Source organism: Amblyomma mixtum, chromosome 3 (assembly GCF_055824585.1).
Source record: "Amblyomma mixtum isolate Tamu chromosome 3, ASM5582458v1, whole genome shotgun sequence".
Classification (NCBI taxonomy): Eukaryota; Metazoa; Arthropoda; class Arachnida; order Ixodida; family Ixodidae; genus Amblyomma; species Amblyomma mixtum.
The window spans coordinates 337,487,261-337,559,349 of record NC_143014.1 but is presented as its reverse complement, the minus strand read 5'-3'; the positions used below and the strand labels follow the sequence as shown (position 1 = coordinate 337,559,349).

General features: G+C 49.1%; 1 protein-coding gene and 1 pseudogene across 1 annotated transcript; one reads left to right on the top strand and one right to left on the bottom strand.

Moving 5' to 3' along the window:
• Positions 1-18,294: 18,294 nt before the first annotated feature.
• LOC149356085 (endothelin-converting enzyme 1-like) lies at positions 18,295-38,145 on the top strand. Its single transcript, XM_089576250.1, has 3 exons — positions 18,295-18,619; positions 26,842-27,011; positions 35,989-38,145. Exons 1-3 carry the CDS (start codon positions 18,295-18,297, stop codon positions 38,143-38,145), a joined length of 2,652 nt encoding a protein of 883 aa, XP_089432376.1.
• A 4,677-nt stretch (positions 38,146-42,822) lies between these two features.
• Positions 42,823-48,783, bottom strand: LOC149356084 (uncharacterized; annotated as a pseudogene).
• Between the last annotated feature and the right edge of the window lie 23,306 nt (positions 48,784-72,089).

Sequence of the window (72,089 nt, the reverse complement as noted above, 5' to 3'; positions counted from 1 at the left end):
AGCGACATTCCGTTCCGGTTCGAACCGGTTCAAACGGGTTCAGACTATAAATAATTCTTATCGTAGATTGTTGTTATTCAATCTTATCTTACAGTTTGCTTTTAAGGCGGAAGCCTTTAATGCCTCATCGTTGTAAGCAGCAGTTGTCGACAGAAATGTCACGCTTTTCAATTGGTCGAAACGGTCGTGACGTCACAATGCGGTAATTTCAAACGGGGCCAATTGTACTTTGGCTACTAACCATGCAACCAATTAAAGGGATCGTATAGTGATGCTCCAAGTAAGTGGGACTGAGTTTAGTTAATTGCTTACTTAACCAATTAGCCTAATTAACCTTTCTAGTCAGAAAAGATAAATCAATAAAACAGAGTAGGAAATTGGCCGAGCTTGGGAATCGAACCCCGGTCTCCGGAGTGCGAGACGAGCACGCTACCACTCCGCCATGCCAGCTCGATGGTTTGCAATGAACAAAGGCGCGTCTAGTGAATACGGTGTCTTCGCTCACTCCCATCTTCCTGCCTTCCCGTTACGCCTCCCTTCCCGTTCCGGCGAGGTTTAGGTGTCCACCGAGACATGAGAGACATATACATTTCCTTTCCTTAAAAACCAATTTACCGACGAGCAAGGCGTAGAACCGAACGGGCGATGGCGTTCTATGGACTCTCTGGCAGCGTTGCAAGACGCTGTCGCGTTCCGCTCTTAGAGGCGAAGCTTAACATCTTAACCACACATCAGTGACACAAGCAGCAACACTGCGCTTAAGGCTTTCGCCTCACCGCACTTTAGGTCAACAAAGTGCACCCCCCCCCCCCCCCCCCCCCCCTGAATTTTATGTGTAATATCAGTATATAAAATAAAACTGCAAAATTTGTTCAAAGCGAGATGTTTTGACTTTACCCACTTTAACTTACTGTACGCGGCAAAAACATATGAATTTATACAGCAGCTACAGCAGCCGCGGAATCAAATGAACTCAAAATTAGGGTACATCGGCTGTGCATGAGCTCGAATCTGTCTGATGAGGTATAGGCATGCGCGGAGAAAAGTAAATGGAGCACAGTCTGAATATTTTTCAGGCGTCACCTAACTCAAATTTCCAGCAGTGGTACGCGCATGCTGGTAGAGGAGGTTGGTGGGCTTTCTTCTAAACAAACAACGCTTCTTCATTGCCAATAAAGAAAGCGAGATTGCACTTCGAACGCAGTAGCGTGCTCCGTTTACTTATGCACGCGCCTGTACGTAAGGAGAAAAGCTCATAGATTTTGCAGCTACTAAACCCTTCAGCTTCAGCAGTTTTGGAGTCCCTGTCGCGCGAGTAATAGGTCTGTACTGAAGCTCATGTCATTCGGGAATTTCTTCTGCGCAGAGTAAACTTACGCAGGCGCCGTGAGGACCGCCGCATGTGCCTACTATGAGAGGAAGCTTCTCGATATCGCCAGGTATATATACATAGCCAAGACATCTTTACGTCACCCAAAAACCGACTTGCCAGTCACCCCTCCCTCCGGCACACCTGCAGAATGCATCTCAAGAGCTCACCAAAACTATTTGCATCACCAGTTATACGTCGCCTTCGTGACTGGCGTTATGTATCTCGACCACCTATAGCTCAGTTTTCTCAAAACAGAGCTAATCGTGGCTTCTGTATAGTGCAGTGAAAAATTAAGATTTTGGCCTATGCTGATGTCAGCATCTCTTGCTTTGATGAAAAGAATGTGATAAAAAATTGCTGGTGGTTTAGTATTGCTAAGCATGTAATAATAATGGCGCACTATCTGTGTCACATCTTGGTGGACATCTGAACCGCGCCGTAAGGCAAGGGAGGACGGTGGCAGTGAAAGAGGAAAGAGAGGAAGAGGTGCCGTTGTGGAGGTCTCTGGAATAATTTCGACCACCTCAGGATATTTAACGTACAGCCGGCCAAACCTTAGCTGGAGTGCGCGACGACCGCTTTTCTGCGCTCCTGCATTTTACGACGAAGCGAACTTGCGGAGAGCTCAATATTAAGCACGAGCTTAGTAAGCCTGTGCTTAGATTCGATATTTTTCCAAGCTTGCTGCGTCATAAGCTGCAGGAGCACGGAAAACGCGGCCGTCGCGCACGCCAGCTAAAGATTTGGCGGACTGTACACTGACATCGCACAGCACAGGGCGCCTCTCGCGTTTCGCCTCCATCACGGAATATTGAGCGAAAGCAAGTTTTTGCAGGTGGACCCCAACGCCACGTACATGAAAGCGAGATTGAGGTCTCCACTGACCCACGGAGCTAGTTTTGCGTCTTTTTGTCAAAATGAACAGACTCTACAACGTTGTCAACGCCAATGAACCCAATGAATGCCGGTGGCCCACTTGATTCGTTTGGTTTGGTTTTTTAGGAAGGGAAATGACGCAGGAACTCTCACATTTTAGTGGACACTTGAACCACGCCGCAAGGAAAAGGATAAAATAGGGAGTGAAAGAATAAAGGAAGAAGGAGGTAACTGAAAATAGAAAATTGGGTTTTGAGGAAAGGAAATGGCGCAGTATCTGTCTCATATCTCGGTAGACACCTTAACCCACGTTAAGGGAAGGGATAAAGGAGGTAATGAGAAAGAGCATGTCCCTTGGCGGCCGCACCTTCATCGCTCCTCCACTTGAAGGTCTAATTGCGGTGCGGATGACCTTGGCTTGACTAGGCAAGTAGAGCTTTCGCTTTAAAAGCTGGCTTGGATTGTTTGGGAGCACTTCCTTTCTGTACGGACACGAATTTATGACATCTTCGTTGCGACATTGCGTTGTGACACTGTTGCAAGTGTTGCACTGTGTGAGCAAGAACGAGAATTAATTACATAGTTCTTTGACTTTTCTGAGGCGCTTTCAAAGGTTCAAAGGGAGCTCATGCGTGGACCGACTTTCTTGCTACCTTGATAGAGTCTGGCGAATATTTCGTGCACTTTTTGTCCACCAACTTGTTTCAGGATTTTTATTTCTCGAAACTGAAAACAGCCGCTTCCTGCAGCTGTTCTTATTAGGTGTATAAATTCTCATCTGTCTTTTCTGTACGTAGTCATCAGAGAATTTTATCCTGACACATTCATTCTTTGCTTTTCTTTGAATACCTGTACGGCCTCTCCATAAGCCAGACAAAGGTTCTGATCAGTCATTACTTCCTCTACGCATATACCTACAGCATTACCTGGCATTTGTTGACGCCGGTGTAATGAAACGAGCTCAGCGGCGGATGTAGATTCAGTAGCCCGCAAAAAATTTTCTTAGACTTCAAACGTGGACGTTACGCGTTAGGACGTGCCATCGAGTCGATGGGACGCTTGTGTTGTGCGAGAGAAGCGAGAATGTATTGAACAGCGCCATTATTTGCGCTGTGTTGTCATGATATGCTCGTTTGGAGCATAGCCTACTTCAGCAGTCTCAAAAAGGACACTGAGGTGATGCTTTACAGTATAAGATTTCTGCCTGCGATGAAAGACCCCGGAATTCTGCGTGAACTTTTCCTGCTCATCAGACTGTTTAGCGTGTGGGAAAGCTGCGCGATTGATAAACACGCGCAGTCACCGCGTTCAGCGAGATAACTGCTCACAGAGCGGTGCGTTTCAAGTCCGAACGTATATGCTGCGCAAATTGAACCTCCTGACTGGTTTCCTTTTCTTGTCGTGTGCGCCTTCCGGAATTTTGATGCGCGGGCGGCAGCACATATGCCAGGTTCTCTCAGATCATCTATGGCAGTTTACTAATACCCGTCAAGAAAATAGTATACAGCAGCTGTATCTTACCGGTGCTCACCAACAGGACAGAAACTTGGAGGCTAACGGAAAGGGTTCCGCTTAAGTTCAGGACAACATAGCGAGCTATGGAAAGGAAAATGATAGCGTAACGTTAAGAGACCGGAAGCGGGCAGAGTGGGTGAGAGAACAAACGCGGGTTAATGACATCCTAGTCGAAATCAAGAGGAAGAAATGGGCCTGGGGCAGAGCATGTAATGCAAAGGAAAGAACACCGCTGGTCCTTGAGGGTACCGGGGTGGATTCCAAGATAAGCATGGGGCGGCAGAATGTGAGGTGGGCGGATGGTTTGCAGGGGTACGGTAGCCGCAGCTTGCAAAGGACAGGCTCAGTTGGAGAGATATGGCAGAGGCCTTTGCCCTGCAGTGGCCATAGTCAGGCTGATGATGATGGAGTAAGAGAGGGATGGTGGCGTGAGGCCGTATGCCGATGTCGCTGAATTCAGCCCAGTCATGTAAGGCAAGAGGAGGTCAGGGAGGTTCCTGACATTCTAAGCGGCAACAATAAAAGAATTTTAGAAGATGGTTGAGTAGAATAAAAAATCAGTGAACGGAGCTTGTCTGTTGCGCCCGCCGCAACTGGCTCAATTCCCACTCAGGGTAGAGAACGGTAGTTGTCTTATTTGCAAAAAATACCGTGGTGTACGTGCGTGTGTGTGTGTGTGTGTGTGTGTGTGTGTGTGTGTGTGTGTGTGTGTGTGTGTGTGTGTGTGTGTGTGTGTGTGTGTGTGTGTGTGTGTGTGTGTGTGTGCGTGCGTGCGTGTTTGCGTGTGTGCGTGCGTGTGTGGGCTTGCGTGTGTGGTTTATGGTGGTTTAACTTCCCAAAGTGACTCAGGCTATGAGGGCCGCAGCAGTGAAGTGCTCCGGATAACTTCGACCTCCTGGGGTTCTTTACCCTGCACTGACATCGCACAGTGCACGGGCCTCTAGGTCGTAATTCGACCGGCGCGGCCGGGATCTAACCTGCGCCTTTCGGGTCAGCAACCGAGTGCCATAATCAGTGACTGCTCGGACGTGCGCCCACCAGGCTGTGCACGCCTGTCCACATACAGATACTCACGCGCACGCATGCACAGACGGACGCACGCACGCACACACAGGCGCGCGCGCGTGCGTCCGTCTGTGCATGCGTGCGCGTGAGTATCTGTATGTGGACAGGCGTGCTGGTGGGCGCACGTCCGAGCAGTCACTGGTAAAGAATTGACATACGGTTGCGATTGTCGGTAATGTGAAGTTTGAGCGCAACGTTTCACAGGCCACCTGCGGTGGAGTGTGTGCGTGTGTGTGAGCGTAACACGCCACCTATCATGTGGAATATTGCTTTGTTATCCACTATCCGGGATCTTCCCGTGGCAGCCACCATACAGGAGGCTTTAATTCGCTCTGCTGCTTGGACAACCTGTTACAACGGCTACGACCTGGAACGCAAGAACGGGCACATAAGAGCTGCACTCTAAAATGCCCCATCCCCCACCTACCTGCAGCCGATCTACGTAAGGTGGATTGCTGTGAATGCTGCACGTATGCCGTCGTCAAAGCGTTAATCTAAAGAATGCCAACAGGCATAAGCCTCTCGTCTTGGTCACGGTGACTGCTGGCGGCCGCCATGTATTAGTAATAACGAGCCCCTCTTTTCCCTTCTCTAGTTTTCTCAATCGCTAACGAAGGCCTCGATGATGGGAGTCTTGACGCCGTTGTTTGCAAAAGAGGGATCTCGCACAGCTTCCGCCCTCACCATTCGACCTCGTTCCTAAGCGGCACTCTCGATAAAATAAGACGTACTATGTTCGCCGCTACTGACGAGGGTGGCGCTGGTGGAAACTCTTATGGTTCGGTTACACTACACTGCACTACAGATAAGTACCTCGAAAGCAGAAGATTGTATAGCCGTCACTGCAGATCAATCGGTAGAGCACCGGACGCGAAATTCAGATGTCGGGGGTTCGGATTCTTCCGGCGGCATGTGATTGTTTTTTCTTCTTTCTAATCAATTATCCATAAAAATAATCACCTTATTAAGCTCTTAATGGTGAACACCACAAATTATTTTTAAAAAATACACCCCCTACGCTCCTTGGTTTCGGTGACTGCTGGCGGGGACAGCGGGAGTCAGATATAAGCCGCCGATTAGAGAATTCAAGATACTGCAGTCCGTGAACAGCGTAACGAAGCTGCCCTTTAGCGACTAGCATTCATTTTTCTTATAAGGAGAACAATTTTAGGGCATCAACATAACTCAAAATCACTTCAGCCCAGTTAGATTTCATTGGAGTAGCATCTTTCTGTGCGTAGTCACTATCGCAACCCCGCGAGCGCACATACATGGTCTGTTCTGAAAGTAGTAGGACTCATTTTTTTAAACAAAATTCATTCAAGAGAATAGTACAAACGATTACAATTTTTCAAGGTAGCACCCTTCCGCACCTACACGCTGCTGCCAATAAGTTTTCCAGTTTCGTACGCCTCCAGGACCGCCTGGACCGGAATGCTGTTTAGCTCCCTCGTCACGACCTGTGGACCCACCTCTCCGATCCGTGATGTTTCCCCTCGAGCGTCGATTTTATTCTCGGGAATAGAAAAAAGTCTGGCGGGGCCAAATCGAGGCTCTAGGGGGGCTGAGGCAGCGTTGCCGCCTTGTGCTGGGCAAAAAATCGGGGTCCTCATTCACATGATGAAGAGATCCTACCGGTTGGCCTTTTCCTCCCCTGACAACACTCCCGGCACCAACTTCGCGCACGCTTTCCTCATGGATAAGTTTTCTGTCACGATCTCAAAAACTTGGGTTTGAGGAATGCTCAAGTCATCAGCAATCATTCTGATATTCATTCTACGATCACTGTTAAGTAAATGTTTCTTTCGCTACAGATTTTCGTTGGTCTTGCCGGTCGAAGGGCGTCTGGAGTGGTCGTCTTCCTCCACTCTTTCCTTACCTTCTTGGAAAAGCTTGTTCCACTCAAAAAACGCCTGATATACCCATGGAAGCGTCACCGTAGACCTCCTTAATCATGTTGTTAGTCTCTTTGCCCATTTTACCAAGATTTACTCGAAATTTGATCGCGTATCGCTGATCCAGTAAACGCTCGACGATTCTGCGTGACGAGACGTTTCGACAGGGGTATGCGAGGCAGTTACTGCTTCATTTTCTTTCCTCATAAAACCAATTCACTTTCGCCGCCATCGAAATGCGACCTCGCCACCGATATCCAACTCACGACTTTGGCATCAGATGTCGAGCACCACAACCACTGAGCCATTGTGAGGGGTCTTAATTCGCGTTCACACTTGCCCAAAAATCCCGAGAGCGAAGCGGATTCTGCCGCTTTTGACGCCGACCGGGGCGGAAAGCGGCGCGGCCGATCGGTCCAGGCCGATTTCCGCCGCGCAGCGACAAATACAGCGGCGCCCTTCGAAGCCGCACCCCTCGCTCCGGACTGAATTCTCGTTGTTGCTGCCTTTTTCAGTGCGTTCACTGGCCGTAAATGGGGCACCAGTCTTACGCTTCGTCACACCTCGCCTATAAGAAAATGTATAAGGGGTAACTTTGCCTTTAGTTTTTTTTTTGCTATTTGGAACGACGATTCTGCCACTTCTAGGCTTAAGAGGAGAGTCGGTTTGTTTACAGAGATGGTTCCCATCCTGACAACCAGATGGCGCCACTATAGGCTGAGTTTTATTTTGCGTCTGGGCGAGCATATGCTGAACTAAAAGTGCGAATGTGCCTGCGTTTAACGTACGCAAGCATGCATACGCTTATGGTAAATAGACAGCGTAAATTTATGCCTTTTTCTCACTATATGGGTGTATGTCGCCAGCAGCGTCGTGGTGTACAAAAGCGAGAAAAAGCACTGGCGCGACGGTTCCGCCTCGCCCGGGCGTCAACAGATAAGAACAGGTCCTAGTTTTTGCGGTGAGCGAATCCAGTTCGCTCGCCGGATTTTTTGCTGAAGTGTGAGCGCGCCCTTTTTGAGTATCTTCTGCCTGAGAAATGTCTCCGAAAGTAAATGTTGCACAACGTGGTTGGCTCATTCATTCATTCATTCATTCATTCATTCATTCATTCATTCATTCATTCATTCATTCATTCATTCATTCATTCATTCATTCATTCATTCATTCATTCATTCATTCATTTTATTTCTACTCTTGCCATACAAATTACCAAAACACTTACTGAACCCATAGCCAGAGGCTAGTGTGGGGTTCAGAAACAAAATATATGAAAGCAATGACACAGCACTTGTGAAAAATGAAAAGCACAAACTGACGGCTAAAGACCAAAATACATTATACAACAAGGAAAAAATAAAATAACGTGCATTTTACAGCAGAATGAAAAAAATATTTCATGAACAACATGGTACAACAGACACAAACCGAAGACAACTGTCACATATGTCAAATAAGGCTGATAAAGTTTGTTCGCAATGCTCTATTTGTTTCATGGGACTGTTTTATTTCTGGGGATAAAGCATTCCAAACCTTGGCTCCTGAAAACTGCATCAATCTTTCGCTGTAAAGGTTATAATTCGGTGGTAGATTAAAGTTACTTTGTTTTAAGGTTTCTTGTGAGTCGAGAAGATGAGCAAAACAGGGAGGCATTGAAAGGTTGATTATATTTGACTATGTTTTTTACACACACCGCTATCTTTAAAGAGCGCAAAAGGACAAAAGGAAGGATATTTAATAACTGGAAAAGTGGTTTACTTGGCTCGGTATACTTCCTTTGCGTTATAACCCGGATAGCCCGTTTTTGTTATCGCCGGATAGGATCAAAGTAAGTATTGTATGTCAAACCCCATGATTCTACACAGTATGTTAAATGACTGTTAATAAGTGCATAATAAAGGGTAGGCAGTGTTTGTGTGTTAAAACAATCGCGGGCCTGTAGTAAGGCGTAACAGCCTGAAGCCAACTTCGAACAGACGGCGTTAATCTGATTTTTCCAGTGAAGATGTTCATCTAGAATGACTCCAAGATACTTAAATGAGTGTGTTAGTTCAAGTGAGTGGTCATTAATAAAAATGCGCCTCAATATTAAAAATGAGTGGTCATTAATAAAACCAACAATTAATAAATTGCGCCTATGTTTCACATATTTATCGTACACGACACAAAACCATTCTCGCTAAGTGCTTTACGAGTTAAAACAGTGCTAACAACTCGATTGAAGCTGTACGTAAGCATGTGGAAGGGGAATACTATTAAACTCAAGATTTCACGTCAGCATGGCGTATACAATGCTCTAGAATTATCGAAAGCACATTGCAGAAGCGCGAATTAGCTTTCTTCCTAGACGCGAGACTTCCTTCAGTTTTGCTGTCGCAGTCAGCCTGGAAGCCATTTTCGCCCTGCGAAGATCAGGCAAATTTCTGTGGGTAAATCTGCGCGCTGCCACATGTCATTTTGCGTAAGAAAAAGTATGTCGTGTTGCAAAAAAATGTGCGCTGAACAGGGTCCTGAACCGGTTCGGAACGGTTCTTTTGAATCGTTCCGGTTGAGCAGGGTGCCTCGATGCCCGCTGCCATCGCTCCACGTAGTGCGAAGAAGGGAGCGGGCAAGTTATTAAAGTGAAGTGAAGTGAAAATTTGGGTTCTGGTTCGGTTACGGTTAGACACCCTGTGCAAAACATGCCGCCTGCCGCTTTCTCTCTTTCCCTCTTTATTTCTCTCTCCATGCGTGCTTGAATAGAGCCCCGTTCATTGGAGGCCGACTTTCCGAACTGATCGGGACAGGAGGTATATCAGGTGATTAATAAGAGTGACAGGAGAATTGGATACTAGAACAACAAAACCGCGGGACACCCACAGAAGGGGAACGTTTTTTTTCGACCTCCTTATGTTCTGCAAGCAGTGAACAAGGGATACTTTTATCGCTGCCTTCGAAGTTCGTGCAGATGTTACCGATGAAGCGTTTTGTGGGAATAATTCTCTTGGTTCTCTTTGTATATAATGACAGAGAAGCTTGTCCAGGAAAATTGCTAAATAAGAGTATCATGCAAAAGAGAGGCCCAGACATTTTACTGAAGAGCGCACGATGGAGAATACATCTAGCGCGGTTGACCAAATCGTGCTGGCTTTCGAGCGGAGCCGACGACAGACAGAGAGTCCAGGAGGAGGCTGAGCAGGGCGCCTCGATGCCCGCTCCCATCGCTCCACGCAGTGCGAAGAAGGGAGCGGGCAATGCGACAGGAAAAGGCAGTGCGTTAAATTTGCGTGGAGAAGTTGGAGCAGGGGTCGGAACGCTGCCGGAAAGGGTGAGTCGGGCGGGTGTAATGAGAGTGCTTGAATTCCGCGAAGGATGTGTGCTCGCCTGATCCCAACAAGTGGACGGGGACGCGGTAAACGTAGGGATGAAATTCTGTGTCGTTTGCAGTGTTCCCTCATTTTGTGGATATCCGTTTTATTTATTTATTTATTTATTTATTTATTTATTTATTTATTTATTTATTTATTTATTTATTTATTTATTTATTTAAAATACCCCTAAAGGCCCTTCAAGGAGGGTGCGGCAATACGTTTAATACATAAAACGCTACAATAATGCTGTCCTAGACAACAGACAACATATGCAACAAGGTACAATATATACAGCAATATAAAAAAGTACAACACAAATAACGACAACAAAAAGAACTAAATATGGAATACAGATTAAATACCAGTAGCTGCCCCGATGAGCTGCTGAAATTTAGATATATTTAACGCAGTGGCAATGGCCGGTGGCAGGTCATTCCTATCGACTACTGTGCGTGGAATAAGTGACCTAGAGTAAAGGGATGTGGGGAACACGATGCGCTTTGCTTTGAAGGGGTGATCACGGATTGGAAAGACGACGAAGGGTGATTGGAAGAAGTCGGTGTGAAGCGGCGGGTGATGACAAAGTTTATGGAAAAGTGCAAGACGTGAAAGCTTGCCGCGATGTGATAAGTCAAGCTCGACGCGTTTATTTAATGCTATGCCTCTGGTGGAACGTGAATAATTAGAGAAAACGAAATGAGCGGCACGGCTTTGTAATAATTCAATGTTCTTAATGAGGTAGGCGTGGTACGGATACCAGATTGTTGATGGCGTACTCTACTTCCGGACGAATTAATGTGATGTAAGCAAGTTTCTTTAGTTGTGAAGGGGCTTGTTTAATATTTCGTTTTAAAAGACCATATGAGCAGTCAGCCGAAGCTAGAGCAAGGTTAATGGGGTGATTCCGTGATAGATCAGATGAAAAGTGAACTCCAAGATATTTATACGTACTGGTAGGCTCCGTAATCCTTCCATTCAGCTGATAGGTGGCAGGAATCGCAGAAGACCGGTTCGTGAAAGTCGTAACTTTAGTTTTGTTGACGTTTAGTTTCATAAGCCAGAATGAGCACCATGCATTTACCGCGTCGAGGTCAGTTGGAAAAGAAATGGCGGTTAGTGTCGCAAGTAATGTTACGATACATTACGCAGTCATCTGCAAATAGCCGAACTCGGTATAACAGAGAGTTGTGTACATCGTTAGCATCAATTAAAAAGAGCAAAGGACCCAGTACGCTGCCCTGAGGTATGCCGGAATACGTGTTGACTAAACTAATTAAAATTATTAACGCAGGTAAACTGGACTCTGGACAAAAGAAGGCTTTTAACCAATGTGATTACAGTATGGTGAATGTTTAAATGTACATTTGAGTAGAAGCCTGTGATGAGGAACGTGGTTAGAAAAATCAAGAAGTGCTGTGTCAGCTTGATATACAACGTCAGCAAATGATAACAAGTCATTAGCACAGCCGGTGAGATATGTTCCACAGCAGTAGCCGTTATGAAATTCGTGTTCATATTTCAAAATAATGTTATGCGCTTCTAGGCAACTGATGACTTTAGTGTGAATTACATGCTGGAGTTATTACCAGATGCAAATGGTAAGAGAGATGGGACGATATATTTAAGAGGTGAGGCATGGTTACCGGATTTGCAGATGGTTGCGACCTTTCCAATTCGCCAGACATCGGGTACACAGACACGAAATATTGTGAAGTGAGAGGAACAATTTCAGGCATTCAAATTTTTGTAATTAACATCAATTTTATGCAACCATTACCAGGAATTTGTGGCATATGCTTGTAGTCTTTTTGGCCGCCACCACGCCGCGCATTTGGAAATTCCGCGCTGACATCATTCGTGACGTAAGAAAGAAAGAGAATGGCCCAGTGTCTTCAGACCAGTACGTGACAGGCCTCTAAGATTATAGCGTGTGAGTCTACACTGCTTCCAGGGTATCAGTATAATACTTTTTTTTTACTTATTTCTGCAGGAAAAAGAATCCAGATTATTTCAGGTCTTCTAGCCCTAGTTCGTGCAAAATGAACAAACGAAAAGCAGCCTCTGCGGACCCACACTGGCGCTTACATAAAAGGCGGAGGTGTCCAAATGCCGTCGTATCAACTGCGGGGTGAGGTGTAAAAATCTGAATAATTTCTATTTCTACCTGCAGAACTACAAGTACTGCAACAAACCAGCAGAAGTGGTGCAACATGTCTGTCGAAGTAATGTCGAACTGCCAGAGATGCAGGAGGCCTGCTGAAAGGCAAACTGATGCAAAAGTTAACGCTAACTACAGAACAGACCAAACCTAAGGCCTCCTCTAATTGGTTGCACTATCTGCACTAGTTCACAAAAGTGCCGTGCCTGTGCAGCGCCATTTGTTGACATTAATGTTCTTGGTGCAGCGGCCAAATCGAGTGCAAAAGTGCAGAAATGTTCGTCCGCTGTGGCCGTGTTGGCGTTTGTCGCCTGGACTGACATATATGAAATATTCGCGGGTTTATGCTAGCTGTATTGAACGGTGTGCGTTTATTCGAAGTTGCGCATCTCGTGGAGTGGCCACGAAATTTGTGATAAATAATTTGACAGCGGCCTTCGTCCCTCGGGCTGTGCAAAGGCCGACCGACACCGAGCCAACGGGTACTTTGAAGAGGCAACAAAGTGAATTCAAGAGGTTACTCATACCTCCACTCGAGACGACCTTTGACAGTTTATGAGCGTGGTTCACGCTTTCGCGCTTCCATCCTAAAAGTACCTGCGATAGTCCGCCATTTGCAGCAGAAGAGTGTTGCCTGATAACTTGGACTTGTTTGAACTCAACTTTACTGTCGGCGGAGGGTGGCGGCGGAGTGACTACCACAGACTGACTCACAGGCGAAGGCATGGGCTGACGGCGACCTCAACGTCAGCTCGCTGCTGTTAGCGGAGGTGCGGATGATGTGGCAGCGAGTCATCACGAACGTTGCGATCACCCACACATTCAAAAGCATCTCACCCTCCACCTACTATAAAAGCGCGTCATCATGCGGCGCATGCAATATTTTCACGCAAAAGAGAAAGGGTGTAAAGCAGCGTGCGAGGCTGAAATGCGAGAAACCGTACGCAGTGCTTCTGCCAGCCACTCGTTTACACGCGTACACAGACACCACACGCAAAAGCAGGTACGCGCACTGATATTTCAGCTGTTTGGTGAGTGCACTGCACAGATGCCGCGTCCAGCACGGGTATGCGGCCTTATCAACGCCACTCACTAAAACAAGCATGGCCACGGAGCCGTCTGTTACATTGTCTGCTACGGAGCTCGCCAAGCACAAAGTGCACTGCTTGCACGAGAAGAGAACCAGCCGGGAGGCTATAGTGCAGAAGTGCAGAAGAACTCGTGCAGCACGAAGTCAAATCGAGTGCCGAAGTGCAGGTGGCGCTAGCTGTACTGTCAAATCGGGTTCGAGAGTGCTGCACCTCCTGAACTGGTGCAGAGATTGCAACCAAACCGAGGACACCTTTACTGTTTGAACTTCGTAATGCTGAGCTGGCAAGTGATAAACAGTTTGAATCATGCTCTTTATTTACTGTATGCGCCTGTGTATCTTTGCGCGCTTTTATAGTCCTTGGACGTTCAAAGGTCATGAAAATTCGAGTATATTTATTGCGCCATAAAAAATTTTCTTTAATGAGAAGTCGACGCGTGTTAGACCGAGCACCGCGTCCCAATTGCAAAGAGGCCATTCACACCGAAAACATAGCGGTTATAAGCTAGGAAAAGCAAAAATGAAACGCAATACGGATGTCACCATTACCGTGCTTTGCGTGCATTGCGTGAAAAATGCGTGCATTGACACCAATTTTGTTTTGTTTCTTTGAGCGGGTCCCGAGGCTACTCTGCACCACGATTTATTTCAAAATGTTGGCAACGTGTCCTTTTCGGCAAGGACGTCACGAGTAAGAATCGACTGGCAGGAAAATTTTTAAATTCAATTTTCTCGGCAATAAATGCGTCTTTTGCTGCCGGGCAAACGTTAACATAGCCAGAAACAGCCAGAGAATCGATTTCTACTGAGGACTATAATTTGATGGAGGTACCCTCACTGTCTGCTTAATGAATCTTCCAGTTGTTTTTTAGGTTTCTGCAAAAAACGAACCATCAGTGATAAAAAAAAACTAGAGGTTCATCACTTCCGTACGATGTTTTCAATGCATAGTCATTGCAGAGCTAAAAAATGGCTGCGGCTAAGCTCAGCTAACCCTTCTTATGCAAGCGGAAGTCACGCTTGCGTAACCAACGTGAAGTCACGCTGCGGCCAATTGCTACAGTGCCGCGTACCTGCCACAACGTTGACAGCGCTAAAACATGCAGCGCACATCTCTCTCTCACCACCGGCACGTACCTTAAAGCACGACTGAGGCGTCCACTGAACCAGAGAGCCAGTTATGCGCCCTTCCTTTCCTCAAAATCATCGAAGTCTAGAACGTTGTCAACGCCAACGCCTATGAACACAATGAACGCTTACGGCCTATATAGCTTCAGTGGCGCGTTTATACCCCCAACGTTGTGAATGGCAACGCATGCAGTGCACATCACTCACTACCACCACGTAGCTGAAAGCGCCACTGAGGTGTATACTGTCCCAGGGGGCCAGTTATGCGTCTTTCCTTTGCTTTCGAGCTCCCGCTCTTCATCGGTTTCGGTTCCCCTTTTGGCGCGTTTACGCTCGCTCTCGATTGATAAATCCCTCGCACGGTTGGCAATGTCCATCGGATAATTAGACTCAGCCTGACGCCTGCGAGTACGCACTCTCGAGGAAGTCGGCTCCGGCTGACTTGGCTCGGGCATACCGAGAGAGAAAGGAATTTTAATGAGAGGAGAAGCTGGAGAGGTAGGCCGGTGGTAACATGGCCCTGGCCTGCTACTCCACACAGTGGAAAGGGAAGGGGAGGGAAGGGAAAGTGCGAATGAAAGTTGATGATGGCATAATACAATGAGTTTCATGGGTGATGTCCACACACACAGGCACACGCACACGCGCACACGCACGCACACACGCACGCGCACTGGCTGGTACTGGCATCGCGGTGAGTAGACGCTCGTGAAAGTCGTGTTTTGAAACACACACCGACACATGTCATTAACACATACTGGAGTAGGCGCCCCATGAAAACACAAATGTAAACCATATAAACTGTGTAAACCATGTAGGTAGTGTACAGGAGGTCACATACGGGTATCCAGGCCTGTTGCATAGCGAGACACTGCACCATGGATAGGCAGCGGGCAGCGTCCGCGGCGACGGCGGAGCGCGCGGCTGCAGCTGCTGCTAGTCACGTGGTACGTCGCGTAGTTACTTACGCACCTGCACTCCTCCTGTTCAAGGTCATTCGTGCAGACACAGCGAAATGGGCGCCGCTAGGCAAGTAAAGCTTTCGCTTTAAGACAGCTTTCTGCTCGCATATGTGATTGTGCACCTCGCAGCAAAAGTACTCACTCGCTCGCCCGGAAGAACAGCAGCTTCCGGAGAGCGTTAAAGGCCAGAAAATCCACTGTCCAGAAAATCTACTGTCGGCGCTGTTGGCGTTGGCGCCGGTGTTGTGGGCAAAATCACGAGCCACGTGACCTTGAAGCGTCATCACAACCTGCCCACCCGATAGTGAGCAAACTGCCCACCTTGGCACGCACGTCACAGGTAAATTACTGATTGGTCGCTCGGGAAGATCCACCTAGACCGCAGAAGGACCACAGCTGGGAGCACGTGCTATCGCAGGGCAGTGGCGCATTACTTAACCACTGCACCACTGCGCCAGGAGGTGTATGAAGACATCCAGGGACCTATAAATGCAAAGTAGAGAATGTACTGCATATGTATCGCAATTAACCATTAAGCTATCGTATCCTACCCTTAAGGCGGATGTTAAGAGTCCCTTCCAATTTCTACAGAAGTAACTAAAACCGACAGGAAACTAGTTGTGTACAGAGCCGATCACGCTTGCCTAGAGTTCCGAATTGCAACTCCCAGCTGCGCTTGCGTCTTCTGTCTGAAGCCCTGGTTTGAAGGTCAGTTGGTCAAGAGCACCACGAGTCTCGACGCTGCGGCATTCGTGGCGTGCATGATATGTGGGACGGGAGTTGTGGTACTGAATCACTGTATGAGCACTGTTTACGAATGACATTGCGCATTTGGCACCGCGGATGCATCGCGGAGGTCACTGCACACCGCAAACAGTGCGGCTACAGCGAGACACAGGAGTGGCTCAACTGGCAGTGTCCACAGTGATTCAATGTAGCCGCTCGCTGCCCGAAAATCACCCTGACCCACATCTCGATCACCCACAAATACCGCAACCACAGCATCCGCTACCTCTCGCAAAGCCGCTGTGCGCATGTGAGCCTCTCTTCCCAGGCAGCTGCACTGGTTGAAAACAAACCGACAGCTCCTACTCCTCGCGCGCAGTTCTTAATGACAGAAGCATGCGAGAGATGGCGGCAGCTGTCAAGCACACACTTGCCCTTTCGCAGACGCAGTTGGCACCTCATGGAACTGGATCGCTCCTGCGCCTTCCGCGTGCATTCGTTTCCATCCAGCACACTATAAAATTTTTCATCCTTAACAAGCGTGAGTGTCTATGACTTTTGGCACGCTTGTTCTGAGCGTGGCGTGTTTTCACGCTGCAATAATTACGCTTCGTAAGCATGACTCACGGGATGCTTAAAGTCGCTACCCACATGGAGTGATTTTCTAGCGAAAAACCTGCGAACGGCCGCCCGGCGGCGGCCGCTTGGCCGCCGACCAAGTCGTGCTAGATACGTTCGCCTGGCGGTCAGCCGCCCACCGGAAGCGGCGAATGCGAGCTCAGCGCAGGCCAACGAGGGGGCTCTGCTCCCGCATCCATCTTCCGCCCGATTTCCGCAGCGCGGCGACAAACATGGCGACGCCCTTCGAAGCCGGATCCCTCGATTTGGACTGAATTCTCGTTGTTGCTGCCTTTTTCAATGCGTTCACTGGCCGTAAATGGAGCACTGGTATTTCGCTTCGTCTAATCTTGTCTATAAGAAAACGTATAAGCGATAAGTTTGGTTTATTTTTTTTATTTACAGTGACAATTCTCCCACTTCTATAGGCTTAAGAGGAGAGTCAGTTTGTTTACAGTAATGGTTCCCGTCCTGAGAACGAGATGGCGGCACTAAAGACTGAGTTTATTTTGCTTCTCTGCTAGCATACGCTGAACTAAAGGTGGGAATGCGCCTGCGTTTAGCGTACGTAATCATGCATATGCTTATGGTACGTAGACAGCGTAAATTTATGTTCTTCTCTCACTGTATCTGTGTACGCCGCAAGCGGCGACGTGGTGTAGAGAAGCGAGAAACAGCAGCGGCGCGGCGGTTCCGCCTCGCCCGAGCGTCGATATATGAGAACAGGTACAGAGGGCAAAACGCTTGTCTAGAACAACCGAACTGTGTGCTCCGCAGCTCCCAAAGCCGCCGCGACCAGGAAGGAACAAAATGACGATGAAATCGCATGAGTTTAAATGCACATGCTTACATCAAAACCACTTTTAACCAAATACTATCGCTAGATATCAGGTGTTAAGCCGGAACCTCGCCCATAACGTGTTCTAGACAAGCGTTTTGCCCTCTGTTCTAGTTTTTGCGGCGAGTGGATCCGCTTCATTCGCCGGATTTTTGAACAAATGTAAACTTCTACTCTAGCCTACGGTCTGATGAAGACAAAATTGAAAAAATTGAAACAAATCTAAAAATAATTTATTTCGTTTGCCGCCCTCTAATAAACAATGGCTTTAGAGTAAGTTTAAATATGTTTTTTTTTACAGTTTACTAAGATTAAGGCCATGCCGTTGTTAGCACCGCTGAAATCAAGACGGCTGCGGTCTGGCGGCGATCGCCTGTTTTTCGCCGTATGTGGTGCAGCACGTTGACAGTGCGTCGGCGTTCCTCCGCGCTGCATGAAATTGGCAGCGTCTGTTCGCTCCATGTGGGTCGGCCTTAACTGTTGCAAAGCGTGACTGAAGGCAATTTTTTGCACGCTTGTTTTAGGCGGGGTGAGCCTTCGGCTCTCACGCTTGGTATCCGTGACTGGCAATCTACCTAACGCACAACGCGAAAAAGGGGGTTTTTACTTGATGTAGCATTCTCGTGCACAACTCATGTAGCCTCTAAATTAAAAAAAATAGCGATCGCCACGCACGAAGACGATGAAGAGGAAAGGGAAAAATGAAGCCGCCTGACCCGACGCAAGCCAAAGATGACAAGCGCAGAAGGTTCACGAGACCACCATGCAAGAGCGGTGAACTGACCATGACGAAGCCACCGGAAACCTGTCCTGGAGCAACCGAGCAGGGCAAGCCACTCGAGGCTTCGCCGCAGTCCAGCGAGCGTCGCGAGTCGACGCTGGCGCAGAATCTAGCTGGTGTCGACGCCGCAGGACGCGTGGCACCTGCTCGGCCGTCGGCGGTCTGCAGGCCATCGCCTTCGTCCGAAGCTGTCCGCGGCGTGGCAAGAGGCGCTGACTCGCAGGCTGCCGCCCAGCGTGGATCTGGTAAGTGGATTGCTAGGTAGGCCCGCCCCGCATGACCTGCGAAGAAAAAACTCGGCAAGCTCGACTCTAATCAATTAGTGAATTAAGTTTCTGAAGCGAAGCTTCACTACGCTAGCTAAAGCCAAGGTCACCGTGTCTGGAAATTTTACCTTCATTTGACCTCCAGATAAAGCAAAGCAAAGGAAAGGCGTATAACTGGCCCCCTGTGATAGTGGACGCCTTAGTCGCGCTTTCAGCTACGAAACCGATGCAGATCGGGAGCTTCGAAAGCAAAGGAAAGGCGCATAACTAGCTCTCTGTTACAGTAGACACCTCAGCCGAGATTTAAGCTACCTGTTGGTAGTGACAGATGTGCGCTGCATGCGTTGCCATTGACGACCGTTGTGTCAGAAACGCGCCACTGAAGCCATAGGCCGTCGGCGTTCAATGTGTTCATTTGCGTCGGCGTTGACAACGTTTTAGACTACGGTGATTTTAAGGAAAGCAAGTGCGGATAACTGGCTCCCTTGGTCTGTGAACGCGTGAATCGCGCTTTGAGGTAGGTGGGGTGGTGGGAGAGACATGTGGGCTGCATGCGTTAGCGCCGACAACGTTGTGGCAGACACGCGGCACTGCAGCAATAGGCCGCAGTGTTCATTGGGTGAGCAAACTCTCGCGGTAAACCATTAACTGCCACCAGGCAGTGTGGAAGGGTGGGCGCTCTGCCTATCCAGTGTCCGGAACGCACTTAAAGTTACAGACGCCAAGCCGCGCACAGTTGCCCGATGCGCCATAGCTTTCGCTATTTAACCACGTTCAGCAGTTGTTAAACCGCAGGTAATTTTTTTGCGCGCCGGGCGATTATTTTTCCTCCCGTCATTTTCAAACCGCAATTACCGCGGGTGCAACACGGAAGAATTGTAGTACCTGTTTAATTTTATTTCAGGTGCTGTTAATCAGAATATACTAATATTTTATCCGCCTTGCTATGTCTTACGATGCTGATGCATCAAGGTATGTTTCGCCCAAGCCAAGGTCACACCTTCCTTGGGTGGATTTAGTAGAAACTGTTGGGTCTTACGGGCACAATGAACGCATTAAGCTTTTTTCGTTGACTAAAAAAGAAATTGACAGATGATTTAGCTTGGTTAGGACAAACGCGACATATGTGCGCTATCACTTGCTGTGGTGCTTAATTTCATTACAAGTTTTCCTCCTTCAAGTGAAGCGCTAGACATTAAAAGACACGGGTCACCACGTGGTATTCGCTTACGACCGCTAAATAATTTATAATTGAATTTATTCTTTCACGCTGTTTCCATTTCATCAACCGAACCATGGCTGTGATGTACAGTTGAAGTTTAGGCCGCGTGAAGCACGGAAGAACTGCAATTGTTTCAATTAAAATTGCAATTAAATTGTTGCAATTTTTTTCGTCACTCGATCTGAGATCTGGTTATTGAAAAATACCCATGACCGAAGATGATCGCGCAAAAACAGTATTCGTCACGCCTGATGGATTATATGAGTTTAATAATGCCATTTGGGCTTTGTAATGCCACTGCTACATTCGAAATAATGATGGACAATATCCTTCGTGGCCTACGCTGGAAGACGTGCCTCGGCTACCTTGACGACGTCGTCGTGTTTTCGGCCGACTTTTCGACACATCTGACTCGCCGGCGCCAAGTGCTCACTTGCCTCACCACCGCAGGGCTGGAATTAAATTTGAAAAAATGCCATTTCGGAGCTCGCCAACTGACCATCCTCGGTCACGTCGTCTCTAAACACGGCATCCATCCGGATCCCGAAAACTTCATGCAGTCGCCGAATTTTCGAAGCCGTCCGCGCCCAAAAATCTGCGGAGTTTCATCAGCCTATGCTCATATTTTCGGCGCTTCATCCGGAATTTCGCCACCATCATTTCACCTTTGACGCGAGTTCAAGCCCAAAATTCCTTGTCGTCGTGGTGCTCCAAATGTGATGATGCTTTCGCTACAATGCGCCGGCTCCTTACTTCAACCACCCATACTTCGCCATTACGACCCGAACGCTCCAACCGAGATCCACACGGATGCTAGTGGCATTGGCATTGGTGCTGTGCTTGCACAACGGAAGCCTGGGTTTCATGAGTATGTCGTCGCCTATGCCAGCCGCACACTGTCTAAAGCCGAGATCAATTACTCCGTGTCCGAAAAAGAATGTTTGGCCATTTTTTGGGCTATAACCAAATTTCGACCATATCTCTACGGCCGCCCCTTCGACGTAGTCACCGACCACCATGCTTTATGCTGGCTGTCGTCCTTGAAGGATCCATCCGGCCGACTTGGTCGTTGGGCACTGCGACTTCAGGAGTACGACATTCGAGTCATCTACCGTTCCGGACGCAAGCACTCTGACCTCGACGCCCTCTCCCGCTCACCGCTACTTGCCAACGATGGGACCCTCTAGCACTGACCCCGTGCTCTCTTCGTTACGCCCTCCAAACATGCATCTGGAGCAGCGCAAAGACGCCTGGATAACCTCTCTCGTGCACCTCCTCTTCGGCCGCACTACGTCAGCGCCCTCCCGCTCGCTTCATCGTCAAGCCCGCCACTTCACTCAGCAAGACGGTCTTCTTTATCGCCGGAATTACATGCCAGATGGTCGAAAATGGCTGCTTGTCATACCTCGCCACTTACGCGCTGAAGTCTGCGCATCTTTTCATACCGAACCCCAGAACGCTCATGCTGGTTTCTTAAAAACATACACGCGCCTTCGGCACCGGTACTACTCGCACGGCATGTATACCTTTCTACGAAAGTATATTCGCTGCCAACGCCGCAAGACACCACCGCAGCGCTTTCCGGGACATTACAGCCTTTACCTTGCCCTGCCTGTCCGTTTGATCGTGTGGGCATCGACCTTTATGGGCCTCTGCCGCCTTCTACTTCTGGTCACCGCTGGATTGTCGTCACCGTCGACCATCTTACGCGCTATGCCGAGACGTCTGCTCTTCCGGCGGCTACAGCCAGAGAAGTCGCTTTCTTCATTCTTCGCAACCTTGTTCTTCGCCACGGTGCTCCCCGCGAGCTTCTCAGCGATCTCGGCCGCGTGTTTTAATCAGACGTTGTTCAGGAGCTTCTACAAAAATGTCGCGTAGTTCACAGAACAAGCACGGCGTACCATCCTCAGACGAACGGGCTGACCGAAAGGCTTAATCGAACGCTCGGTGACATGCTCACTGTGTATGTCACTCCCGACCACTCTAACTGGGACCTCGTACTCCCATTTGTGACGTACGCCTATAATACCGCCGTCCAGTCTACTACAGTGTTTTCGCCATTCTTCCTCCTTTATGGACGCGAACCTACCTGCTTGATTGACACCATTCTCCCCTATCATCCATACGCATCTGACTGCTCGCCTGCTTCTGAAATCGCCAAGTACGCCGAAGAATGCCGCCAACTAGCCCGATCCCTCACGTGTGACGATCAACATCGTCAGAAAGAACGGCGTGCTTCTGGTCAACTCTTTACCCACCTACCTGCTGGCTCCCTTGTTTGGCTCTGGGTCCCTTGTGGTCCTCCTGGCCTGTCGTCCAAGTTCCTCACCAAATATCATGGCCCCTACCGTGTTGTCTGTCAGAGTTCCCCCGTGAACTACGTTGTGGAACCTTTGACACCTTCCTCTGACCACCGCCGCCGTGGCCGTGAAACCATTCACATCAGCCGCCCCAAGCCCTATCACGAACCCGTGATGTGTACCACGCCGTGAGTCGCCAGGACGGCTCCTCCTTCGCCGGGGTCATTGTGATGACGAAGAAGTGCCCGCGCGGCAGCGGGACTCCTCTCTGCGAGCGCGCGCTTCCTGTTGGTGCTGTTGGAACCACTGACTGTCGGTGAATGCCGTTCGGCGCTTTGTGCTTTGTGCCATGCGGTTCTTTGTGCTTTGTGCCCGAAAAACCCATTACACAATATAAACACTCATACATATTTTTAGCTAATTACTGCACTTAAACCAGACTCAAGAGATAGAATAACAACAAACGGCGTACCAGCAGTTATATCGCCATTTTTTTTTTGCCTCACGTGACCTCAAGTTCAATTAAACATCACAGCCATCGTTAGGTTGATGTATCCGACATCCAAACAGTATAAGAGAAGAAAGTTTATTACACATTCATTAAAGGTCGTAGGCAAACTAATATCTGTATAGTAATGTATACTAATATCTAACGCATTGTTTGAAAGAAGAAAACAAAGGCAAAAATTCAGTGTCTATATTGTCCTTTATCGTGATTGCTTAGTTTAAATTTGGACACCTAATCTCCGCCTTATGGGTAGGACATGATAGCGTTAATGGGCTAATGTCCTCATGTACGGAACAGAGCATTCTCACTTTACATTCACAGGTCGCTCGTAGTCCTCGTACCACTCCTGGCGCAGTGGTGCAGTGGTTAAGCGATGCGCCACTGCTCAGCAGGTGCTGCGCCAGTGGGGCTTGTGCAACCCAGATTGGTCTTGCCTGGCCAACAATAATTAATTTAACTGCCACCTGCCACGGTGGGCGTTTTGCTCACTCTCCAGTGGGAAGCTCTCCTGAAGGTCATATTGCACACACGGCGTTACCCGACTTTACCTAGCAGAGTGAAGCTGTCGCATCAAGAACAGTGGCTATTACGATGCTCTCTTTTGAGTTCAAGGACTTGCCATGTGGCATTGTTGGGACTGCCTACATCATCAAGGCTATCCTTATGCAGGAATCTGGGCAGGCTCCTGCTCTTATCATTGTCCTGTAGCCGCATGGAGAGGCCATGGCATGCCAAAATTCATTAAGCATTGTTGTCATTGAGGCCCTTGTTCCTGGACACTTCCACAGCTGGGGACGGACGTCCACTTCAGAGGCTGACGTGGAACATTTCAGACATGTTGTGTATGCGTCTTTTTGAGAGTCGGCACGTTAACGAAGGCATAAGGGCCTCCCCAGCACTTATCCTTATAAGGTTTATGAGGGAGGGTAAAAGTGTACGGGGCAATCTGGGCACGCGCTATAGGATGGGAAAGTGGAGCGGGGATCATAAAGAAGGTTAGTGCGGGATGTGCTATAGTGTCCAGTTAAGTAATGATTGGTGCTTTCACAGAAAGAAATTCTCTCATTGAAAGGGGAAGGCCAATATTGCTGTGGTTTAAGGTGATAGCGTTACAGGCCCACTTAACCTGAAACTCCGACGTCGGCGCTGCGAGCGAAAAATCCCGAGCATGACACTGGCATGTGGTGCCCAGAGAAACATAGGACGCAGGTGGGCTACCTAGGATACGTCACCTTGCCGCGTCATCGCAACCGGCCCACAGGATAGTGAGCACACTGACCGCCGTTGCAGATGGAAGTTAAATTAATGATTGGTCGCTTCGGAAGAGCATCGTGCGGCGCACAAGGCCCACCGCTGGGAGCACCTGCCATCGCAGGGCAGTGGCGCATCGCTTAGCTACTGCACCACTGCGCCAGGAGTGGTACGAGGACTCCCAGGGATCTATGAATGTAAAGTAGAGATTCACCTCCTGCACATATCAGAATTAACTCATTACGCTATCGCGTTATAGCCTTAAGGCGGACCTTAAGTGTCTCCTCCAAATTTTCTGCATGGCACTGAAAGCACGCGTGTGCAACACTGCTAGCCGCCAAAGCATCTTTTTGTCCAGAACGGACAATGTATTTCAATGAAGCTAGGGGCAAAACAGAGATATTCAGAGTCACAATATTTCCTAAAGCTGCATCGCACTGCGATACACTGCACCCTGCACTCTCCTCTACATTCTCCACTAGTGTACCGGCATTATTGTCACGGTTCTCAATCTGAATGTGTCTTCTCAGCAGCCGTTTCATCCTTTATGATGCTCCGAGATGAAACCACCATCTACCGTCTCTCACGCGCTTCCCAGTGGTCTGTGATGGGAAATAAACGTTGCGGGCATTCGGACATGAAAAGAAACAAACAAACGCAGTTAATCTGCTTCACTGGTCTTGAAATCTCAGCGGGGATGGTTGAGTTTAGTCATGTCTACATACTCGATACCCAATTTTCACGAAAAAGCGTCAGGTACAAGTCGTCTAAAGAAATTGTTTTGTCTTCCAATTTCTTTCGTAACTTCTGCTATAGTAATCATCTTTACGCGTAAAATCTATATAATTTAAGGAAAGAAAGCTAAGCGTGTTGGAAATACTGGCATGTGAGCGCGGGATAGGACACCGCCTAGTTTTTGAGATTCAGAACTGACGTTTTAGGCAGCTCGATATATGTACTTACGCCAGAAGGCTATCAAAAGCAATAAGCGTAGCGGCGTTGCTTTTGTCTGCGCAATCTGTTTGCAATTAAAAAGTTCTCCACCAACACAGCCTCAGTTTTCTACTTAAGAGCGTTAGCTACGTGAGTTTCAAGTGTTTACAACGGTGTGCTCGGCAAGCTTGGAGAAAACCAAATCCTAACATTCCCGAATGTTTCCCCTCCGGGAACATCCGTTATAAAATACGAGGAACGCCATCTACCGCGTGGAGTTTGCACTACTATTGCGATTTACAGCCACCTTCGCTATATCCGGTATATTTCCTCTTTATATAGTTTGTAAACGTGTATATCACAACACGGCGAATCGTTTGACACCATCCGCAACCCCCTGCGAGAAATGGTTCGGCCGCAATGGCCGTCTGAAGGTCCTCGGTGTGCTCAGTTCGGAGGCGGAGAGATCGTCGTTGCGAACCCCAGACATATTTTGGGCCTCATCTCCATTAGTCATTTTACCCTCAGGAACATGCCAAGTCATTTAACACTACTTCAAACATTCTGCGTCAACGGGTGGCTCCCATAATTTATTCAAATGGTGGTCCTGGTGGCGAGGGTTCCGCTTCGATGGCCGCTATACTGGCATATATACGTAACGGATGGTAAGTATAGGCATAAATGGAGGTGGTACGCGCCCACTCTTGCTGTGTGATATAATGTGGTCACGTGGTTACTGTTCTGGTCAATTTGACCTCTTTTGCTGACCGACGCGTCCTTGACAAACGTAAGTAGTAAGAGCTAACGCTCTTAAAACCGCCCGTTCATGTATGTTAGGAACGACAACGAAGCCATATTTATCGAATGGTCCTTTGCCGCCCCTGGTCGCCGTTTAACCCCACCAGCTTATCTCGGTCTATTGAGCCTTTCTCACTGCATTGACGGGGTAGCAGGTTGCAGTAGCATTCGCCTATAGGGCTAATGCGGGGGGCACAGCGGAAACGGCGTACAAATGATAGAGAGGCCTGACAGGGGACTGAAACCGGTTCGCTCTACGCGAGTACGCCATTGCACAGCAGCTTACCTCACCTCTGCGCACAACTAACCCTAGAAAAAAGACCGAAAGCGTGCTACAAGGTTTCGTACTCCGGGGACTAAGTGCGTTGAGACAACCATTTGTCCCTCAAAAGAGATCATTATTCCCTTCAGGTTATTATAAAAATTCGGCAGAGACAGTTAAGAATGCTTAGGTGCGAAAATGCGAAAGCATTAAATTGCTGAAGCATGCTACTTTGCTGAAAGATTATGAGTCATGACTATGCATACTTTGTAAAAACTCTGTACACCTTACGGTACGTTTATTGTAAAGTGTTGAGTCATGCTACCTTGCACAATACCTGAATGATCAGCCATGACTGTGACTACGAGGCATGACTAAGCGTAATGTTTGTACAAACTTTATGCACGTTACATTACGTTACGTTTAAAGTATTGAGTCATGCTACTTTCCAGAAGTGCTGAGTGATCCGTCATGACTATGCGCCACCACTACGCATACTCTGCACAAACTCTGTACACCTTACTGAATGTTACTTCCAAAGTCCTGAGTCATGATACGTAGCAGAATGACTTAGTCAGGACTTTCGTAGGTCATAATACGCTACGTTTCATAATTCATGACTATGCATGTCAACTTGGATGTGTTGTGACATCGTACACCGGGCGTTCTGACATCCTCCAAATTTCGAGCCACAGATGGCGGACGCCGGCTTTTGTGGCATTGCGACATATATCTTGCATGAATAAATAAATAAATAAATCTGCTTAAGGGCATCGGCTACAGCTATAGGCGATGACCCCACGGACTGTACCGTTCGTCGTGAGGACTTAGTGGTGCAGTCAGCTCCATGTTACCGATGTGTGGCTCCGAGTGCGCCTGAGTCGTGCATTCCTCGCTGACAGTATTCTTCTGCCCGGTGGCTCCCAGAGCGCACAGGCGGCAGCAGCAAGAGAGCAACGGCGGAGTCGGCGGCAGACGCGTCCTCGGCTCGGGCCGACCGCGCCCCTTCTGTCCGACGGTCCCGGAGCGGAACCAACGCCACTGGCAGAGGCGGCGCCCAGAAGGGGTCGCCGCGTAGGGCCAAGAGCAAGGACAGCGTGAGTATCCTATAAGCGTTACCCATTCAGTGGTGGTATCGTTCTGCTGATGTACACAAGGTCGCAGGAGTGAAACCCGGCCGCATTTCGATGGATGCCGTGCAAACGACGCCCGCGTATACTGTGCGTTGTCGGTGGACGCTAACAGGCCCACTGTGGTCGAAATATTCCGGAGCCCTCCACTACGGTGCCTGTTTGTCTCCTTCTATCCCGCTCCCCTTTGATCTCTTGCGTCACGAACCGTCTGCGCCTTTCCTTTCCTCACATACGCGTAAACATTTGTGTCAGTGAACTCGTGTGGGTAAATATGTGATAGCGCACATTTACTCGTGCAGTTGCTCATACTTTCGAGTCTGCATGTTTGAAAGAAATATGTAAATAGGATGTAAGTAGCTTTGTTCTTGTTTTTACCTCTTCACAATCCTTTTTTTTTGTCATTTAAAATCTGTACTTCCTATGACTTATCGCCCTTCTCTATCCCTTTTATTTCTGCCGACCGCAAAGATCGAGATTGAAGCGATTGATAGTTTCTGCGGCATGCAGTCATATTTTAGCTTCCTTTTTTATTATTTTTCAGTAAGCAACTACCAAGAAAATATTATTATGCTTGGTAACCGTGCGCTGGGCGTTGCGCGTTCATTCTTGGTCATATTGTGGGAGCTTCGTTCTTCCGATTTCGGCGTCACAACAGCACCACATCGCCGACGAGTTTGGCGGCCGGTTTGGTTTGGTTTATGAGGGTTTAATGTCCCAAAGTGACTCAGGCTACGAGGGACGCCGTAGTGAAGGGCTCCGGAAATTTGGATCACCTGGGGTTCTTTAACGCGCATTGACATGACACAGCACACGGGCCTCTATCATTTCGCCTCCATCGAAATTCGACCGCCGCGGCAGCGATCAAACCCGCGTCATTCGGGTCAGGAGCCGCGCGCCATAACCACTGAGCCAAAACAGGGCATGCAACACTTTCAAATAAAATTCTCCTGATAGTTCGAACCACTGAGGTAGCGGAATGGCTCTTCATTTGCAGAAAATCATGGGAACTTTGCCTTGGCAACCAGTACAAGCTATCAAAAAGCCAATAAATTGCTATATTTTTTTTTCACGGTCCGCTCTACATTCCTTCTTCGCAACTGTTCCACTAAGTGGGAGTTTTAAATCCATCACCATTCCGGCGTCATGATTGCGCAACATCTTTTTTCTCGAGGTGAGAGCGAGGTGAGAGCGGGTCCAGTTTGAAGGCGTTACAGCCACCTGCCAGGGGTCTCAGATGTTGCGCATCACATCCGACCGAATTCCATATTCTCTTTGAAATTCATTGCTTTAAAGTGTTATGAGCAGCAGCAGTTCATGAGAGAGCCTCTACGTAAACATATTGCGCATGCGACTGCACTGGCTATAAGTAAGCAATGGATTTTGAGTTGGTGAAAGCGTATGTCATTGTGCTTACTTTGTGCAGTGGCGAGCGTAGCCGTGACGCCTGCGCAGTCGATGCATAAGAGCGGTTTTTTTAGGGTTGATGTGACGTATGCTACTCTTACGACGGCCCAGACGAACCGGACACATTTAGTCTTAGCCTGGGACTGTATTTTGTAACGGTTATATTTACAATTTATTATTTAGCCTTTTTTCTTATTCGTCAACCTAGGGTTCGCTAATGAAGCTGGCTTTGTAGCTACCAGCAATGAACGTCACAAGATGTAGCTACCAATGGTAGCGGCGCAAAAGAACGGGGCCTGAAATCAAGTGTTGCAAAATACGGTCCCGGTAAAAAGCTACACACTGCCTTACAAAAAAAAACAAAAAAAATCGGCCTGTAGATGGTGCTACTCAACTGCACAGAGCTGGTGACTTTGTAGGTGCAGTTTGAAGCTGCTTTAATCAATTTGCATCTGTGTTCTTGGGAGGAAAACGCCGTCATTTAGGCCTTGCGGCGTATTTTTCCCGGCATGTCTGCACACAGTACTTGTACAGCAAGACGAATTTCATATTTTGTAACAATACGAGGCCTCGAAGGCAGTTTTACAGGTAGAGGTGACGCCGTTCCTTAGGCACGGCACCGTTGCTCTTTGATAGTTCATTAACAAGTCTGTTGCTGTACACACACGCCACAATGCGCACGCGCAAATATTTACGCTTCGCGCAGGACAGAAACGCAGCACACAACGACGCTACGTACGCGCTGGGGCACCCACCGCCTCAATTCGCGGGGAAGGGAAACAAACTCTTGCGTTTTTTGAGAAATTCGGTAGCAACGAGAAGCACATGCAAAGCAGTGAAAAATGGAAACCACCGCGACTTTTAAGACAAGGACCAGATAAAAGACGAAAACCACCACGCATTGGTGCTTGTTCATCCTTTCTCTGCACATTGTTTAAAAAGTTGCATTGTTTTGCGGGTTTCGCTGCCACGAATTTACCGAATAGCCCTTCTAGCCACGCTCGCAAGGCGCATGAAAACTGAAGCTTAGAAACCATTGCACTGTTGCAAACGCTGCGCTCAAGCACCGTGCCGTCGTGGAGGAAACATTGAACACTAATTATAAAGTCGCAATAGAAAACAGTCTATAAAGCAAAGACACGATGCCCTTTTTCAAGTTTGTTCAGAAATTTTACAGCTTCTGTGTCTATTTGATTAAGCGAAATTTTTCTGCCGGGGGATATAATAAACCTTACTTGCTCAAAACCTTGAAAGTATGACGCGTTAAAGTTAAAGGGTCCATTCAGCTGCCTGGGGTTCCTTTTTCATACCACTTCGCAGACACGGACACTTCTCGTTATTTTATTTTGCTTCATCTTGTTTTATTAAAATTATTATATTTGCCAAAATACATGCACGGCCTTCATTTAACGAAGTCGAACGAACGTTCCTCATTAGTCGAGGGGCAGCGATCGAATCCAAGTCTGACCATTTTTTTTCTCTACAACGCAACTGCTTTTCTTCCTTAGAGGCAGTGGCGGTCCCAGAGATTGGTTCTAGGAGGGGCGGACGTACTTCCTTATACCAAAAAAAGAAAAAAAAGAATAGAAACAACCAGTTTTTATTTAATATTTTTTTCTACAGCAATTTTTGAGCGCATTGTTGTTGAAAAATAAATAGCGAACGATACAGATATTATACCATAACTCATGGAACCCGCCGCGGTGGCTCAGTGGTTACGGCGCTCGGCTGCTGTCCCGAAAGATGCGGGTTCGATCCCGGCCGCGGCGGCTGAATTTCGATGAAGGCGAAATTCTAGAGGCCCGTGTACTGTGCGACGTCAGTGCACGTTAAAGAACCTCAGGTGGTCGAAATTTCCGGAGCCCTTCACTACGGCGTCCCTCATAGCCTGAGTCGCTTTGTGACGTTAAACCCCAATAAACCAAACCAAACCAAACTCATTCTTTGAATGTCAATGGTTACGTGAGCAATATTCAATTCCATACTAGGGGAAAACAGGTTAAAACGAATGCTTGGGCGAGTTGGTATGACATTTTCCTGAAGAACAGCGTGAACCTGGTCGAGGACTGAAGGAAGACACATAGACGGTCGCTAACTTGCAACTGAAGTTTTTATTGCTTGGACCGTGGAAATAAATAGGTGGCCACCAAATTAAAAACAACAACATACACATTCAATCATGATACTCAAGGAGCCATCGCTCTCTCACTTCCATGCGGTTAAAAAATGCAATTCTTTTGATGAAATTGCCAAAGAGAGGCTGCTGAAACAAGTTTCTGTTGACCGAGCGATTTGTTCGGCTTCAATGGTTCCACGCGTTAGCTGATATTTGTGCTCTGTTATCACCTTGGTTTTCTTGAAGTGCAGCTGGCAATTTTAGCTCTCACAATCTCTGCAATGAATGCCTTGATGCCCTTTCACGATGTTATGCACGTTGTTATTGTGTTCTTTGAGGCGTTCGTTTAGGCATCTGCCCGTATGGCCCATATAATGCTTGCCGGAGGATAATGGGATGACATAGACAACATTTTCTTGGCAAGCCACGAAACGGTTCTCGTGATTACCATCATGGTCCTTGAGTATGTGCCTTCCTTCACTCCTCGTCCAACTTCGCGCTGTTCTTCCGGAAACAGGTCGTCGTCTGAGGTATCCCGCCACGGTGTGTCCAGGAAGGTCAAAGCGCCGGTCAGGGATATTCCGCTAGCTGTTTAGCGGCCTTCTTTACTCAGTTCGGGGAAGGGGCTTTGTTCCGCCCCCGGTCCCCTCCGACATGGCGGCTGGTCGGAGCTCCGTGTGAAGCCAGCAGAAGGGATGACATTATAAGAACGATAAAAAAACTGTGCAAAGAGGACGGGTCGAGAGCGAAGAAGCACATGGCACAAGCGCAGAGTGCTTCTTCTGTCTTGTCCCGTCCTTTTTTTGAGATTTTTTATTCTTATAATGTCGTACCAACTAGCCCCTCACCACACGCTTCTAGAAGGGATGAGCCCCTTGCTGACGTCGCTAGGTCCCATGGTGGGTTAAAGACATCAATGGGTGGCTTCTTCCTTCCCCGACGAGGTTGCTGGCCACCGCATCCGGAGGTGTATGGGACCGCCGCCGCCGTCGTCGCTGGGCCGGCGACAAGGCCAGACAACGGGGGGGGGGGGGAGGAAGGTGCACGGCAGGACCACGATAATCACTACGAAATTGCACTTGTATAGCTACCAAGCCGTAGAACATAGAATTATGAGAAATAAGACGGCCGCTAACAAGGTGAACATACAACATAGGAGACTACCTGACACATCACAGACGAAGAAGCTTTCTAGTTCTACGTCAAAAATCTCGTCTCGCCCCATGAGAGCCCAGATACGGCCTTTCAGGAAAATGTGCAAAAGGCTTTTTTTTTTGGGGGGGGGGGGCAACCGCCCCCTCCCCCCCCCTCCTCGCGCCCCCACTTAGGACAGCCACTGCTTAGAGGCCTACGTAATGGTAGTAGAATAACGTCACGAATGACCTCGAGTAATTGTGCAGTGACGTCCTCACTGCTCTTCTGTATGATGGTTTTGGGGTGTTAGAATTACAAGAGCGAGGTCATGTGGTTGTGATGCCAGGACCCTCTCGACCAATCCCGATTTCCTCGACACGCCGACGCCAACTGCGAGGGTTTCTCCGCTGAATGGGACCCTTAGCCCTTTCGCGTTAAAATCGGCAGCTCTTCATTGCACGCTCGCTTTGGAACGGTGCGTACAGCGCTGTTCGGCACACACTCGGCGCTTCACAGGATGAGGGAGCGCCAGACCTCGTCCACATAGAAGCTGCTTGCTAAGACAAGGAAGCGGTTTGCCGGGCCCCATGCGGCGCAGCTGCCCGCTGCTCTACATAACGATGCACGGATGCGCTTGCCTTCGCCATCAGTGACCGGCGTGTGCTTCGTGCCGCCGTGGCATCAGCAGTACAGACTTACCAGCAAGCACTCTTTTGCGATCGTCGAGTGTGGTACGCGCGGTACACGCGAATCCATAAAGAGGCCGTCGCTCAAGTATATGGCGGACAAATGTCTTCGGGATGCGTGAGCGGCTACCAGTGACGACATCGTTATGTTAGACGACAACGCCCTGCGTAGCCAGGGCTACGCATAGCCGCATTAAGAAAAATGGGGGCCCTGGGCAAATGCGCATGTAGGCCCCCTCTCCTTTCCCTCTGATGCACTCCCTGCCCATTGCTACACTACTGGAAAATATCCCGCGTTTCATTGCAATCCCGCCAAATTGAAAGGAATGAAGTCCAATCAATGAAATTCATGCAACAGTAACGCATTAGCACTAGCTTTACAGCGCACAAAACACGACGCGACTCTTGGAACGCGCGAAACGTATACGTCTGTGGCCGAGCGCCGAACGCCACGGAAGAGGCACGTGAGCCGACCTCCAACTTGCGGGGCTTCATTGCAGTGCGCTGCGCGCGTCTCCTGTTTTCTTTCAATGACACCTTACACAATCCGACAGACAAGTTATCCTTCGCAACACCTCTAACGCATTAAAGAAAAGCAGGCTGAGCTAGCTTCCTACAGGTGAGCTGGGCACTCCGGCAGCGACTGGGCAATAGAAACGCTCGTTAATTACTGCCCCGAGAGGGCGTTATAAAAAGTTTTTAATATTAATTTGATTACACGATATTTACTAGCCATATCGTGTGGCACATTTTGATAGCAGGATTTCAGTCCTGGTTCAGTGGTCAGCGTGCTAGGCGCTGAGCCGAGTACCTAGGTTCAAACCGAGCCACACGGCGGCCGAGTTTTGATGGGGGCGAAATGCACTAAGGCGCCCGTGAGCTGCGCGATTTCAGAGTCCGTTAATCCCCAGGTGGTCTAAATTATTCCTGAGCCCTCCACTACGGCACCTCTTTCTCTCCTTTCATTCACACCTTCCTCCCTGCCCTCAAGACGAGGTCGAGTTGTCCACCTAGAAGTGAGGCAGTAATAGGGCCTTTTATTTCCTCAAAAATTCAAATTCACCTGGCCCCACAAACCCAATCCGAAGAAAAAAGAACAAACAAAATAAATTGCCCTCGCCGGGGCGCTCGCAATTCGCTGGAGGCGAATTGCCAGAGGCCCGTGCACTATGTTATATCGGTGCACTTTAAAGAACCCGAGGTGGTCGAAATTATCTGGAGCCTTCCACTACGGAGTTCCGCATAGCCGGACTTGATTTGGGACGTTAAAGCCCATAAACCTAAACATATACCCATAAACGAGTGTTTCGCTTTCCTGGCGGCCGCCAGAGCACAACGTGAAACTTTGGGACTCCCAAGAAGCTAGCACAGCTTCAATTTGGTAAAGCTAAAGAAGAAAAACCGGTGCTGTACAAAACAATTCTGACGACCAAATCTGTGCGAAATTCGGACTCGAGCAATCCACCCGTATAGCTGAGAGAAGCATTCTACTGCACGCGTTAATTTTCTCAACAGTCTCTATATGATACTCGCACAAGTAGACGCCGCTTCAAACGCCGCTGCGCATTCTGGTTTCGTTTTTGCCTACCCTGCTCTAATCATACTTGTGACACTGAAGCGGTGCATTTCCTTACAATTGTAAGCCACGCAGAAGGCGCAAAGCAATTATTTTTACATCTAGCACCGCATTGCATATTAGCGGATATATTGATGGTTTTAAAAATGAATTAATTAATTTTTAGTGGATTATGAAATCATTTCCAGCGGAGTGCTTGGCGGCGAGGCTCTCTGTAAAAGCGAATGTCATGCCGACGCCAGGAGTTTCAAACACACTAGACCTTCTGACGCCACTGGACGGGCGGATAGACAGGAAACCACGAAAACCCTACCGCAATCTGTAAGCAAACGCATATATCGTTTGGTAAGAAAGCTCCGCACCCCCTCCGGGATTGCAGTGGGTTCCTGTTTTCGAAGCTCGACAAGCTGTCTCCAACTGATTCGGCTAAATGAAGTGACATTATGTGGGGGCCCGTCTCCTCGTCCTGGTTTTCTCGCTTCATACGTGTTGCACGAAGTTCCATTGCCCGTCGTTCCATATACTAAGCAGGTTTGAATAAATGGGCCCCTTCTCCTGCTGTCAGAGGTGAAGCCCTGGGCTGCAGCCCCCCCCCCCCCCTTAATCCAGCGCTACTGGGGTTACGTGCTGGGATGTGTGGTATTCAAATGACGTGATCGTTTGCAGACAAGGCAATTATGCGCACAGATACCCTGTTTTCCGTATCCTGGAGACTTCGATACCCGATAGTACAAACCAGCGCCACTGCGTCTCTCGGTTTCCTGCCCCACGTGGTTGCTGAGAATGCAACCGGGTTCTAAGCACTGAAGTGAGAGTTGTATCTGCGGCGAGTTCGTCCACTGACACCGATCACTTGACCAGCCCTTGCACGTGCCTCGCTATAACTTCGTCGTCTACAGGCGGGAGCTCACCCGGTATACGCGACCAACCCCTGGACGCACCTCGAGCCTCGCGCTTCGTGTAAAGCGTATGGTGGGGCACGCGGTCGTTAAGACGTCGCCGAGCGCTTCAGACGCCTCTCAGGCGCTGCACGTAGCCGGGAGGCGACTGTCACCAAACAGGCGGACGGGTTGCACGGAGGGATCACGCGACAGTGACGCTGGCCGCAAACATCTGCAACTCTGTGCTCGATATTTCGTGGACTAAAACTGACAACGTGTGCGTCTTCCTGCGCTGCTCGAGGTGCGAGCGTCCTCGCTCTGCCGAAGCCACAGAGGGCGTACGCAGTTATAAGGGAAGGAGTGGCGGCAGCCTTATTGTAGATACGCACCTGTACAGTAGAGTAAAGGTAGGGATCAAGGAAGGGGTGAAAAGGGCGGAAAATTTAAAAGGAAAACACAACGCTTACGCTTGATATCACTGAATTTCAGATTTTATGCAAGAAGCGAGCTTAAACGTGAATTTCTTCGACAGGCTGAAACACAACACAAGGCGGAGAAGAGGAACAGAGAGGATAGAAGTTCCTGTCTTTTAAAGCCTGTTTCTAATTTCCAGAATCACGGAGAAGATAACGAGAACTGACGGCGCGATGAACGACAACTACCGGTGGCGTTATGCAGCTATGGACGAGCATATATCTCGATAACGAGAGAAACACCGGCATGAGATTGGAAAGAAACGCCTCTTCTCGATGTGTGGTCATCTCTGTTGATTCGTATTTTCGTGTCTGCACGGACAGACCGGGAGTTTTCCATAGTCGCTCCGGCAGTTCAGGTCAGCTTGTCCATGTCTGTACGGCCAACCTCATCTCTTCATATCGACCTTATTCATTATTCATTAGACACTTAAGTCCAAGACGAAGCGCTTCCATCGTTAGTGGGGTTCCTTTTTTTTTTTACTGCGTCACCGCTGGCGGAAGATGATAAATTTGACGAACTCATTTTCTGCTGTAGGTTTCAACTCGTTGCAGATCTCAATCAGGTGCTTTAGAAGCTGCAGGGCCCATTGGTTCGCTGATTGCACGCACTACATAAATGCAATAAAAGAACTGCGAAACCGCTTCATTACCCTGCGCCTTCTTTCCAGGCCTCGAAAGCTGCGTCTCCCGATTCGGCCGCCGCTGGGCCGCAGTTGCCTCTGGCCTCGGCAGTGGCTTGCTTGATCCTCGTGCTGATCGGTGCCGCGTTGGTGGCCTACATTCGACTGGCCCATACGCCCACGCCCCAGGAACGGGACGGCGACCTGTGCCTGAGCCCCCAGTGCCGCTATCACTGGCAGCTCATTTTGGCCAAGGTGAACTGGAGTGTTGATCCGTGCAGCGACTTCGAAGCGTTCGTCTGCTCCAAGTGGAGGCCGCCGCTCGACGACCCTCACGCGTACGGATCGGCCCTGGCCTATCACGCCGTCGCGGCCTGGTTCAACGAATTCCACTCGCTGGTAGCGAGAGGCGCGCGTCGATTTTCCGCGGTAACGAAGGCGCAAGCCATGTTGCAAGCCTGCCTGACCAACAGTGGCGCTAATGGTTCTTCTGCTTCTTTACTGAGGCAGTTCATGTTACAGCGAAAGATACCATGGCCAGACGATCCCCTCCCTGGCACTAGCCCTTTCGGGGTCCTCGTGGACCTGGCGTACAACTGGGGGCTGAATATCTGGTTTCGGCTGAAACGGCTAAGGACGCCAAAGAAAGCACAGCATGCCCTGCTCTTCAGGCCAGCTGACTTCGCTCCGTTGTGGATCGCTTATAAAGAACTATCTATAAAATCAGAGGGCGTTGTGGCCTACTGGAATAGGTTCCACGACGCCTTCGCCATGGGCCATCCTCGGCGTAGTGATGGCGAAATCGAGAAGATTGAAAGTGTCGAACGGAGCGTGTTCGCAGAGCTTCAAGAGGTCCTTGACACAGAACTTGTCACACCTGCCCAGTTCTTGCTAAAAGACATTTCTAATGTCACGGCCAGTTTGTCTTCAGTTGACTGGACACGAGAACTGAACATAAACGCACGAGTGCAAGGTGGTTACGATCCATCAGACTTAATTGTGACCAGCGATGTAGCACTCCTGCAATCTGTGGATAGTATCCTTTCTAAGTTTGACGCATGTTCTTTGGTGATGCACGTGTCCTGGTTTTTCATACAAGCGTTTGCTCCACTTGGAGATCATAACCTACTGCCAAAACGAAATGAGGAGGACTGGCCGTCCGCCCTTAGGCGCAACAGGCTATGTGCGGCTCAGGTAGACGGCTCGTATCAGCTCCTGATCAAGTCGCTCTTCGTAGCTAATAGTTCTACAGCGGCGTCCAGAATGGCCATCGATGGCTATCTCAGCCTCGTGACGCAGCTGGCTCGTCACAAAATATCAAACCTGTCCTGGGCTCCCGACGAATCCATCCGACGCACTGCGTCCTCAAAGCTCGACAGCACTCGGGTAGTCCTGTGGCCACCAGAAAACCTGCTAACCGAAGATGGTCTGACCGCTGTGTACGCTAATTTCTCGTCCAGTGAAACGTCCATGGTCGAGCACTGGCTGAGCGCCATGATAGCCAAGCGAGCGCTTCAGAGCAAACCAGAGTACGAAGAGATACTGGACTTGCCTTTGGACTACATGCAGCCATTGTTCAGATACGATTATTTCTCCAATAGAGTGCTCATATCGGCCGCAGCCCTTCACCTGCCCACCAACTCAGGCCAAGGAACAAGGGCGATGTTATACGGCGGGTTAGGTTTCTCTTACGCTCTGCAGCTGGTGAAGGCTTTCGACCAGGGAGGACTCAGAGTGGACGCAGACGGCAACTTCAACGCAGACTCGTGGGCGCCACAGCAGTGGATCGACGCGCTCTCCAACGAGTCGGCCCTGTGCTCTGGGTCGTCTTCGGGAGCGAGTCTTTTACCGGAGGTTCCGGCGCTAGAATTAGCCCACGCCGTGTACGAGGCGGCACCTGGTGACCTACCTCAGCCGGGACGTGTCACAAAGGTGTTCACCGAAGATCAGGTGTTCTTCATCACCGCCTGCCTCAGCTTGTGTAACCTGTCACGCAACTTCAGCTCACTAAGGGGCGACTGCAACAAGGCTGTCGCAAACTTTGCCAAGTTCTCCCGAGCCTTCGACTGCGGCCCCCGCACGCCCATGAACCCTGACACGAGGTGCTCTTTTTTTACTAGTTGTTCTGTGTGTCGCCCTCTCGTGCCACTGTGCCCTCTTGTGCCATGTTCTCCATTTCGAAGCTCTTTGCTGGACCTGTTTTGATTTGTCAAGCTTACCTCTAGCACAAAACAGCCGTGTCTAAATTTTTAAATGCAAGAAAAGTACGCGAAGAGCTGGTAGAAAGCAAAATCAAGCTTAAGAACAGCTGTTTTTGATGCAGCAACCAGAGCATCCAGGACAGCTCAGGCTACCCGTCCGAAAAAAAGTGTAGGAAATGTTCACGACCACCTTCGACCATTTGCACGGCGTGGAGTCGAATACCGAAGTAAGGAATGTGTTGTAACCCACACACTGAAATAGCAAGGACTTAACGGTCATCAACAATGATGCGCTAGCACAGCGTGTCCACAAGACACAACAAGCTCACTAGCTCCTAGGAAATCGCTCCAGAATCGTGGTTACCCTAGAGTAGATACCATGCTCGCAGCACGTGAAGACCGTGTTTCCTCTCACAGACAGTCGTGCTCCTGACATCAGTCAACTTGCGAGTAAGATTCGTGGCTCAGGTTAACTGTTTGGAAGTTCGTGCTTGAAACTTCTTTTTTTAAGTGATATGAATGAGCTACTTGAATCAGTGGCCGTCGGCGAAGCGTTGCGAGGCCACTTATAGATCGTGTGCGCATGTCAATCAGTTAAAGAGTCGTTGCCTTTACAGCGTTTGCGAGCATGCACCACATAAAAATATAGCCGTAAAATACTTGCCACATCAAGTCGTATTGAAAACTGCCCTGGAAACACTCACGGACGCTGCAAATCGCATGGAGCTTCTTTAACCGCCAACGCTCTCTCCTCGTTTCTTGCACTTATCGCGCTGCGTACATGTACGCGTGAAGCTTCCGTTTTTGGATTATAGCGCACAGTTACGTACTGGGGGCGCAGCTCGCAACTGCGTCGGGTTCTGGGACAATGGTCTGTGTACTTCCTGAATTTGTTTCCACATCTGATTTTGCAACCTGACTGCATTACGAGTGAGCATTCCTTCTGCTTAAACAAGTCTATGCATGTGCAGAGAAGAACACTACACTTCGTTAGATTTGTTTTATCTTAAGGACCAAGCGGGCTTCACCAATGGCTGTTAGTTAAGGCTGCCGTACTTCGAACTGTGGCTTGGCGCAGACACAAAAAGGCGTTCCAGAAGTTAGGCTGTTCACTGCAGCGCCATGAAGTTACACACTGTGGAGGTGGCTAACTACCCCCACTTGTGTAGAGGTTTTTTGGTTGTGGCCTACGGAGAAACGCCGCCACCGTGTAAAAAAACGGGGGTTGGCATAGGTAGAAGCATTCGTGTTTACGAAAATAGAAACGCACATGCAAAACCAGCGACGCATGAGAGCAATTAAAATACAGAAAAGGACCCTCTCGACTTTACTCGCAGGTAAGTAGCAATGATATTCGTAGACCAAAAAATTACGGCTTCCCTCATGTGCGGTTTTTATTGTCTTTGGCGACTGCGGTCGCTTTTTTGATTGTTATTTAGAGCGCATGTCTTTGGCGCCCGTTTCGCGGCGTCGTAGTCGCCGTTGCCCGTTCGGCGTTCATTGTGTTCATTTTCGTTGGCGTTGACGCTTTACACTCCGATTGTTTTAAGGAAAGGAAGTGCGCAAACTGGCTCCCTGGGTCAGCGGACGCCTAAATTGCGCTTTTGTGCCGTTGATGCGGCCGTATGAGCCGTTGCCTAGCAACCATCGCGGTGTATACTCGAACCGCACCGTACAGGAAAGGAGGAAGTGGGAGTGAAAGAAGAGAAAGAGGGGCCGTAGTGAAGGAAATGAAAATTGTATTTGAGGAAAGAATTACGTAGTAACTGTCTCGCATATCTTGGTGAACACCCGTCATCCGTTTGTAGGAGAAGGAAGTGGGAGTGAAAGAAGAAAAGATGGCCTGGTTTAGCTTATGGTTAAGCCTAAGATGCGAAGCATAGTAGCCAAAAAAATAAAACGTTACCTGGCTATACCTGGTTAGCCATTCATAGTCAAGACATTACCTGGCTATACCTGGTTAGCCATTTCATTGACAAGAACAACTCATGTGTTACTCTGCTTCTTCCTTTATTTTTCTCAAACCAATGAATACACTATGATGATGAGTAAAGTAATGGCTTTTTGTTGCATTTTCCGTTTGGTAGCATTTCGCCGCTCGAACCGAGTAGAAGTACTCGAAGCTTCATCCTTCACCTCGGCATCGGTTGTCGAACGCTGCCGTCTAGCTTCATACTGTGCACGTCGCTTGGCAAGCCGTACTTCTCGTTCTTCTCCCGTTCCCGTGGCTCTTTGTAACTTGCGCTTTGCGGTCTGGCGAGCCGCCTTCTCCCTGGCTGACATTCGCTGCTCAACTGACTCAACGAGTTCGTCGCCTTTTATACAATTGCGTGACGTCAGTATCTCCTAGCGGTAGGAGCGGGAGTTAGGCCGCCGGCGGAGGCTGCGCGTCCGCAAGCGAGCGCACGAGGCCCCAACTTTCACAGCTGTTGTGACGTCATGTCACGTGATGCGCCGATGACGGTCAAGTGGTAGCTACGCGGCCGTGAGCGGCGCAGCAAGGAAGAGCTCGGTTGTGCGGCTAGTATGCTTCGCATAGAAAAGAGGGGCCGTATTGAAGAAAATAAATTTGAGGAAAGGAAATTACGGAGGAGGTTGCGCCGCTTCGCGGAGGAGAGGCCACAGTTGGCACGATTCCAGCGCACGGATGGACACCGCGAGCATGGACGGACACCGCGAGCATGGACGGACACCACGAGCATGAGCCATTAAAGGCTTTCGCCTTGATACACGTGGTATGCTTCCGCCGGTGCGGGAGTCCATTGATCGTAGGGCCTGGTGTGGTACTCCCGAAGACTGTGACACTTCGAGAATAGCGCTCGTTGCTCGCTGATCGTCGACGCACTGAGAGGCTACTGAGATGGCCAGGGATTCGTGGGGTAGTGGATCGATGACAGCGCACCGCTGAGCGTGGATCATTGTGTCTCGGATCATGCACCTTGACATGCTGGAGCTGTTCTCTCTACAGTCGACTAGGTGGCTCATTGGGCGAAGCGCATCCGCCCAAACACACAGGGCCGGCTCGAATTCGCTCCATCTCTGGTCTATTTTGCGTGAACTGACTCACTTGCGTCACTGGCAAACCTGGGCGTCGTGCCGGGATGGTATTGGGTTTTTGCAATCATTACAAAATTAGAGCTATTGCTTAATTTTTACTTTATAACAATTATGCTTCTGCATAGTCTCACAGCAATACCTTGTCCCTCATAGCCTGAGTAGCTTTGGGACGTTAAAACCCGAATAACCAATCATAACCAATCACAGCAATACTTTAAATTGCCGTTTTACGGGCGGCATACGTTAGGACGCCGGAAAACGTGTTAATTACCAAGTTGGTCAGCAAAAAAAACTGATGACGTTTACGCTTATGACGTCATCATCAGCTGAACTAACACGACTGTAGCACAAAACTCCCTAATCTCTCTCCAATTAGCCCTATCCTATGCCATTCGCGATTATGGCGCAATGTGCGAAATCAGCGGTGGCTGAAAGGCTGTCTACGCATGCGCAGACGGCCCTGTGCAGCGTGCCGTTGCTGCGTCGATTCTGTGGCGCGGCACTCCGGAACCGCGCGGGTTACTCACTCTCTCTGGTTTGGTTTGGTTTGGTTTGCTGGGGTTTAACGTCCCGAAGCAACTCAGGCTATGAGGGACGCCGTAGTGAAGGGCTCCGGAAGTTTTGACCACCTGGGGTTCTTTAACGTGCACTGAAATCGCACAGTACACGGGCCTCTAGAATTTCGCCTTCATCGAAATTCAGCCGCCGCAGCCGGGATCGAACCCACGTCTTTCGTGTCAGCAGTCGAGCACCGTAACCACTGAACCACCGCGGCGGGGTCACTCTTTCTATCACGCGCGAGACGCATAGCAGCCTTACCTTATCCAATAGAGTAGCGCCGTCTTCTTCCACGCCAGGAGTGAATGACGCAAGCCCTGCTTCAACCGGGCCATGGCCAGCTGTGACGTCACTGTCACGTGGTTGGACGACTAGCGCGCCATGCGGCGGCTGCACGAAACTCGGATTGCGAACCACTTCAACGCGAAGGCTCAAAACTTCGTACCAAACAGCTACACTGTAAAAGCTAACGTAAGCGCTGTGTAGCAGTAGTGCATTTTAGAATAGCATGATCGGCATTCCGCTACCACAATCCCTTTCATAGAGGCGCCAGTTGCGAGTCCCAGATAGCCAGAGTGGCAGCTTCGGGCACTCTGCAGCTCTTGTCACTGCGCAGGCGCAACCGGGTCCGTGTGCAATCGGATCGGGGTAGCGTAACACGAATGGCGCTAGGCTCAAACTTTCTATTACCTGTACTTCTCTGGCCTGGTTTGGCTTTCTCAAGAAGTTAGCACAATCTAAATTCGTTCGTTTGCTGGTATGAGCAGGGTAGCTGTATGTACACGAACTTATTCTTTGTGTTAATCTGCTAGGTGGATTCATGTATTGTACTCTTGTTCTCCCCAGTGCACGCTTTTCCGTAAGTGGTTCATTTTGAAATGACTGCAGCATTACAATAATGAGCAATTCTGACGAATGTCGAAGACAGCGCATCAAAAGCCCTATGCGCTGCTTCTGTGTGCATTGTGCATGCAAATATCATTTCCATGTGTTAGGGCCCCAGAAAACCACGCAAGAGGCCCGCCCGCAGGCAGCTTGTATTTCAAACGTCCGCTAACGCCACACATTATCTCTCGGCGTAAACGCAGGCCTTTGTGCAAGCTTGCAGGGTAGAGAATCGGTTGGCTCTCTTGAGACAGACGTTCCCGGTGCGTCCGGTTGCGATGGACGACATACCGATGCAGCGGAACGGGCCCGTTTTCGGCTCCCTGTGTGCAAAATAAGCGCCCTTCAGCTGGGACCCGCATGCCGTCGAGTTTGGGGCACGGCATTCGGGGGTATTCGCTGCTTCGCAGCTCCTCCTGCAGTCTTGCGCAGTGGTGAGCAACTGCGTCCCATGCGACGGACATCGGTCTGGCCGGGAGCGCCGCTGGAGGCACCGTTTTCTATAAAGTACCAGCGGAGGACATCGCTGGGGTCTTTTCTGCAAAGGAATAGAGAGCGCAGACTCGAAGACTCTTCCTCCATGGTCATACTGTCAATTCAGAGACAATCGCTCCTCTGTTCGCCGCCGATATCAGCCGCGCATCTACCTGCAGGGTGCATAATATACACCGATGCATCACAGACAGCGCTGCTGGGAGTCATCGCAGTTCGTCCAATCCTCATCTCAACTCCCGCGCTACATATAGCGCGGATCCTTGCACCCCCCTTGCCTTGGAGATTTAAGCGATACACAATGCAATTGCTTCCCTTCCACTCGTACCCGCTATCGATATTGTTGACATTTACACTGACTCCCTTGCCGCCCTTAATCAGCTTGAGGCTGTCCGGCGCACATTCCAAATTACACAATCCATTCACTAACTATGCACAAAACACCCCTGGCATGTGCGTATACACTGAACTCGCGGCCATGCTGACTACCGCATATTATTCATGTGGATATAATGACACACGTTGATATATCAGACATCTCACTCCCTTTCCCTCTTCCCTCAGATTCGTTCTGTCCCATGTTTCCGAGAAAAAGGCTTCTCCCCCGTAGCCTCACTCGGGAGGAGGAGGTATCTACACGCCGGATTCACTGAGGAGGTGCTCTGACTCCCTCTGAGCGTCATCGGTGGCGTGACAAACGTTTATAAGTGACTGACAAATGTCTCGATTGTGGTACTGCGCCCGACGTGTGTGAAGAGAAATTCAGGGGGACTTTGGCTGTCTAAAGTGCGTAGAGGCGAAAGCGTTTTCCGCACCACCTTGACTGCCTCTGTGGCACTTGTGACGTCACCACTGTATGACGTCACACATAATTAATGACTAATTACTAAGAAATGACAGGTTACTGATTAATAGATAATTACTGATTAATGACTAATTACTAATTAACTTCCAATTAAGGACGCTTCGCCTTTAGGAGCGGAACGCGACAGCGTGTTGTAGCGTTGCCAGGAAGTCCACGGAACAACACCATCCGTTCGGCGCGGTGCCTTTCCCTTTGAACGCAACGCTTTTTGAGGAAAGGAAATGGCTCTGTAATTCTCTGTCATCTCGGTGGACACCTCAACCGCACCATACAGAAAGGGAGGAAGTGGGAGTGAAAGAAGAAAGAGAAAGAGGGGCCATAATGAAGAAAATAAAAATTGTATTTGAGGAAAGGAAATTACGCAGTAACTGTCTCACATATCTCGATAGACACCCTTCAAAAGCGGGACACATTTTGTTCACGACAACGATGAGCCATTAAAGGCTTTGGCCTTAAAAACATTTGCTGTGGATTTATCCGGCTACAGTCACAGTGAGACGGCGCTTCCTAAGGAAGGTGGGCCTGCGATGGGATGCTGCAGGCGACTATCGCAAGTGGACACATGACAATCGCTTTACGAGAACTTTTGCCACTTTTTAAGCAAGGTGTGTTTACACTTCTGCTTCTAACTTTCTATCCCTTTCTCATTATGCCTAATGGCAAATATCTCGAATAAAAAAAAATCCCGACGATAGCTGTGATAACGAAATTTAGGGCAGGCTTGCTGCCAGGTTCACTGCGCAGCGCTCTTTCCTCCTCAGTGGGAGGAGGATACTAACGAAATCTGTTCCACAGTGCTAGAATCAGTTTAATATTTAACACAGCCGGCGCTAAAAAGTTTATGCTCAGAAATCTCTTTGACTTGTTTCGAACAGGGACTTGATTAGTACCTGCTTCTCTTTGATATCGTACTAGACTCCATCTTTTATTTTTGTACAAAAAGGCTTATTAACCGCAGCTTGTACAAATCCACGCCTTGACTCTTCCTAAAATCTTCCTAAGAAAACAACAGTCTTTAATAAAAAAAAAGTAATCTGAGTAGGCAACCTCAATTAGCCCCCTGCCCTCCTCAGTGAGGACATTTATTTTTTCTTCCGTACACAACCTCCACCTGAGATTAGATTGTAATGCGGCCACGATTATTGACAGCACACAATTGCGGAACCGCAGTGATATTATAATCATAATCAGTCTAACTGTAAAGACCTTGCCCACTGACCATCAGTTAACCGTTTTCTGCGTCAGGCTCTCAGCTGCATGCCGCCGTGCCTTATCCACGCAAACTTCCTAATTTCATCCGCCTACCTGACTTCCTGCCACCCACTGCTGCGCTTTCCTTCACTTGGAATCGAATCCGTTACCTACCATTGATTGCCCTGTCGTTGCATTAAAGGCCCTGCCCATTTCGAATTGTTATTTCAGTCAGGATATGCTAAATACTCGTGCTTGTTCCCTGACAGCCGCTGCTCTCTTACAGTCTGTAAATGTTACTTCTATTCTTTCCCTTTCCATAACTCACTGCGTTGTTCTCACGCTATATTGCAAGGGCCCTAAGTAAAAAAAAAACAGAATAAAAACAATCGGGAGACACTGGCGCTACCAGAAAAGGCTATTTGTTTAGTGATTTGGGCCGACACAGAAGCGTCTGCTCTCCACTGCGGCAATGCCACAAAGACGGACGTGAAGACGAGTGTGCTTAGTGTCCTTTCCATGCATACATATCCGGCTTTAAGCCCTCTAGATACAGTGCAAGGGATGATACAGTGCGAGAGATTCTATTTCAGCACGATAACGGAGCTGAACTGTGGGCGTTTCAGAGCACCAGCTGCTGGTCACATGACCCCACGCGACATACTAGAGAGCACTCAATTCTTAGACCACATTTTCAGTGGTCCTGAATGTCCCGTTATAGTTCCCGAAGTTAGTTATAGTTTTCTTCCACCCCCGGGACCAATGTGAAATGGACATTTAAAGCTACTACTCTGAGAAAAAAAAATCAATTTATTTTATCTACAACTCCGCTGCGGGTTCCTTTTTCCTTACAAACTTCGGCTTGCACGCAGCACTCCAGCCTCTAGTCAGGCTTTCTGCGTGTTAGTTAGCAGCGCTTCAGTGACTGGTTCTCTGCAGCCGACAGCTGGTTTATCTAAAATGCGTGACCGGATGAGCTGGCTTGCCATCTCACCTGACACAAATAACGAAGCTGACCGGATGAAAGCAGGGCTTCTCTGGCCGCTTGGTCTCCACGCACTTGACGCGACAGCTCTGTTTCGACGGAAAACTGTTGGGACCGCGGTTGCAAAGCTGGAGCCGTTTTGATGTCGCCGAACAGTGTCCTCTTGAATTGTAGTAAAATTCTGGCTGCGTTGCACGGCAGTATGTGAAGACGGGAGGGCCGCAGGCATGTTTTGTCTGAAAGGAAGATACTGTTCTGCAGCTTATGTGCCATAATACTGATGTTTAAATGTCTTGTGTGTCAACAGATGCCTTTTTGTAGCTAGCTTATGCGCACAGTTGTTTAGAGAGCCTTCTGCTAGGCTCACGTCGCCATATCTTTGCAATGCACCAATATTTCATGCCAATGACTGCGGCACACACATACACACACACACACGCGCACGCGCACGCGCACGCGCACACGCACACGCACACACATACACTCACACATGCACACGCACACGCACACGCACGCACGCACGCACGCACACGCCACACACACCACACACACACGCCCACGCACGCACGCCCACGCACGCGCGCCCACGCACGCGCGCACGCACACGCGCGCACCCGCGCGCACACGCGCACGCACGCACGCGCACGCACGCACGCACGCACGCGCGCACGCACGCACGCACGCACGCACACGCACGCACACGCGCACGCACACGCGCGCACACAAACACATAAAAAAAACCCTCATACGAGTATGTCGCTCGGGATATGTAGTCGTGCCTTTCATGTCCAGAAATTCTGGACGAAAGCATTTTTCAACGGGAAACAGCTTACGAATGCAATTTTTTCATATATTCTGAGATTGCACCATAACAATCAACATATCGGCAGATATCGCGTCTGCATGCAGCTTGCATTTTTGCTATGGTCAAAAAAGTTCCCCGTTGGTTTTCTATGGCAGTACGAACGTCTCGATGCGAGCGACAGAAAAAAGTTTAAAGGAGAGATTTTACCAGGCATCGGAAGAATAGCCCATGACCTTCAGCATTTCCACAACAGTACCTTGGAATATTCAAATATTCAAAATTTTTCTTCAAGGGTGCCGGAAATGCTTGGCCATGGAGGGGAATTGTAGTTAGGAAGGGCATAAGAAATGTCTATGGACGGTGTTTTTCTAACAAATTCAGCAGTCTTTAGACGACCAACACAGTACGGCAATAATGCCACATTCAAGCCTCTCACAAACCTTCGTTCCAGACTGATTCACTAAAGTATCCCTATTCGGTGGTCAAGGAAGTTTTTCGCTGTTTCCCGCCCTAAGGGAGCGAATGATTCAGCGTCTTATATGTTTTATTGTTTCTCCCCTTGTTTCGCTGTCATGATTGCGGTAACAAACCTCAGTTTACTATGCATGAATGCCTAACGCAGGCGATATCCCGAACGACAAACAATTTTACCGAACTAGTTGCTCTCGAGAATCGGACTCACCTTTGATATACGCAGAGGGCGCGAAGTGTCGCTCTTGATTTGGCGCACCTTTCCAAGGACCCTTTGCAGCTTTGGCCGATCTGAAGAGTCCCTAGCTTCAGTGGGCGCTACAGCTTCGGCCGGGTTCTTTCTGTGCACGGGAAGGGAGTCCGCGTCTCCTTTCGCAAACGAGGTAGGCTTCTCAGTACTAGCGGTCCCTAGTGGGGGCTCCTCGATATCGTTTAGTGGGAGCTGCGGAAAAGGCATGGACTCCTGGTTTTCGTCGGCATTCAGAGTACTCACGGCCACGTCGGGCTCAAACTGACGCCTCATGGTGCTTACATCGCCGCTTCTCCGACTATCGCGCACCATTGCCGAGACGAGAAAAATAAGCGCGAGGCCACCGAGAAGAGCCATCAGCGTCTGCTGGGGAAGCGACGGTCGCCAGGGCGCGTCTTCAAACAGCAGCGACGTCGACGAGTCGTCCTACTCTTCGGCGTCCCCGCTTTCCGCGTGCGGGCTGCGTGGCTCAGCGTCTCGGGCTTTATTTTCCTGACTTTGGCTTGGGGCTACGAAGTAGTGCATGACATCTTCGGGGAACCAGGAAAGTAGTTTGAATTTGTGCCCTCCATGCAGTTTGAACATCGGCGCGGTCGGGGCTGCTGGTACAGCCGCGCCCGCTGCCGAGGGGACTCCTCTTCCCTCCATGAACTCCGACAGCTCTGGGCTGCCAGAGTCACCGCTGGCCAGCGACAGCGAAGATGAAGTGCCCGAACTGCGGCTCTCGCTGAGGCTGTCCTCGATGCTCAGGGACATAGGCGGTGATATGTCGATTTTGCTGCCCACATCTTTGCTTTTCTTGGGCTTGTCCTGGGTGGGCGGAGCGGCCTGGACGCCCGCTTCAGAGACTGGATTCTGTGCCGGCGGTGTTGTTGGTGCCAAAGGCGCCGGAGGCAGTGGGTTCTCGTGTTCATCCATCTGAAACCTCAACGTCTTGCTTGCTTGCTTCAGCGGCTCGAATGAACTTTGGGTCGACTTTAAGATCCCGGGGCGCGACGGCTTCGGCGGCATCTCTGCGATGGGCTTGTTCTGCTGCTCATCGCCGGCAGGCTGTTGCTGTGTTTCTTCCCGGGAATTCTCCATTGCGAGGTTGCCGATTGCGCCTTGAAGATCGCGGCTATCACTGCGAGCTGCAGGGCAAGAACGCGTCGGGGCCGCTCCGCAGGCTCGTGCCACGCGGTAGCCAAGCACGCCGCTCATTTCTTCTTTTTCAGCGACGGCAGATTGCCAAGGACTGAGGTTGGATATAAACGCCAAGGGGCTCTGCAGAAACCTAGGGGGATAAATTCAGAGAATTCCTGCGAGGGTTGCTGATAGACTGTGAATCATAAGCTGGCTAAGTAGCGTAAAGCGTATTCACTACGATAACTGAATTGTCTTGTGACTACCAAAGTGTGTGCGATTTGGGCAACTTGTGACGCCCAGAAAGCTCAGCAGTTTCTTCACGGTGAGATTAAAACCAGCCTACTGTGGCTGCTAGGAGCGCGTCGAAAATGAAGCACCATTTTAAACGACGAGCTTCGCGCCTTGGTCCGTCAACATTGGCTTTTCGCAACCAAAGCTTACAGCAGTACAAAGGATGCGAGTAAAGGACGCGAACCTGGTCTTTTAACGCACAGGTTACTGCAACGCAGATTGGCAATTTGCCCCATACTGAAATAAAAAAAGAGCAAAATGAGCACAAACCGGGCACGATGATTTAAAGGGAAACCCGATATGAACGCGAGAAGTGCAAGCCACAGCTATGCTGATCAATAAAAACCCAGGCCTGCTGATTCAAGGTTTCCTTCAGGCAGTCATGGCACGAAGCGCAGGATCAAAGACAGGCAAGGAAAAAGAATGTAAGCCTATCCTGTAGGTGGAAAAATAAGGAATGCTGAGATAGGTAAGAACCCATTCGCTGTAATAAATCGCAGCATCAAAGGATATGTGCGCCATGCAGTACCCATGCAAATGCTGGATCACGCTGCTTACCGACACAGGCCAGCCAGCATGCAAATGATGAAACCTGACACAGCTCTTGGAAGCGACAACCCACCGCTTGCTGCCTGTCTCGTCGTAACTTAAGCTTTTTTGTTGCGTTTATCGGCAACTAACGCTTTTGCGGCCTTTCGCTTTCTTTCGTCGTCATCTCCATGAGCCATCTGAGTCGGGCTTTGAAGGAGAATATTAAGCTGAGCTGCCCTAAGAGACTTGTTTATTGGGGGTTTAACGTCCCAAAGCGACTCATACTATCGGGGACGCCGCAGTGGAGGGCTCCGGAAATTTCGACCACCTCGGATTCTTCAGGGTGAACTGACATCACACAGTACTAGGGCCTCTATTTTCGCCTCCATAGAAATTCGACCGCCGCGGCCTAGATGGAACCTGCTTCTTTCGAGTCAACAGCCGAGAGTCATAACCACTGAACCACCGCAGCGGTGTTAAGAGACTTGTGGCCCGATATAGAAAATGCGCTGTCTCGGGTCAGCATGGCCCTGGAGCATCAGTTATGGTACCTTCGCACGAGTTATGTCTGCTTTAATTTTCGATGCACGGATGTAACCGTCCAGGCCTTGTAATTCTGGTGAAATGAGTTAGCGCTTAGAGTTGAGCCTGTAGGAGAGCGTCAAGGTTCAAAATTCCTAGCATGCAAGCGGTTGTGGACGAGAGTAGAGAACTGGACGCGTGAGCAAGATCTAATACCTTTTCACAGAGAACGAGGGCGGTCCTCGTATATTGCTTCTGAGTAAATGCAGTATGTCGAGAAAAAAAACAAACAAACACGTACATGATGTCAAGCTCATTCTCATGCTATTTTATTTGCGTGTGCAAGTCTTTTTCCAGTCCTGCAATCACGGAGTCCCCGCTCCAGCGAAGGAGACATGGTATCGTACATTGCTGGCGTGCAGCAGCGCATGCTTCATATCAGAAGCCTGTGTATCAAGAGGGACAGCCTACGTGCAGTGTACCAGTTTTCTGTTTTTACGCGGTAGCGCATACAGCTCGTTCGATCGAAAAGCCGTCGCCGTAGTTGGCACCACGTGTCAAAAATCATCGGGGACTCCGTACAAAAAATCCTATCATGATGATTTATGGTTCTAGTGGTTGATGATTGATTGGTGTGCGATGGGTGATGGCCATTTAATGAAAGCATTGTAATTAATTTATTAATTAAGGAAATGAAAACCTGAAAAAAATTGAAAAAAGGGCATTCAGAAGTGTCAAAATTCTCGGAATGAAAAGCCACTGCTTGATGACACTAATTAAGAAAATTTATAGTGTGTAATTGACAGCATAGGAGTATCGCAAAAAAAAAGTTTCGTTACCTGATGGTGTCTCTCATAGGAGAAGCATTCTTTGTTGAAGGCCTGCAGTTTTCGCCGAACTGCGAGCAGCCCGAAACGACTTTGAAGTGTACATTTGGTAGCCAGGAGCAGTCAGTCGACATAAACATGAACTACTTCGGCTGGAAGAAATTCGTTCGAAAGAGGGTTCGGAGGGACTTAGAACTGATATAGAAAGTCAAAGATCACACTTTAGCACTCGAGTCCCTGCAGGTCTCAGAAGTCTATGCGTGAACGCTTAGGCCCGTACTGAAAAGGGAAGAGAAATGAGGGGCTCGTTATGACATACGTATGAAGTCACCAAAACCAAGAAGCATGGGAGAATGTTTATTTTCTTTTTATTTGCTCTGCTAATCAAGGTGAAATAAATAGGGAAATTATTTTATCGCTCAAAGATCGCTGAAATGTAAAGGCCGCTTGGGGTTCTTTAACCTGGCATCGCAGAGCCAAGGACATAATCTGTATTTCGCCTCAATGAAAATGCAGCTGCCGCAGCCGGGAAAATCCCGCTATTCCGGGCTCAGAAGCCGAACTCCAACGACACTGAGCCACCGTGGTGGGGGCAATTATTTATTGAACATTTCTGCGCCCCCCTCCCTAAAGTAGCTGGTAGTGTTTGCTATCGCGATTAAAAGTTTACGTGGCGCGAGTGTGTGGGAAACAAAAATAATATCGGAGCAGTAATATAATCTAGTCGCTTGAAATGTGTTAATGTATGAGGGAGCGTGCATGCTCTATCCGGCGGTGAGAATATCATCTGAGTTGACCGCGAGGTAAAGCTGCAACGCACGTTTTGCTGGGAGCATGCTTCCCGTAATACTTTAAGTGCGATGGTACATTAACGCTTCGCTGCTGTATCGTCTTAGATAGCTTTGCAACCGGAGGCCAAGCTCGGGTGGTCTTGTTAACGGTGGTTAGTCGCCCTCTCGCAGAATGTCTTGGGTCTCTTTTATGTTCTTCCATCTACCTTCATCCGAAGAGAGATTGTTGGTTATTTTTTTAATTTTTAATCCAAAGTTCAATCCAAAGCTAGAGATCAAAGCCGAGCGACGTTAATACACCTATATGAACTCATTCTTATAATTTCCGGCAAAGTGCCAATACGGCCATCGATGAGGATCAGTGCGAACGGACCGCTGCTTGTTATCGAGCGTTGAAAAGCGCTGCCTCCTTCGGTGCTTGAGAGTCTGGCTGCCGATGCTGCTGGTGAAGAGGGTAATGGCGCGTACTTGCAGTTTAGGTTCGTTCCGGATGGAGGAAAGCGCCAGCAACTTCTGTGCCGGCTAATTGGACAAACCTCCGCCGAAGCACTAACTCGTGCGTCATCCGTTATGAGCGTAACTAGAGGAGGAATTTGTGGCAGCGTTTGTAATTTGCGGCCAAAGGGATGTATAGGAACTTTCATAGCCATATTTGTTTATTCTTGCATTCATGCCAAAGACTGCTCAGCATGAGTAGATTAACGGTCGCAGATCCGCAACCTCGACCAATCGAGTGAGCAATTGAGGGTAGAAGCACCGTCGGGAAGCCATGCGCAGTTTTCCTCGACATCAGCCACTAGCGTCACCTGTTGGCTGCCAATAGCGAATACAGCGAACTTCAGCCGCCGGTATACGTTAAACGTGTAATCTTGTAACCTATAAAATGCTTCCTACAGTCACATCGATCAGTCCAGATGACCATAGAAAATGAATGGCATGTACCGAGTCTTCGAAATTGCCCGCGGAAATTATGAGTGTTTAGTGCCACGCTGAGCGTGGTAACAGCCGTGAAAACGAGAAGCATTTGTCCATATTTATTTACACTGCGCAGGAAGTGTGCTTCGGACCGTAGGCCAGCCCGAAAGGACCACATAGGGATGCACAACTGATGTTTGCGAGTCATTCTTGTCTTGGAGGCCGTGTCTTCGTCCGCTCTGGTTAAACGCGAGCTTAATGAAACAATATGTTAGTAATGGCGTAGATTACACTGCACGGACTCTACCAGCATTTTTTTCATGGAACGCCATGGAAGACTCATAATATAAATTGTATGCAGAGATAGCAACTTCCCACTGTTTCTATATCCTACTGATGATACTCGTGCGCGCACGCACGCACGCGCACGCGCACGCACACACACACACACACACACACACACACACACACACACACACACACACACACACACACACACACACACACACACACACACACACACACACACACACACACACACACACACACACACACACACACACACACACACACACACACACACACGCGCGCGCGCGCGCGCGCGCACTATAAACATGCATAGGGAAAAGTCCCTGGGATGCACGAGCAACAGTCTAATAGCTGCATTATTGGCCACACTTGAGGTGAAAGTCAGAGTAGCCTTCTGTAAAGCATGCTAGTCAAATTAGGCATTCTTTCGCACACATTGAAGTAATGTGCATGGTTGCCACTAACGCCTTTGAGGTTTATGTGTTTGACAGCAGGTACGTATGTATAGTTGAATACCCAGTACGGCATTTATTTGTGGTCATTCTGGCCGGAGCCCAGCTTTTGTGAGGCAAGGACTGAAACTTCGACAAGTGCCTCGTTCGGAAGGGGTTGCGTTCAATTCAGCGCTCCTGATACCACCGCTCTTGCAACCACGTCAAACTGATAGACCGGATTAGTGGAGCTTTTAGCTTGCACTGAGTATGCATCAAAACCGGCACAGGAGCTCCAGTGACTGGGGATGGTGGATGCATATGTGCTCTGCGAGCCTCGCGTCATTTTCTTTCTGCCGTTAAAACGAAGTCCTTCATGAGAGACGCATGTCTTCGGTGTATTTTGCTCCCACACTCATTGGTGCTCTTCTCGTGCTAGTGTTTCTCCAACCATCAGGTTTAAAGCATATAACGTCTGCTTTTGACTCAGATTGTAAATGTGTTCAGCTATTCGAGCGCGTTCCGCGCTTGGCAGCCCAATTGCCGCACACATTATCTCGCTTTACTTCATTTAATTTTTTTCGTAAAAATGCAACACAGAATTTAGCCTCAAAGTTGGTAGTTTGCATCAAGAAGCCCCAAAGTACCCGGCTTGAAGAGTAGTTCGTATCGCGCCCTTTTATCACATGACCTTCACTTCGTCAATCTCAAGCTCGTTCTGTGGCTAGCTGAAAACAAGCCTGCAATGTCAGTCCGCAGGGAAGTATGAAAAACATTTCCTTTTCATTGCCACTAAAGATAAGCCTTATGAATTTTGTCAGTACTTACGACTACTAGTGCCAAAAATCGCGGCCTCGGCGTAGTTTAGAGTAGAACTGTTCAGCAGAGAAATAATAATCGTCTGCATGAACGCTAGAACGCAGTCTACTGCCTGTCATCGAAGGCCACTGTAGCCTCCACTTAAATCCCTCTACGCTTAGTGACGAATAGTAACAAGTACAGTCGGAGGGAGTATGTTTAAAGGAAAGCTGGACAGGTTTTATGGGAATTCGACGACATCAAAGGATCCGACTGTTTGAAGACTGCAGGTGAACATGGCAAGTCATTTGGCGCTGGAATTTTAAATGGTGAAGAAATAGCTGATTAAAACAGCGGCGATGTTCAGTCTTCTCAAAGCGCCGGATAAGTCCTGAGAAGCTCAGTTATGACGTGATAAATGGACAGATTTCAGATTTTCTGCGCTTTCGCCAGGGCTTGTGCCATTGAATGCACCCAAGAAAACCTTCGCGGGATTTACTTACGGTGACATTTGTTTTCTTTTTTCGTGTAAGCGTTTCAGCACTGAAAATCTACATAGGCTGTACTGAAAATACTGATCAATATATTTGTGTACATAGGTCTGAAAGCGCGCAAGTATGGTAGTTCGGTAGCTCGTGGCGCCATCCCTCGTGCAGTCACATGCTTCTATTTGGCATCAAAAGGTTGCGTCATCTCTCCACGAGTACACTAACCAAAATTGCATTCCTGGTCACCTCGTTTCGTCAACGTGCGGTCATACATTTTCTGGTGGAAAAGCAAATTTCATTCGCGGAAATTTACAGAAGCCTTTAGCTTGTTGTTGGCACCTCATTCATATGCCCGGCAATGCTCAAGACGGGGCAGACAATTTTTAAACTGCTAGAGGACTATTGAGGATAAGCCTCCTCTCGGAGAGCAGCAACAGAAGCAAACCAGAAGACCCTTGATGCACTCATCAAAGAACAGAGGCTAGTAACAATAAATGAAATGCAGTAATACTTGAAAAAGGGCACAGTTCAGTTCAGAAGGTGAATAAAAACAACTATTACTGGTTCTAAATGCCTGTTTCACCATTTTTAGCCTCAAACGAAACTAGAGCGCGCAGATTGTCACCATTGAAACTCTCCGTCAATAAAGAAAACAAAAAAATTTGCTGTCATCTGCCAATGTTACGGCCATGGTCTTCAGGGAACCGGAAGGTCTCATATCGGTTGCTTTCTTGCAGCCTGTGCCAACGACATACGCTAATCAATACGCTGAAACACCGAAGAAACCTTGTCAAGCATGGCGCGATAAGCGACCTACAACATACGCAGCGTGGCAATGCGCTCCCACACGCTGCTGGCTTACAGTGGAGAAAGTGGACATAGTGGAGTTGGAAAACTTTCGGCACCCAGTTTACAACCCGGATCTAGTTGCTCCGGGCTGCTACCTGTTCGGATAATGCAACAGTAAAATGCGGGGTCCAAGATCCGAGACATCAAAGGTAATCCTTGCAGTTGTGCGTGACTGCGTCTGCAAGGCTGAACCGTGAATAATTGGAGGGGTATTTTCCAGCGTCCTGATCGATGGGATAAATGTGTGCGGTAAAATGGGGTCTTGGTGGAGAAATGAAACAATAACGTGACAAATAAAGCTGCAAAATTTTGTTTTCAGGGGCGCAGTGCAATGAAGTGTAGAATATTGTTGCTCAATGCTTTCGATATGACTTCCTTTCACTCCCTACTCCTCCCCGGCAGTTTTTAGTGGAGATTACGACGCTATTTCGAGTGATAGCACAAAATGCTCCGTATGCTCTCGCAGCAAGTTTCACGACTTCGATCCATTTAAGCTCGTACTATTCTAAACCTCTTCAGTTGGCCTTCCTTTGAAGACCAACTGAAGAGGTTTAGCTAATCGTTTGATTACTTGTATTAGTTATAATTGCCAAAACGTATTCTCGAGCATTCATTATTTCTTATGACTGTCGTGAATTAAGGCACGTTTACAAAGTCTGACGGTAGCAGCACTCCTTGTCCAAAAACAAGTTCAATACATTTACTGCTAAGTGACTATGAATCTTGCAGAATGTTAGATACTCAAAATTTTCGCGCACAGCTACTGATCACAACTCCATCGCAATGTATACGAAATAAGGAAAAATATCTGCAGCCACATCGATCTTTTTAAATGCAATCTGCTTCCTTCTCTGAAAATAATAAAAAAAAACTCTGGATCTTTTATCACTGCATAAGAAAATTTCACAGTGCACGCTCCAATCCGGCTTGTGGCCTCACTTTTACAATCACTTTACCATGCATCCCTGCGGCACCAACCACTGCCACAGATAATTACGATTACCAGCCGTTCGATCTCAATTCTACTGGTGTCACCCACACTTCGCGCACTTTTACGTGGGAAGCTCCCAGACACCCTTAGAGCGTGTGGAGGTAGCGGTCTCGGACTCGAAGGAGCTGCCCTCGACTCAGCGTGGCAAGCTCAGCGGAGACCAGCCACCAAGTGACAAGAGGTTTTTGGGCGTTCGGTGCCCAGCTTTCGCTGGTCGCAAGCCAGAGAATGGGTCGGAGCCAAAGGTTCACAAAACAAAACAAAGTTTATACAGCAAAGAGACGATACAGAGGATACACAATCACTAGTACAGACACATACAAAGTGATTAACAGAACAATTCAACTCGTGCAAAGTTAAACTCGAGAGAGAATACAATTCAAAGGAAATATTACACCTAAAGTGCAATAAAACAGGAGAGAGAGGTAAACAAGCAAAACACAATTTGTTCACCGGGCACTGCGGCAGTCCGACGACCAGAGTTCCATGACGATGCCGTCCCGCAGACTGGCAACGTTGCCTCGTTGGTCCGATGCTGGCCGAGTGGTGTTTTCCCGGGAGTCGAACGGGCGCGCTTCGATGAAGCTTAAACGGCGGTCCGGACTGACTGATAGCGGTCAACGCCTTCTTTTATAGGCTCGCTTCCACGTCTGTTTGTTCAACGCGCCAGAGTAGGCGCGCACATACACGCAGCATTTGCAGTGCTGTCTCCCTTCTCTCTTCTCACTGGCCGCGCGTCCCCATTGGTCAGAGTCAGCAGTCGTTTCGCGAAGGTTCCAGCGTGTTCTAGCGTGGCGCCGTCGTGGCGGCGTCGCCGACGTCCGAGTGCAGAGGAGGGGGACGTGACTTAGTGCACGCAAGGCTACGCCCTTTTCCTCCGGTCAGCAGAAGAACCGACTCGCATGTTCGAGAATCTTCGGCGTGGATGACTCATTCCTTCGGCGCACGCCGTGGCGATGGAGAGAGAGGCACGCGCTCGGCGGGGGCTTTCCCTCTCTCCCGTTGGGCTCGCGCCGGCGAGACGCCGTGCGCGCGGCGGTTTTTCTTTGTTTGTTTCTAAAATGCGCCGAAGTTTGTGACACTGCCCCTTCCTTTAAGAATATTGTGTAACAATATTCACAAATCACAAAATTCGCGCGCTCATGCATGCGCTCACAAAGTCAAGGGTGAATGCCAAAGTACATACATCAATACCTTGATGCTTTCACATACATAACACAGTACACTAGACAGATTGCACTCCAAAACACGCCGCAGTTCGGCGGTACAATTCGCGCGCACGTGCATGCGCTCACAATGTCAATGGCGAATGCCAAATTACACACATCCATACCATAATGTTTTCACATACGTAACTCTATGCAATGTTCACAATGCACATAAAAACACACCGCGATTGGGCAGTACATTAACACAACATTGCAAACAAGAAGCACTCATGTATGAGGCATACTTTCGCCTATACTTCCAAGTTTGGCCTACACAGTTCACGGCGAACAGACTGGCCCTGTTCTAAAATTCGGGAGCACTCCTGGCTCTCTTTCCTAAGCGATTCTTTCGCTCTGTCAATGTCTGCCTCTTGGCTTTCTGCCCTGGGAAATTCTTTCATATCCCAAGCATACAAAAAGTTTTCGGGGCGGCATGCACATGCGAACAAGACAATCGACATGTTCCAAGGCACTTTCATCAGAACGCAGAGACTCACAATAAGGACCGGTGTGAACACTCTCCTGGTATCCTTCCCGAATTCGACGGTGCGGCAAGCAAACAGCCGAAGCAATGTGCCGATCAGGACGAGAATCATTTCCAGAGTGTGTATTGCGCTGAGTTTGGCAGAAACTCCTGACACATTGTTTTCGCGTGTCCTTCTCTGGTTTTTCGTTCCTTCCTTCGGCGTTCGTGCTCCGCTGCGGCCACTCACTGGCTTATCCTCTAGCTTCTCACAGCTGTTTCCTTTGTTTCCGCATGTTTCTTGCGAAGAAGGCTTCTCTTGCGCGGAACATTCCTGCGCTACATTTTGCCGTTCTTCCTTCTTCGGTGATTCTTTCATTTCTTCCTTTCTTGCGCTAGCTCGCTCGCGCTTCCTTCGCCGCCTTTTTCCCTGTCGATCGCTGCGACGCTCTGGCGTGCAGGATTCCGATTTTTCGCCCTCGCGGCGACCGCCTGGGTCCTTGGGAAATTTTGCCCCCTTGATGTTACCCAATATGAGGTCGTATATGGGGCGTTCCATGCAAAGTGCAGTCAGTTTACCGCTGTAGTAGGGAGTCTGCACCTGTACTCTAGCTTCTGGTAAGCGCTTAAAGGATTCGTCTACTAGCCGCACAAGGCTCTTCGTTCCAGTGAGATCCTTATCTCGCACCAAGCCTCGCTTTATGATGACCGCGCTGCTTCCTGTGTCTCGCAGCACTGAAATTCTTCGCGGGCCTACTTTCCCTTCCGAGACAGGCATCCTGTGCATACCGGCTTCGGGTCGCGCGTTCACTACCGCGTTCACAACGGGCACCTTCTTGCCGTTTTTCAGCTCGACAAAGCCGTTTTCGTCTTCTTCCTCCAGGTGATCACCTGAGGAGGCTCGCACGCACGATACCTGGGGAACGGACTTGCCCGGGTTGGAACAAGCCGCGGCTTTGTGCCCCTTCTGGCCGCACTTAAAACAAGCTGCAAGGTTACTGTTCGTGGCGCTGTTGCGGCAGTTAGATGCGTAGTGGCCTGTCTTGTTGCACAGGTAGCACTTCGGTGGAGGCTTTGGGCTGGATCGAGTATCGCGGCTGTCGGATTTCTGAGCGTTTTCTGAATTTGCATTCTTAATTTTGGTCAGATTCGTTCCCCCTTGGGCTTCAAGAAATTGGTCGGCAAGTTCTAGAATTTCGGAGAGGGTCTTGGCCCTTCTCTCCTTGAGGTATAGCGCCAAGTTCGGGTGACAACTGCTCAAGAATTGTTCCTTGATCAGCAGCTCGCGGAGTGCACTATATTCCTGTGCGATTTCCGACAGTTCCGTCCACCGATCAAAATAGTGGCTTAATCGCGCCACATATTGGGTTGCCGTTTCTTCGTCTGTGGGCTTTCCTGTCCGGAATTTGTCCCGAAATCCCTCGGTGGTGAGTCGGAATCGTTTAAGCAGAGCGGCTTTCACCTTGCTATAACTTGCTGCGTCTTCAGGAGACAGTCGCCCGAATACACTTAGTGCCTCACCGCTCAGACAAGTGCTAAGAACGGTAGCGCATTCACTGTCTGACCAATTCTGGCTCACCGCGATCCCTTCGAATCGCTTAAGGAATGCGTCCATCGAATCTAGGGAGCAACCTGCTGGCATCTATCCGGAAACTGCTACATTCTTCCCTAGTGCTATGCACTTCAGCTGAGTGGTTCGCAGCACGTTGCAGTTCCAGTTTCGCGGCAAGCAGCTTCATTTCGCGTTCAAATTCTCTTTCTTTTTCTTTCTCGGCTTCTTTTCGAGCCTTCTGCCTTTCCTTTTCAATTCTCTCTCTCTCTTTTTCGGCTTCTTCCCGAGCCCTCTCTCTTTCTTTTTCGGCTTCTTCCCGAGCCTTCTGCCTTTCCTTTTCAATTCTCTCTCTCTCTTTTTCGGCTTCTTCCCGAGCCCTCTCTCTTTCTTTTTCGGCTTCTTCCCGAGCCTTCTGCATTTCCTTTTCAATTCTCTCTCTCTCTCTTTCGGCTTCTTCCCGAGCCCTCTCTCTTTCTTTTTCGGCTTCTTCCCGAGCCCTCTCTCTTTCTTTTTCGGCTTCTTCCCGAGCCCTCTCTCTTTCTTTCTCGGCCTTCTCTCTTTCCTGGTCCACCCATTTACGCAGTCCAGCTCCGGACAACCCCATCTGGGTGCCGACCTCTACAAGCTCCTTTAAATTCATATTTGGAGACCGAAATCTGTACTCAAGGCAACGAATACCTCTCCACGGTGAACCTCACTAACCGCTTCGGCGCGGCACCTCACAATATCGCTCTGCTGCAAACACTCGCTTACGATTCGTAAACTCCTTCCGACTCTTTCTCCGTTCTCTGTGCTTGCAAACACCAAACGTCCTGTCGCGGACGCCAGAATATATTGTCACCCACACTTCGCGCACTTTTACGTGGGAAGCTCCCAGACACCCTTAGAGCGTGTGGGGGTAGCGGTCTCGGACTCGAAGGAGCTGCCCTCGACTCAGCGTGGCAAGCTCAGCGGAGACCAGCCACCAAGTGACAAGAGGTTTTTGGGCGTTCGGTGCCCAGCTTTCGCTGGTCGCAAGCCAGAGAATGGGTCGGAGCCAAAGGTTCACAAAACAAAACAAAGTTTATACAGCAAAGAGACGATACAGAGGATACACAATCACTAGTACAGACACATACAAAGTGATTAACAGAACAATCCAACTCGTGCAAAGTTAAACTCGAGAGAGAATACAATTCAAAGGAAATATTACACCTAAAGTGCAATAAAACAGGAGAGAGAGGTAAGCAAGCAAAACAAAATTTGTTCACCGGGCACTGCGGCAGTCCGACGACCAGAGTTCCATGACGATGCCGTCCCGCAGACTGGCAACGTTGCCTCGTTGGTCCGATGCTGGCCGAGTGGTGTTTTCCCGGGATTCGAACGGGCGCGCTTCGATGAAGCTTAAACGGCGGTCTGGATTGACTGATAGTTGTTGTTGTTGTTGTTGTGACTGAGAGAAGGATGAAAAGGAAATTGCACGGGCCTGCTACTGGCTCGAGCCAAGCCACCACCGCTGCCACGTGCAGATAGAGGAGAGTTAAAAGATCAGAGGAAAGAGAAAAAGGAAAGAAAAGACGCGCGTCGCAGCAACAACTGCGCCCGCCGGAGCGGACGCTGCTCAAAAAGAAGCGGCCGAAGCCGCGCTCGCCGAAGCGAGAACAGATCCTCGGTTGACTGATAGCGGTCAACGCCTTCTTTTATAGGCTCGCTTCCACGTCTGTTTGTTCAACGCGCCAGAGTAGGCGCGCACATACACGCAGCATTTGCAGTGCTGTCTCCCTTCTCTCTTCTCACTGGCCGCGCGTCCCCATTGGTCAGAGTCAGGAGTCGTTTCGCGAAGGTTCCTGCGTGTTCTAGCGTGGCGCCGTCGTGGCGGCGTCGCCGACGTCCGAGTGCAGAGGAGGGGGACGTGACTTAGTGCACGCAAGGCTACGCCCTTTTCCTCCGGTCAGCAGAAGAACCGACTCGCATGTTCGAGAATCTTCGGCGTGGATGACTCATTCCTTCGGCGCACGCCGTGGCGATGGAGAGAGAGGCACGCGCTCGGCGGGGGCTTTCCCTCTCTCCCGTTGGGCTCGCGCCGGCGAGACGCCGTGCGCGGGGCGGTTTTTCTTTGTTTCTAAAATGCGCCGAAGTTTGTGACAACTGGTTTATTCCGTAATAAGCATTCCGACTCTTAGCCATCTAATTTAGTAACGTCTTGTGAGACAGGCACGTTACCTGTCTCTGACGAACGTGTGGGTGCCGTGCATAGAAGGCATCACCACTGCAGCCCCGTCAGTTAGCAGTGATCTTCAATGACGTGAACTGTGAATCATTTTCGAGGGCAATATTTTACAGCAACGACCACATGACCACGCAGTTACTCTTTGAGAAATTAAGAACATACGCTCTATGAGCGATTCTGTGAATATATCGCAGTTAGTAGTTTTCGGATGCTCCACAATACCAAAATATGAACAAACCTTTACGGAGACGTGGAACTTCTTGCGCAGCCTGCAACTTCGGCGACAATTCCTGTCGCCGAGGAAGAGGAAGCTGCGGCTTTTTAGACCTGCCTCGCTTGTCGAACGACAACTGGTGAAAGATATCGACCTATATAGATAGATAGGACCTCATTATAAATTAGGTCAGTCAAAATCGTTGCCTACAGTGTTTCTTCAAAACAAATCATAGGAGCTTAAATGCGCAGTGCAGATCATCATTGCTACATTGTGTTTGTGCATTAATGCTGTGCCCCGAGCATGATGGTGTGGCGTATAAGCCGATGTAAAGCGGAAAACGGGTCACTGGCAGCGGACTCAGCATTGCTGTGAACGTAAATTTCCAACACCGGCACGCTCCCAAGGATGGCGTCCAGGCCTGCGTCTCTCCGAGCCTGCGCGTCGTCTTCATGAAGCGTGTAGCGCGTTCGGGCCGGACAGCTACCGGGACGCTACCAAGGATGGTGTCCAGGCGTGCGTCTCTCCGAGCCTGCGCGTCGTCGTCGTGGAGCGCATTGTGCGCTCGGGCCGGACAGCTACCGGAACACTACCAAGGATGGCGTTCAAGCCTGCCAGGCCAATCAGCCACCAGGACGCTCCTGATTGGACGGAAAGGGGCGGGAGTCTGTGTCGACTCTATTTAAGGGCTCTCGTCTCCTTTGTTCATGTATTTTCCTGTTGTGATACATTGTGGCATGTAGCGTGCTTCTCGCTGCTGCTTGTAAATATGTGAATACATTTATCTTTTTCATGCTGCTCCTAATCAATTCCCCGTCTCGTCATTGCTCCTGCCGGTCGGCGACAGCGGACCCGCGTCCAGACGACAACTGAGCACCCGCGTCCCAACAAATGGTGGCAGCGGTGGGACTGACGTCAGCTCTTCGCATCACCTAGCAGCAGATAGCAGTTGCAAGAGCTGCCACGTCACTGGGATCTGAAGCCACAGGCGACAACAGCTGGACAGAAGCGACGAGACTGCGTCACCCATACTCGAGAGATTGAGTGCTCGATGTTTGCCACTCATTTCGCCAGACTGCACTAACATAGGCAGATGTTAGGCCTTCGCATTTGATCTTCGCATTTGAGTAGGCCCCACTAAAACAAGAGAAGCGATTTTGTACATTATGCGGGCAGAGGTCGTAACGGTCTAGGAGGCAGACGAGACATGGGAATGGATTAAAGAAAGGAAAGCGGCTGAAGGGGAAAGGAAAAAGGCCGAAAAGGAATGGAAAGCGGCTGAGAAGGAACAGCGCAAGCTGGAACAGAAGCAACGCGATCACGAGCTTCAGCTTCGGGAGAAGGAGCTCGAGTTAGCACGCCGACAGCAGGAAATTGACCTAATGAAACTGGAAGCGGAGTCGAAGAGAGCCGAAGCTGGCGTCGCTCAACCACCATCCTCCAGCTCAAGAGGGAGGGAAACAATCAAAATCAAAGATTTCATGCAACCCTTCCAGCTAGGCGAGGACATTAGTATTTTTATGGTGAACTTCGAAAGGACATACCAGAAAACTAATCTTGGGAAGGATGGGTGGCCACAGCAACTATTGACCCTGTTGCCGTGTCAGGTAGCGGACGCGATCGGGAGACTGAGTGCGGAAGAATCGGAGGTCTATGAGACCGTGAAGGCAAGCCTCCTAAAGAAATACCGCCTGTCTGCCGAGGCTTTTCGCCAGCGTTTCAGAAAAGCCACTAAGTCTAAAGAAGAATCTTATCTCGAGTTTGGTTGTGACTCAAAAACAAACTTAGTGGAGTGGTTAAAGAGCGAAGGCGTTCACGCAGACGCACGGAAGATCGTGGAATGCATGTGTCTAGAGCAGCTTTATGACACAATTCCGGATCGAATGCTTTTGTGGATTCTCGACAGGGCCGAGGTAAACACTGTTCAGAAGGCTGCTGAACTCCCGGAAGAGTATGCGTCACGCCGCGTGCTGCTTGGAAGTCGTGGTACAAGCAACACGTACCAGCAACGGTACCCCGCTAGGCATAGAGCAGACGAAACAGGCGACAAGCCGGTTTTTAAGAATACCGGAGCGGTAAAAGGGGACGACCGTCCAAAAGGAGAGGCGGACTCTAAAGTCCGAAGTGATGGAAGCGGGCAGCGCTCCCATCTGTGTGTCAGCGACCAGCCTATGAACACCGCTTGGTCAGCTGGGGACACAACAGTTGCTGAGGGGAGTAACGGCAGGGAAGGTTTAAGCCCAGAAGCAGATGCTGCTTTTATAAATGAGTCAGCTGTTATCTCTCAGGAAGAGAGTAGTGAGCTCACAGGCCAGCGCAGTGAAGGAATCAAAGGAGACCCTCCTTCGATGCGGCTGATGAGCAATAGTGGCCAATTATTGGAGGCGCTTTACTGTAATCAGAGTGACCGTGAGTCACCTGAGTGCGTCGCTGAAACCCCAGGTCAGAACGCAAAGTTTCCCAAAGAGAGTGGTTCAGATGGAGTTGCGGGCAACGTAGTTAGGATCATGTGGTCGGATAGCAATCCTCAGGAGAGCAGGTTGCTAGACTCAGCGGAAAGTAAAGTTCAGTCGGAACAATTTGGGGTTACGACGTGCAGTGACTCATCGAAAGCGCGATCCGTTAGTTCAAATTCAAATGGGAAAGGCGGCTCGGTGCTGAGTCAAAAAGCAGATGTGAAGGGTTAGAGCACCGCGAGAAAGGGAGGTGTTAAGACAGGACAGCTAGGGCAGTTTCCGGAAAGCGACTGCGCGCAAGGAGAGCCAAGCCAAGTGGTAGTCCACAGAGAAAGGACAAGGGACGGGCCCAAAACGTCATAAGGGTGAAGGCACGTCAACAATGTAATCGTCCAAGGATTTCACCACGGCACTCCAGATGCGATAGGCACCGCACGAAGGCCAAACAGTCTAGACGGTTTCAAAGAAAGCGAAAGCCACCTGCCCCATTGCGGCGACACTGCGGAGGTTTTTGCACGAGGAGTGAAATTCGCAGTGGGCCACAAAGAAGCGCGCACTGCTACCGCGTGAAAGAATGCAGCAGTACGCGCGGCTGGAAACAAAAAGGAAGGAAGGGTGTTCAGGAACTCAGAGAGGAAGGCACCCAGGCATTTTTTTCATATTCGATCGTCCCCCCCTCGCATTCAACTTTTCTAGTGCTGCTCAGGTGTTGGAGACGCGCAGCCGAGGGGGGAACGAATCATTGTCGCGTGGCGTCTCAAGCTAGCAAGGGTCAACGCGCACTTACGACTTTCGGTTTTGTCGTGTACCGCCTACTAAAGCTACTGTCGGTCTGCGACCGCGCAGGCCGCAGCTGATGAATAGAAGCAAGTAGCTTCCTTGAGTCACAGCATGAATTTCCAAAGGTATTTATTGCATCTAGTATCTGTACTCCTGTACAATGTTAGTTTGAGGTTTATACCTGAGTGGGATTTGTACGCTTCTTGATTTACACTCAGTGATGTAGCTTTTGAAGATGCTTCTGTTTGTAAAGTAGCTAAGTGTAGCGTTGTGCTGTGTAAAGAAGCGAGCTCTGAACGAGCTCTGACTAGCGGAAGTGCAACAAAGTGACTCGTGGGCCAATGTGGCGTAGTCCCTCGTGTGGGCGCTACGAGATTACTGCGAGCTGTTTTTGTAAACTTGTTATGTGGCTCTGCAAATAAGGTTACCTGCAGTATTTAAGTTTCGCAGTATGTTGAATTAAGGTATAAGTGGTGCTAAGTATGCAAAGTTTTGCGGTGCAAATTTTGCACATTTACGGCAGGTGTCGTAGTGTCTGCCGTCATGAAAGACGGAAAGAAGGACAGTAATTGAGCAGGTCACAAACTGAGGACAGGTTCGGGCAAAAATTAGGTCTCTGTCTGAACTTTCGATGGATTCCTCCCTGCCGGGTGACGTCTGAGATTGCTTCCACCTTATCGACCAAATCCAAACCACATAATTTTCCATCTGTCTGGAAGCGTCACGCCTGGTGACAACGCTTTAGACAGGTCCGAACACTTGAACCTTGCATCCAGTTCACGTTTCGTGTTCGTTCGGGGAAATTTTGCTTAATTTCAGAGGGATTTTAGAGGGATCTCTGCAGTGAAATCAGTTTTTATTAGGTGATGGTCTGGCGGGATGAATGGACTACAGACGGCACTTGCTTTGTTGTGTGTGGCTTGACGTTTGTGGTTCCGTTTGCCTCGCCTCGCAGAGGAAATTCCAGAGCTGGACTTCAGTGGACTTCAGACACCACGACCTGAAGAACTGAAGAAACTAGTCGCGAGCCATTGACGGCCGGCAGACAAAGACTTTAAGCCCAGACTTCGGGACTTCGAGAAGTGGCTGCGGACCTCTTCCCTTCGTGCGCGATTTTCCGGCCGGGGGCGAGCTGTTGTGAACGTGAATTTCCAACACCAGGACGCTCCCAAGGATGGCGTCCAGGGTTGCGTCTCTCCGAGCCTGCGCGTCGTCTTCATGGAGCGTGTTGCGCGTTCGGGCCGGACAGCTACCGGGACGCTACCAATGATGGAGTCTAGGCGTGCGTCTCTCCGAACCTGCGCGTCGTCGTCGTGGAGCGCATTGTGCGTTCGGGCCGGACAGCTACCAGAACGCTACCAAGGATGGCGTTCAAGCCTGCCAGGCCAATCAGCTACCAGGACGGTCCTGATTGGACGAAAAGGGGTGGAAGTCTGTGTCGACTCTATTTAAGGGCTCCCGTCTCCTTTGTTTATGTCTTTTCCTGTTGTGATACATCGTGGCATGTAGCGTGCTTGTCGCTCCTGCTTGCAAATATGTGAATACATTTATCTTTTTCATGCTGCTCCTAATCAATTCCCCGTCTCGTCATTGCTCCTGCCGGTGGGCGACAGCGGACCCGCGTCCGGACGACAACTGAGGACCCGCGTTCCAACAGAATATACGCACTATGTGTGGAATTACGTATTGCGACATTTTGAAATGCTAGAGTTGGCGAGTGCCAGTGGACGGGAGAGGGTTTGAAATTTTTTCTCAGTACCCATGTTTACTCAGGAAAACTTAACGCAGATTAACACAAGACGGGAGGGAGAAACACGCACACACACGAGCGCAATGTGTGTGTGCGCGTTTCTCCCTCCCGTCTTGTGTTAATCAGCGCAAAGTTTTCCTCGGTATGTCGCTACACCAACTGGCCCAACGTTCTGCTCTCCTAAGACCCATGTTTGCTCTCGGCGCGCTTGTGTGGATAGTTTCACCGCCTGTATTCGCACGATTTCAGCCTCCATTGGGCTCCAGACTAAGTGGCACCTTCGCGCCACTTCGTCGGAGCCGAATGTTTCGCATGCCAGACCAACCGCACCAGTGTCGTGTGCTTTCCATGCCACCTTCGATGTGTCCACAGAGAGGGCATGTACGGGCACATACGATACCGTGCATATCTTCGCGCAAGACCACAGAATATGCCAGACAGAAAACTTCTCGAAACATTTTATTGCTGCTTTAAGCACTGTTGAGAAGCGCGACCCAAGGCTAGAGTGGCGGCCGGATCAAAAACCGGGCAGCAATGTTTGATTTCCTGTGGTGCGCTCTATATGCCGTGAAATTTGCGCACATCGTAGCCAAGAAGTTACAGCTTAACAGCAAAAGACTGCAGGTAATTAAGCGCAAATTCTTTTCTTTTGATAGTTACAAAAGTTATTTTCGAGAGACAGTTGTTTACTCGGATGGACTAGAAGTCCACCAGAGATTGTTAAGATAAGTTTTAGGTAACGTTGCCAAAAAACCTTGCCAAGCACCAGCGAGAAGCGCAACACAAGGCTACCAGAGTGGCGGCTGGATCAAAAATCCTCCCCCAACACTGCCTCAGTGTTCGACTTAAGAGCGTTAGCTACGGAGCTTCATGTGCTTACATCGGTGTGCTCAGATAACGTGGATAGACCAAATAAAAACAACAGCATGTGCACCCTTCCCTGAAATATCCCTTCCAACACACAAAGAGCGCCATCTACTTCATGGATTTTGCACTGTTGAGATTTACAGCCGTCTTTGATATATCCAGGGTATTCCCTAGTTATATCAGTTAAAAAAAATTATAAACGTGTGGATCACAAAATGACGAATCGTTTCACACCATCCGGAACTCCTTGCGGCAAACGGTTCGGCCGTAATGGTCGTCTGAAGGTCTTCGGAATGCACGGTTTGAGGGTGGAAAGGTCGTCGCTGCGAATCCCATGCATATTTTGGGCTTCATCTCGATTAGTGATTTTGTGCAAAGTAAAATTCATTCGACACCACTTCAAACATTCATCGCCAGACGGGTGTCCCACAAATTTTATGCAAATGATGGTCCCAGCGGGGTCCCACTTCGATGGCCGCTATACTGGCACATATATAACGGATCGAAAGTATAGGCATCGATAGGGGCGCTACGCGCCTACTGTTTTGGTCAATTTGACCTTCATTGATGACAGAGGTGTCCTTGACAAATGTAAGCAGTAATAGCTAATTACGCTCTTAAAAACCGGGCAGGTAAGTTGGATTTCCAGTAGCGCCCCCTATATCCCGCGAAATTTGCGCATACCTTAACGAAGAAGATTCAGCCCAAAAGCGAAAGACTGCAGATAATTAAGCTATATGCGCAAATTCCTTTTATTGTTAGTTATGAACGTTATTTTCGACAGACAGTTGTTTGCTCGGATTGACTAATAGCCGACCAGACAATGCTAAGTTTTCGGCAACCTTGCCGAAAAATATAGGAAACAGTTAACTGGGTGAGTTGGTTACGGCGCATATTCACAGCACGACGAAGCGGTCACGGACGTGTCCTCTTCTAGACTATTTGTTTTAATGCACGCGCATTCGGAGGGTTATGACGGCGAACACTTTCCGGTGTCGGCGTCCCTATGAAGCCTGCACCTACCAATCGTGGCAGGTGGCTCATAGGGGGAGTTCCCAATCTTCCAGATGACACCTGATGCAACTCCGGCTAAAACGATACACCGATTCTATAGACACACCGACGGTAAAGAAATTCCGGCGCAACTCGGTAAGGACTCTTCAGTGACAGCTGATGATGGTTGGGTTCTAATGATCACAGTGGCTGAGTGAAGTTACAAGCAGTGGTAGGGGTCGTAGTGGTACAGTTCCTGCTGCAGGCTGCAGAACGATAGCACAAAGGAAGAGAAGGTAGAGATGAATGCACCAGCATTTCCTCCTCATGAGTCCAATTGATTACCCGACCCCTCAATTTTATCTTTGTTTTGTCGTGCTGCAAATATGAAGATATTGTTTTATTTTCTCTTCCTTAGTACGGCGCCTGATTATACCTACGCCAATGGCAGCCTACCAGAGCACTGCAGCTGGTCTGACGGAATAAAAAGGAAGCCTTTAGCAGACTGTCGTCTTCGAAAAAGGTGTGAAGCGCGCTTCACGTGCTACGCGTAACATGCACCTTTACCGCTATGAAAATTACCTTTTCCTCCAATAAAAAAAAATGGCTGAGGCTTAACTTGGTTAAGCCTGGAGAATGCGAAGCATCATCGTGTCGCGTAATTTGGAGGCGCACAACCACAGCGACGGCGCGAGGTGGGCCCCCGTTTCTCCACTGTCGTGACGTCATCGTGTCACGTGGTGTGACGTCATGTATCACGTGATTTAGAGGCGCACAACCACAGCGACGGCGCGAGGTATGCCCCCGTTTCTCTACTGTCGTGACGTCATCGTGTCACGTGGTGTGACGTCATGTATCACGTGATTTGGAGGCGCACAACCACAGCGACGGCGCGAGGTATGCCCCCGTTTCTCTACTGTCGTGACGTCATCGTGTCACGTGGTGTGACGTCATGTATCACGTGATTTGGAGGCGCATAACCACGGTGAAGGGCTGAAGTGGTAGCTACAGTAGTATGCTTCGCATAAAAAATCTTGATATGTATTCTCCCTTGCCGAATGACCGTTCCTCACCCCAGATTTTAGAGATTTTTAGTACAGCGTACGCAGACATACGCAAAGGCATAGCGAACGCTATAAAATAGCGTCATTGGTACTGCGCATGCGCCAAACGCTATTTCAAACCGAGGTTTTGCGTACGTTCGCGTTACGTACAAAATTTTTCGAACTTAGCGCGCGTGCACTTCTGTGCGCCAGGAAAAATAGCGTTGTCAACATGGCGGCGCCCACGGCGCCCGCTTCGGAGAGAAATTGTCACTGTTATTGGGATGTCTCCTCTCCCCGACAGTAGAACGAATGAGTGATAAACTTGCCCTATTTTGGATTCTGTGTAAGCATTCCGCCGTTCCTAATCCTAACAAAACACCGCCCACTGGGGATTGGCTTCATTTGGATTTTTACGCCACAGTAGTCATAGCCTTGCCAAAAGTAACCGTTTCGGCGGTTAGCTAGCCCCCGACCGTTCGTGGCTGGCTCGTCGCAGTGCTCGTAGTAGATGTTGGTGCTGACATCGTCGCAGTGCTCGCAGCACGACTCATTTAGGGACGCCATGCAACCGGCTGTCTACGTGATACAACTTGGATAAGCTTGGTCAATGCCTTGGTTAAGCGCAAAAAATATGACAAAATGTTTTTACATTATAACACCAGATGGCGCCACTGCGGCCTTGGCTATCGTTGCGTTCGGGTTGTTGTACGATAAACTAAAAATGCTCTTGCGACTTCCACAGTAACCTCCCGCTAAATGCTTGCGTACAACGTACGTAAGCGCTCATACGCTATACTAAAAGTCTCAATTTACTCACTTTTATGTCCTGTGCAAGTGAATTTGCATGCTGTACGTGACGTCACCCCTCACAGGAAGTTGACTTAGTCAAGCATGTTATTGTTTTTTCGTCAACCTCCTTAGCAATGGTTTTCGTGCATAAAGAAAAAGTCAACTGAGGCATCAAAATGTTTATTTAATCAGAATCTAAACAGTTCTTACAGACATTATAAATACGCAGTTAATAGAAACAAACCAACAAAAAATCACGAAAAACGAATCATCTTCCAGAGTAGCTAGCCGTCTTAACAGAAAAACAATTAATGCAAATTAAATGATTGTATATCTTGTAATAACTATTCACAATCAAATGAGAAGGAATTAAGGCCAATACTTATAAACTACACTCGACGCACATTTCCTTAACATCGCAAAAAAAGGAAACCAGAGCCACAGGAGAACAATTAAAAAAAAAAGTCCTATTTTCTCCAGACGCTGTTGACCAATATCTCCATCACATCCACGAGATTGCAGTTGCCGCAGTGACCTTCAAAAAGGTGGGCACCGCTGCACCTGCTCAGCATTGGTTCTTTGAGTGCAGTGTTGATGCTCACAGGGTGCTGGGTCTCCGCTTCTTTCAAAAAGTTCCACGACAGCAGCCTGCCCGTCATCCTCTGGTTGCGTAGTCCTCGGAATGAGCTGGGGTCGTTCGGGCCATCCGTGTGCAGAAGCACATACGAGACCTATATACCGGTGTGCCAGCAGAACCAAGGCGACCCACAACGCGGACACCTGGTAATACAGGCGCACATGAATACAACGCGCCGCTACCACCATGAGCAACAACAGGCTTATTTTAATCTTGTAAAACACTGCTGGCCTCATTTTGATACTCTTGTGGGACTAGAGATTCTGCTACTACTACAAAACCCCCTATCACTACCGCTGCTCCTACTCTTACTCCTCCTACTGCTAATGCTGCTGACAGTACTGCCAAGTATTGAGTGAAATGATAGAGTGAAATGGGAAGACTGCGTCGGCCGGCGGCTCGCTTAGATTGGATGGCGCTTTTTTTTTAGACTTGTTTGGGCACTTCTGAAAATATGAAATCAGCTAGAAAAAAGGCATTTTCTCAAGGCCGAAATAAGCGAATTAAAGGACGAATTAAATTCATTTATTCCTGCCGTAAGAAAAGATTATCTTTGC

Excerpts from the sequence above, each read along its gene's own strand:
- LOC149356085 (XM_089576250.1), top strand. The coding sequence starts at position 18,295 with ATGAAGCCGCCTGACCCGACGCAAGCCAAAGATGACAAGCGCAGAAGG. Across the intron at positions 18,620-26,841 it reads TGCCGCCCAGCGTGGATCTG|AGCGCACAGGCGGCAGCAGC; the intron begins GTAAGTGGATTG and ends GGTGGCTCCCAG. Across the intron at positions 27,012-35,988 it reads GGGCCAAGAGCAAGGACAGC|GCCTCGAAAGCTGCGTCTCC; the intron begins GTGAGTATCCTA and ends CCTTCTTTCCAG.